The sequence below is a fragment of the Narcine bancroftii genome, chromosome 4 (genome assembly GCF_036971445.1).
Source record: "Narcine bancroftii isolate sNarBan1 chromosome 4, sNarBan1.hap1, whole genome shotgun sequence".
NCBI lineage: Eukaryota > Metazoa > Chordata > Chondrichthyes > Torpediniformes > Narcinidae > Narcine > Narcine bancroftii.
The window spans coordinates 160814494-160886375 of NC_091472.1; positions in this window are offsets into that span (position 1 = coordinate 160814494).

Sequence of the window (71882 nt, forward strand, 5' to 3'; positions counted from 1 at the left end):
ATCGGATGTGTGGAATCAGAGATGGGGAATCAGAGGCCGGGAATCAGAGGTGGTGAACCAGAGATGGGGAATCAGAGGCGGTGAATCAGAGGCAGGGAATCAGACGCGGGGAATCAGAGGTGGGCAATCAGAGGCGGGGAATCAGATATGGGGAATCAGAGGCGGGGAATCAGAGGCGGGGAAACAGAGGCGGGGAATCAGATATGGGGAATCAGAGGTGGGGCATCAGAGGTTGTGAATCACAGATGGGGAATCAGAGGCGGGGAATCAGAGGCAGGGAATCAGACGCGAGGAGTCAGAGGCGGGGATTCAGAGCTGGGGAATCAGAGGCGGGGAATCAGAGTTGGGGAATTAGAGGCGGGGAATCAGATATGGGGAATCAGAGGCAGGGAATCAGAGGCAGGAAAACAGAGGCGGGGAATCAGATATGGGGAATCAGAGGTGGGGAATCAGGGGCAGGGAATCAGTGGCAGGGAATCAGACGCGGGGAATCAGAGTCGGGGAATCAGAGGCAGGGAATCAGACACGGGGAATCAGAGGCGGGGAATCAGAGATGGGGAATCAGAGGTGGGGAATCAGAGGCAGGGAATCGGATGCCGGGAATCAGAGGCGGGAAATCAGAGCTGGGGAATCAGAGGCGGGGAATCAGAGTTGGGGAATCAGAGGCGGCGAAGCAGATATGGGGAAATAGAGGCGGGGAATCAGATATGGGGAATCAGAGGCAGGGAATCAGATATGGGGAATCAGAGGCTGGGAATCAGAGGGGGGGAAACAGAGGCGGGGAATAAGATATGGGGAATCAGAGGTGGGGAATCAGGGGCGGGGAATCAGTGGCAGGGAATCAGAGGCGGGGAATCAGAGGCGGGGAATCAGAGGCAGGGAATCAGACACGGGGAATCAGAGGTGGGGAATCAGAGATGGGGAATCAGAGGCGGGGAATCAGAGGCAGGGAATCAGACGCGGGGAATCAGAGGCGGGGAATCAGAGCTGGGGAATCAGAGGCGGGGAATCAGAGGCAGGGAATCAGACGCGGGGAATCAGAGGCGGGGAATCAGAGCTGGGGAATCAGAGGTGGGGAATCAGAGTCGGGGAATCAGAGGCAGGGAATCGGATGTGCGGAATCAGAAATGGGGAATCAGAGGTGGGGAATCAGAGGCGGTGAATCAGAGATGGGGAATCAGAGGCGGGGAATCTGAGGCAGGAAATCAGACACGGGGATTCAGAGGCTGGGAATCAGACGGGGGGAATCAAAGGCGGGGAATCAGAGCTGGTGAATCAGAGGCAGGGAATCAGAGTTGGGGATTCAGAGGCGGGGAATCAGATATGGGGAAACAGAGGCGGGAAATCAGAGGCGGGCAAACAGAGGCGGGGAATTAGATATGGGGAATCAGAGGTGGGGAATCAGAGGTGGTGAATCAGAGATGGGGAATCACAGGCGGGGAATCAGTGGCAGGGAATAGAACGCGGGGAATCAGAGGCAGGGAATCAGAGCTGGGGAATCAGAGGCGGGGAATCAGATATGGGGAAACAGAGGCGGGGAATCAGAGGCGGGGAAACAGAGGCGGGGAATCAGACATGGGGAATCGGATGCGGGGAATCAGAGTTGGGGCATCAGAGGTGGGGAATTAGATATGGGGAAACAGAGGCGGGGAATCAGAGGCGGGGAAACAGAGGCGGGGAATCAGATGTGCGGAATCAGAGATGGGGAATCAGAGGCAGGGAATCAGATGTGCGGAATCAGAGATGGGGAATCAGAGGCAGGGTATCAGAATCAGAAGCGGGGAATCAGAGGCCGGGAATCAGAGGCCGGGAATCAGATGCTGGGAATAAGAGGCCGGGAATCAGAGGTGGGGAATCAGAGTCCGGGAATCAGAGATGGGGATTCAGAGGCGGGGAATGAGATATGGAGAATCAGAGGCGGGGAATCAGAGGCGGGGAAACAGAGGTGGGGATTCAGATATGGGGAATCAGAGGTGGCGAATCAGAGGCAGGGAATCAGATGCGGGGAATCAGAGGCGGGGAATCAGAGCTGGCGAATCAGAGGCGGGGAATAAGAGGTGGGCAATCAGAGCCGGGGAATCAGATATGGGGAATCAGAGGCGGGGAATCAGAGGCGGGGAAACAGAGGCGGGGAATCAGATATGGGGAATCAGAGGTGGGGAATCAGAGGTTGTAAATCAGAGATGGGGAATCAAGGCGGGGAATCAGAGGCAGGGAATCAGACGCGGGGAATCAGAGGCGGGGATTCAGAGCTGGGGAATCAGAGGCGGGGAATCAGAGTTGGGGAATCAGAGGCAGGGAATCAGATATGGGGAACCAGAGGCGGGGAATCAGAGGCGGGTAAACAGAGGCGGGGAATCAGATATGGGGAATCAGAAGTGGGGAATCAGGGGCAGGGAATCAGTGGCAGGGAATCAGAGGCGGGGAATCAGAGGCGGGGAATCAGAGGCAGGGAATCAGACACGGGGAATCAGAGGCGGGGAATCAGAGATGGGGAATCAGAGGCGGGGAATCAGAGGCAGGGAATCGGACGCCGGGAATCAGAGGCGGGGAATCAGAGCTGGGGAATCAGAGGCGGGGAATCAGAGTTGGGGAATCAGAGGCGGGGAATCAGATATGGGGAAATAGAGGCGGGGAATCAGATATGGGGAATGAGAGGTGTGGAATCAGAGGTTGGGAATCAGAGGCAGGGAATCAGAGGCGGGGAAACAGAGGCGGGGAATCAGATATGGAGAATCAGAGGTGGCGAATCAAAGGCGGTGAAACAGAGATGGGGAATCAGGGCAGGGAATCAGAGGCAGGGAATCAGAGCTGGGGAATCAGAGGCGGGGAATCAGATATGGGGAATCAGAGGTGGGGAATCAGGGGCGGGGAATCAGTGGCAGGGAATCAGAGCTGGGGAATCAGAGGTGGGGAATCAGATATGGGGAATCAGAGGTGGGGAATCAGGGGCGGGGTATCAGTGGCAGGGAATCAGAGGCCGGGAATAAAAGGCGGGGAATCAGAGCTGGGGAATCAGAGGCCGGGAATCAGAGGCAGGGAAACAGAGGCGGGGAATCAGATATGGGGAATCAGAGGTGGGGAATTAGAGGTTGCGAATAAGAGGCAGGGAATCAGAGGCGGGGAATCAGTGGCGGGGAATCAGAGGCAGGGAATCGGATGTGCGGAATCAGAGAAGGGGAATCAGAGGTGGGGATTCAGAGGTGGTGAATCAGAGAAGGGGAATCAGAGGCAGGGAATCAGACGCAGGGAATCAGAGGCGGGGAATCATAGCTGGCGAATTAGAGGAGGGGAATTAAAGTTGGGGAATCAGAGGCGGGGAATCAGATATGGGGAAACAGAGGCGGGGAATCAGAGGCGGGGAAACAGAGGCGGGGAATAATAGGCGGGGAATCAGAGATGGGGAATCAGAGGCGGGGAATCAGAGGCAGGGAATCGGATGCCGGAAATCAGAGGCGGGAAATCAGAGCTGGGGAATCAGAGGCGGGGAATCAGAGTTGGGGAATCAGAGGCGGCGAAGCAGATATGGGGAAAATGAGGCGGGGAATCAGATATGGGGAATCAGAGGCGGGGAATCAGATATGGGGAATCAGAGGCTGGGAATCAGAGCGGGGGAAACAGAGGCGGGGAATTAGATATGGGGAATCAGAGGTGGGGAATCAGTGGTGGGGAATCAGTGGCAGGGAATCAGAGGCGGGGAATCAGAGGCGGGGATTCAGAGGCAGGGAATCAGACACGGGGAATCAGAGGTGGGGAATCAGAGATGGGGAATCAGAGGCGGGGAATCAGAGGCAGGGAATCAGACGCGGGGAATCAGAGGCGGGAAATCAGAGCTGGGGAATCAGAGGTGGGGAATCAGAGTCGGGGAATCAGAGGCAGGGAATCGGATGTGCGGAATCAGAGATGGGGAATCAGAGGTGGGGAATCAGAGGCGGTGAATCAGAGATGGGGAATCAGAGGCGGGGAATCAGAGGCAGGAAATCAGACGGGGATTCAGAGGCTGGGAATCAGACGGGGGGAATCAAAGGCGGGGAATCAGAGCTGGTGAATCAGAGGCAGGGAATCAGAGTTGGGGATTCAGAGGCGGGGAATCAGATATGGGGAAACAGAGGCGGGGTATCAGAGGCGGGCAAACAGAGGCGGGGAATTAGATATGGGGAATCAGAGGTAGGGAATCAGAGGTGGTGAATCAGAGATGGGGAATCACAGGCGGGGAATCAGAGGCAGGGAATAGAACGCGGGGAATCAGAGGCAGGGAATCAGAGCTGGGGAATCAGAGGCGGGGAATCAGATATGGGGAAACAGAGGCGGGGAATCAGAGGCGGGGAAACAGAGGAAGGGAATCAGACATGGGGAATCGGATGCGGGGAATCAGAGGTGGGGAATCAGAGCTGGGGAATCAGATGCGGGGAATCAGAGTTGGGGAATCAGAGGTGGGGAATTAGATATGGGGAAACAGAGGCGGGGAATCAGAGGCGGGGAAACAGAGGCGGGGAATCAGATATGGGGAATCAGAGGTGGGGAATCAGAGGCAGGGAATCAGATGTGCGGAATCAGAGATGGGGAATCAGAGGCAGGGAATCAGAATCAGAAGCGGGGAATTAGAGGCCGGGAATCAGAGGCCGGGAATCAGATGCTGGGAATAAGAGGCCGGGAATCAGAGGTGGGGAATCAGAGTCCGGGAATCAGAGATGGGGATTCAGAGGCGGGGAATGAGATATGGAGAATCAGAGGCGGGGAATCAGAGGCGGGGAAACAGAGGTGGGGAATCAGATATGGGGAATCAGAGGTGGCGAATCAAAGGCGGTGAATCAGAGATGGGGAAACAGAGGCGGGGAATCAGAGGCGTGGAAACAGAATGGGGAATCACATATGGGGAATCAGAGGCGGGGAAACAAAGGCAGGGAATCAGATATGGGGAATCAGAGGCGAGGAATCAGAGGTGGGGAATCATAGGCAGGGAATCGGATGTGCGCAATCAGAGATGGGGAATCAGAGGCCGGGAATCAGAGGTGGTGAACCAGAGATGGGGAATCAGAGGCGGTGAATCAGAGGCAGGGAATCAGACGCGGGGAATCAGAGGTGGGCAATCAGAGGCGGGGAATCAGATATGGGGAATCAGAGGCGGGGAATCAGAGGCGGGGAAACAGAGGCGGGGAATCAGATATGGGGAATCAGAGGTGGGGCATCAGAGGTTGTGAATCACAGATGGGGAATCAGAGGCGGGGAATCAGAGGCAGGGAATCAGACGCGGGGAATCAGAGGCGGGGATTCAGAGCTGGGGAATCAGAGGCGGGGAATCAGAGTTGGGGAATCAGAGGCGGGGAATCAGATATGGGGAATCAGAGGCAGGGAATCAGAGGCAGGGAATCAGACGCGGGGAATCAGAGGCGGGGAATAAGAGCTGGGGAATCAGAGGTGGGGAATCAGAGTCGGGGAATCAGAGGCAGGGAATCGGATGTGCGGAATCAGAAATGGGGAGTTAGAGGTGGGGAATCAGATATGGGGAATCAGAGGCGGGGAATCAGATATGGGGAATCAGAGGCTGGGAATCAGAGTGGGGGAAACAGAGGCGGGGAATAAGATATGGGGAATCAGAGGTGGGGAATCAGTGGTGGGGAATCAGTGGCAGGGAATCAGAGGCGGGGAATCAGAGGCGGGGATTCAGAGGCAGGGAATCAGACACGGGGAATCAGAGGTGGGGAATCAGAGATGGGGAATCAGAGGCGGGGAATCAGAGGCAGGGAATCAGACGCGGGGAATCAGAGGCGGGGAATCAGAGCTGGGGAATCAGAGGTGGGGAATCAGAGTCGGGGAATCAGAGGCAGGGAATCGGATGTGCGGAATCAGAGATGGGGAATCAGAGGTGGGGATTCAGAGGTGGTGAATCAGAGATGGGGAATCAGAGGCGGGGAATCAGAGGCAGGAAATCAGACACGGGGATTCAGAGGCTGGGAATCAGATATGGGGAAACAGAGGCGGGGAATCAGAGGCGGGCAAACAGAGGCGGGGAATTAGATATGGGGAATCAGAGGTGGGGAATCAGAGGTGGTGAATCAGAGATGGGGAATCACAGGCGGGGAATCAGAGGCAGGGAATAGAATGCGGGGAATCAGAGGCAGGGAATCAGAGCTGGGGAATCAGAGGCGGGGAATCAGATATGGGGAAACAGAGGCGGGGAATCAGAGGCGGGGAAACAGAGGCAGGGAATCAGACATGGGGAATCGGATGCGGGGAATCAGAGGTGGGGAATCAGAGCTGGGGAATCAGAGGCGGGGAATCAGAGTTGGGGCATCAGAGGTGGGGAATTAGATATGGGGAAACAGAGGCGGGGAATCAGAGGCGGGGAAACAGAGGCGGGGAATCAGAGATGGGGAATCAGAGGTGGGGAATCAGAGGCAGGGAATCAGATGTGCGGAATCAGAGATGGGGATTCAGAGGCAGGGAATCAGAATCAGAAGCGGGGAATTAGAGGCCGGGAATCAGAGGCCGGGAATCAGATGCTGGGAATAAGAGGCCGGGAATCAGAGGTGGGGAATCAGAGTTCGGGAATCAGAGATGGGGATTCAGAGGCGGGGAATGAGATATGGAGAATCAGAGGCGGGGAATCAGAGGCTTGGAAACAGAGGTGGGGAATCAGATAATGGGAATCAGAGGTGGCGAATCAAAGGCGGTGAATCAGAGATGGGGAAACAGAGGCGGGGAATCAGAGGCGTGGAAACAGAGGTGGGGAATCACATATGGGGAATCAGAGGCGGGGAAACAGAGGCAGTGAATCAGATATGGGGAATCAGAGGCGGGGAATCAGAGGTGGGGAATCATAGGCAGGGAATCGGATGTGTGGAATCAGAGATGGGGAATCAGAGGCCGGGAATCAGAGGTGGTGAACCAGAGATGGGGAATCAGAGGCGGTGAATCAGAGGCAGGGAATCAGACGCGGGGAATCAGAGGTGGGCAATCAGAGGCGGGGAATCAGATATGGGGAATCAGAGGCGGGGAATCAGAGGCGGGGAAACAGAGGCGGGGAATCAGATATGGGGAATCAGAGGTGGGGCATCAGAGGTTGTGAATCACAGATGGGGAATCAGAGGCGGGGAATCAGAGGCAGGGAATCAGACGCGAGGAGTCAGAGGCGGGGATTCAGAGCTGGGGAATCAGAGGCGGGGAATCAGAGTTGGGGAATCAGAGGCGGGGAATCAGATATGGGGAATCAGAGGCAGGGAATCAGAGGCAGGAAAACAGAGGCGGGGAATCAGATATGGGGAATCAGAGGTGGGGAATCAGGGGCAGGGAATCAGTGGCAGGGAATCAGACGCGGGGAATCAGAGTCGGGGAATCAGAGGCAGGGAATCAGACACGGGGAATCAGAGGCGGGGAATCAGAGATGGGGAATCAGAGGTGGGGAATCAGAGGCAGGGAATCGGATGCCGGGAATCAGAGGCGGGAAATCAGAGCTGGGGAATCAGAGGCGGGGAATCAGAGTTGGGGAATCAGAGGCGGCGAAGCAGATATGGGGAAATAGAGGCGGGGAATCAGATATGGGGAATCAGAGGCAGGGAATCAGATATGGGGAATCAGAGGCTGGGAATCAGAGGGGGGGAATCAGAGGCGGGGAATAAGATATGGGGAATCAGAGGTGGGGAATCAGGGGCGGGGAATCAGTGGCAGGGAATCAGAGGCGGGGAATCAGAGGCGGGGAATCAGAGGCAGGGAATCAGACACGGGGAATCAGAGGTGGGGAATCAGAGATGGGGAATCAGAGGCGGGGAATCAGAGGCAGGGAATCAGACGCGGGGAATCAGAGGCGGGGAATCAGAGCTGGGGAATCAGAGGCGGGGAATCAGAGGCAGGGAATCAGACGCGGGGAATCAGAGGCGGGGAATCAGAGCTGGGGAATCAGAGCTGGGGAATCAGAGTCGGGGAATCAGAGGCAGGGAATCGGATGTGCGGAATCAGAAATGGGGAATCAGAGGTGGGGAATCAGAGGCGGTGAATCAGAGATGGGGAATCAGAGGCGGGGAATCTGAGGCAGGAAATCAGACACGGGGATTCAGAGGCTGGGAATCAGACGGGGGGAATCAAAGGCGGGGAATCAGAGCTGGTGAATCAGAGGCAGGGAATCAGAGTTGGGGATTCAGAGGCGGGGAATCAGATATGGGGAAACAGAGGCGGGAAATCAGAGGCGGGCAAACAGAGGCGGGGAATTAGATATGGGGAATCAGAGGTGGGGAATCAGAGGTGGTGAATCAGAGATGGGGAATCACAGGCGGGGAATCAGTGGCAGGGAATAGAACGCGGGGAATCAGAGGCAGGGAATCAGAGCTGGGGAATCAGAGGCGGGGAATCAGATATGGGGAAACAGAGGCGGGGAATCAGAGGCGGGGAAACAGAGGCGGGGAATCAGACATGGGGAATCGGATGCAGGGAATCAGAGTTGGGGCATCAGAGGTGGGGAATTAGATATGGGGAAACAGAGGCGGGGAATCAGAGGCGGGGAAACAGAGGCGGGGAATCAGATGTGCGGAATCAGAGATGGGGAATCAGAGGCAGGGAATCAGATGTGCGGAATCAGAGATGGGGAATCAGAGGCAGGGTATCAGAATCAGAAGCGGGGAATCAGAGGCCGGGAATCAGAGGCCGGGAATCAGATGCTGGGAATAAGAGGCCGGGAATCAGAGGTGGGGAATCAGAGTCCGGGAATCAGAGATGGGGATTCAGAGGCGGGGAATGAGATATGGAGAATCAGAGGCGGGGAATCAGAGGCGGGGAAACAGAGGTGGGGATTCAGATATGGGGAATCAGAGGTGGCGAATCAGAGGCAGGGAATCAGATGCGGGGATTCGGAGGCGGGGAATCAGAGCTGGCGAATCAGAGGCGGGGAATCAGAGGTGGGCAATCAGAGCCGGGGAATCAGATATGGGGAATCAGAGGCGGTGAATCAGAGGCGGGGAAATAGAGGCGGGGAATCAGATATGGGGAATCAGAGGCAGGGAATCAGATATGGGGAATCAGAGGCTGGGAATCAGAGGGGGGGAAACAGAGGCGGGGAATAAGATATGGGGAATCAGAGGTGGGGAATCAGGGGCGGGGAATCAGTTGCAGGGAATCAGAGGCGGGGAATCAGAGGCGGGGAATCAGAGGCAGGGAATCAGACACGGGGAATCAGAGGTGGGGAATCAGAGATGGGGAATCAGAGGCGGGGAATCAGAGGCAGGGAATCAGACGCGGGGAATCAGAGGCGGGGAATAAGAGCTGGGGAATCAGAGGTGGGGAATCAGAGTCGTGGAATCAGAGGCAGGGAATCGGATGTGCGGAATCAGAAATGGGGAGTCAGAGGTGGGGAATCAAAGGCGGGGAATCAGAGCTGGTGAATCAGAGGCAGGGAATCAGAGTTGGGGATTCAGAGGCGGGGAATCAGATATGGGGAAACAGAGGCGGGGAATCAGAGGCGGGCAAACAGAGGCGGGGAATTAGATATGGGGAATCAGAGGTAGGGAATCAGAGGTGGTGAATCAGAGATGGGGAATCACAGGCGGGGAATCAGAGGCAGGGAATAGAACGCGGGGAATCAGAGGCAGGGAATCAGAGCTGGGGAATCAGAGGCGGGGAATCAGATATGGGGAAACAGAGGCGGGGAATCAGAGGCGGGGAAACAGAGGAAGGGAATCAGACATGGGGAATCGGATGCGGGGAATCAGAGGTGGGGAATCAGAGCTGGGGAATCAGATGCGGGGAATCAGAGTTGGGGAATCAGAGGTGGGGAATTAGATATGGGGAAACAGAGGCGGGGAATCAGAGGCGGGGAAACAGAGGCGGGGAATCAGATATGGGGAATCAGAGGTGGGGAATCAGAGGCAGGGAATCAGATGTGCGGAATCAGAGATGGGGAATCAGAGGCAGGGAATCAGAATCAGAAGCGGGGAATTAGAGGCCGGGAATCAGAGGCCGGGAATCAGATGCTGGGAATAAGAGGCCGGGAATCAGAGGTGGGGAATCAGAGTCCGGGAATCAGAGATGGGGATTCAGAGGCGGGGAATGAGATATGGAGAATCAGAGGCGGGGAATCAGAGGCGGGGAAACAGAGGTGGGGAATCAGATATGGGGAATCAGAGGTGGCGAATCAAAGGCGGTGAATCAGAGATGGGGAAACAGAGGCGGGGAATCAGAGGCGTGGAAACAGAATGGGGAATCACATATGGGGAATCAGAGGCGGGGAAACAAAGGCAGGGAATCAGATATTGGGAATCAGAGGCGAGGAATCAGAGGTGGGGAATCATAGGCAGGGAATCGGATGTGCGCAATCAGAGATGGGGAATCAGAGGCCGGGAATCAGAGGTGGTGAACCAGAGATGGGGAATCAGAGGCGGTGAATCAGAGGCAGGGAATCAGACGCGGGGAATCAGAGGTGGGCAATCAGAGGCGGGGAATCAGATATGGGGAATCAGAGGCGGGGAATCAGAGGCGGGGAAACAGAGGCGGGGAATCAGATATGGGGAATCAGAGGTGGGGCATCAGAGGTTGTGAATCACAGATGGGGAATCAGAGGCGGGGAATCAGAGGCAGGGAATCAGACGCGGGGAATCAGAGGCGGGGATTCAGAGCTGGGGAATCAGAGGCGGGGAATCAGAGTTGGGGAATCAGAGGCGGGGAATCAGATATGGGGAATCAGAGGCAGGGAATCAGAGGCAGGGAATCAGACGCGGGGAATCAGAGGCGGGGAATAAGAGCTGGGGAATCAGAGGTGGGGAATCAGAGTCGGGGAATCAGAGGCAGGGAATCGGATGTGCGGAATCAGAAATGGGGAGTTAGAGGTGGGGAATCAGATATGGGGAATCAGAGGCGGGGAATCAGATATGGGGAATCAGAGGCTGGGAATCAGAGTGGGGGAAACAGAGGCGGGGAATAAGATATGGGGAATCAGAGGTGGGGAATCAGTGGTGGGGAATCAGTGGCAGGGAATCAGAGGCGGGGAATCAGAGGCGGGGATTCAGAGGCAGGGAATCAGACACGGGGAATCAGAGGTGGGGAATCAGAGATGGGGAATCAGAGGCGGGGAATCAGAGGCAGGGAATCAGACGCGGGGAATCAGAGGCGGGGAATCAGAGCTGGGGAATCAGAGGTGGGGAATCAGAGTCGGGGAATCAGAGGCAGGGAATCGGATGTGCGGAATCAGAGATGGGGAATCAGAGGTGGGGATTCAGAGGTGGTGAATCAGAGATGGGGAATCAGAGGCGGGGAATCAGAGGCAGGGAATCAGACGCGGGGAATCAGAGGCGGGGAATCAGAGCTGGGGAATCAGAGGTGGGGAATCAGAGTCGGGGAATCAGAGGCAGGGAATCGGATGTGCGGAATCAGAGATGGGGAATCAGAGGTGGGGATTCAGAGGTGGTGAATCAGATATGGGGAAACAGAGGCGGGGAATCAGAGGCGGGCAAACAGAGGCGGGGAATTAGATATGGGGAATCAGAGGTGGGGAATCAGAGGTGGTGAATCAGAGATGGGGAATCACAGGCGGGGAATCAGAGGCAGGGAATAGAATGCGGGGAATCAGAGGCAGGGAATCAGAGCTGGGGAATCAGAGGCGGGGAATCAGATATGGGGAAACAGAGGCGGGGAATCAGAGGCGGGGAAACAGAGGCAGGGAATCAGACATGGGGAATCGGATGCGGGGAATCAGAGGTGGGGAATCAGAGCTGGGGAATCAGAGGCGGGGAATCAGAGTTGGGGCATCAGAGGTGGGGAATTAGATATGGGGAAACAGAGGCGGGGAATCAGAGGCGGGGAAACAGAGGCGGGGAATCAGAGATGGGGAATCAGAGGTGGGGAATCAGAGGCAGGGAATCAGATGTGCGGAATCAGAGATGGGGATTCAGAGGCAGGGAATCAGAATCAGAAGCGGGGAATTAGAGGCCGGGAATCAGAGGCCGGGAATCAGATGCTGGGAATAAGAGGCCGGGAATCAGAGGTGGGGAATCAGAGTTCGGGAATCAGAGATGGGGATTCAGAGGCGGGGAATGAGATATGGAGAATCAGAGGCGGGGAATCAGAGGCTTGGAAACAGAGGTGGGGAATCAGATATGGGGAATCAGAGGTGGCGAATCAAAGGCGGTGAATCAGAGATGGGGAAACAGAGGCGGGGAATCAGAGGCGTGGAAACAGAGGTGGGGAATCACATATGGGGAATCAGAGGCGGGGAAACAGAGGCAGGGAATCAGATATGGGGAATCAGAGGCGGGGAATCAGAGGTGGGGAATCATAGGCAGGGAATCGGATGTGTGGAATCAGAGATGGGGAATCAGAGGCCGGGAATCAGAGGTGGTGAACCAGAGATGGGGAATCAGAGGCGGTGAATCAGAGGCAGGGAATCAGACGCGGGGAATCAGAGGTGGGCAATCAGAGGCGGGGAATCAGATATGGGGAATCAGAGGCGGGGAATCAGAGGCGGGGAAACAGAGGCGGGGAATCAGATATGGGGAATCAGAGGTGGGGCATCAGAGGTTGTGAATCACAGATGGGGAATCAGAGGCGGGGAATCAGAGGCAGGGAATCAGACGCGAGGAGTCAGAGGCGGGGATTCAGAGCTGGGGAATCAGAGGCGGGGAATCAGAGTTGGGGAATTAGAGGCGGGGAATCAGATATGGGGAATCAGAGGCAGGGAATCAGAGGCAGGAAAACAGAGGCGGGGAATCAGATATGGGGAATCAGAGGTGGGGAATCAGGGGCAGGGAATCAGTGGCAGGGAATCAGACGCGGGGAATCAGAGTCGGGGAATCAGAGGCAGGGAATCAGACACGGGGAATCAGAGGCGGGGAATCAGAGATGGGGAATCAGAGGTGGGGAATCAGAGGCAGGGAATCGGATGCCGGGAATCAGAGGCGGGAAATCAGAGCTGGGGAATCAGAGGCGGGGAATCAGAGTTGGGGAATCAGAGGCGGCGAAGCAGATATGGGGAAATAGAGGCGGGGAATCAGATATGGGGAATCAGAGGCAGGGAATCAGATATGGGGAATCAGAGGCTGGGAATCAGAGGGGGGGAAACAGAGGCGGGGAATAAGATATGGGGAATCAGAGGTGGGGAATCAGGGGCGGGGAATCAGTGGCAGGGAATCAGAGGCGGGGAATCAGAGGCGGGGAATCAGAGGCAGGGAATCAGACACGGGGAATCAGAGGTGGGGAATCAGAGATGGGGAATCAGAGGCGGGGAATCAGAGGCAGGGAATCAGACGCGGGGAATCAGAGGCGGGGAATCAGAGCTGGGGAATCAGAGGCGGGGAATCAGAGGCAGGGAATCAGACGCGGGGAATCAGAGGCGGGGAATCAGAGCTGGGGAATCAGAGGTGGGGAATCAGAGTCGGGGAATCAGAGGCAGGGAATCGGATGTGCGGAATCAGAAATGGGGAATCAGAGGTGGGGAATCAGAGGCGGTGAATCAGAGATGGGGAATCAGAGGCGGGGAATCTGAGGCAGGAAATCAGACACGGGGATTCAGAGGCTGGGAATCAGACGGGGGGAATCAAAGGCGGGGAATCAGAGCTGGTGAATCAGAGGCAGGGAATCAGAGTTGGGGATTCAGAGGCGGGGAATCAGATATGGGGAAACAGAGGCGGGAAATCAGAGGCGGGCAAACAGAGGCGGGGAATTAGATATGGGGAATCAGAGGTGGGGAATCAGAGGTGGTGAATCAGAGATGGGGAATCACAGGCGGGGAATCAGTGGCAGGGAATAGAACGCGGGGAATCAGAGGCAGGGAATCAGAGCTGGGGAATCAGAGGCGGGGAATCAGATATGGGGAAACAGAGGCGGGGAATCAGAGGCGGGGAAACAGAGGCGGGGAATCAGACATGGGGAATCGGATGCGGGGAATCAGAGTTGGGGCATCAGAGGTGGGGAATTAGATATGGGGAAACAGAGGCGGGGAATCAGAGGCGGGGAAACAGAGGCGGGGAATCAGATGTGCGGAATCAGAGATGGGGAATCAGAGGCAGGGAATCAGATGTGCGGAATCAGAGATGGGGAATCAGAGGCAGGGTATCAGAATCAGAAGCGGGGAATCAGAGGCCGGGAATCAGAGGCCGGGAATCAGATGCTGGGAATAAGAGGCCGGGAATCAGAGGTGGGGAATCAGAGTCCGGGAATCAGAGATGGGGATTCAGAGGCGGGGAATGAGATATGGAGAATCAGAGGCGGGGAATCAGAGGCGGGGAAACAGAGGTGGGGATTCAGATATGGGGAATCAGAGGTGGCGAATCAGAGGCAGGGAATCAGATGCGGGGATTCGGAGGCGGGGAATCAGAGCTGGCGAATCAGAGGCGGGGAATCAGAGGTGGGCAATCAGAGCCGGGGAATCAGATATGGGGAATCAGAGGCGGTGAATCAGAGGCGGGGAAATAGAGGCGGGGAATCAGATATGGGGAATCAGAGGCAGGGAATCAGATATGGGGAATCAGAGGCTGGGAATCAGAGGGGGGGAAACAGAGGCGGGGAATAAGATATGGGGAATCAGAGGTGGGGAATCAGGGGCGGGGAATCAGTTGCAGGGAATCAGAGGCGGGGAATCAGAGGCGGGGAATCAGAGGCAGGGAATCAGACACGGGGAATCAGAGGTGGGGAATCAGAGATGGGGAATCAGAGGCGGGGAATCAGAGGCAGGGAATCAGACGCGGGGAATCAGAGGCGGGGAATAAGAGCTGGGGAATCAGAGGTGGGGAATCAGAGTCGTGGAATCAGAGGCAGGGAATCGGATGTGCGGAATCAGAAATGGGGAGTCAGAGGTGGGGAATCAGAGGCGGTGAATCAGAGATGGGGAATCAGAGGCGGGGCATCAGAGGCAGGAAATCAGACACGGGGATTCAGAGGCTGGGAATCAGACGGGGGGAATCAAAGGCGGGGAATCAGAGCTGGTGAATCAGAGGCAGGGAATCAGAGTTGGGGATTCAGAGGCGGGCAATCAGATATGTGGAAACAGAGGAGGGGAATCAGAGGCGGGCATACAGAGGCGGGGAATTAGATATGTGGAATCAGAGGTGGGGAATCAGAGGTGGTGAATCAGAGATGGGGAATCACAGGCGGGGAATCAGAGGCAGGGAATGGAACGCGGGGAATCAGAGGCAGGGAATCAGAGCTGGGGAATCAGAGGCGGGGAATCAGATATGGGGAAACAGAGGCGGTGAATCAGAGGCGGGGAAACAGAGGCGGGGAATCAGACATGGGGAATCGGATGCAGGGAATCAGAGGTGGGGAATCAGAGTTGGGGAATCAGAGGCGGGGAATCAGAGTTGGGGCATCAGAGGTGGGGAATTAGATATGGGGAAACAGAGGCGGGGAATCAGAGGCGGGGAAACAGAGGCGGGGAATCAGATATGAGGAATCAGAGGTGGGGACTCAGAGGCAGGGAATCAGATGTGCGGAATCAGAGATGGGGAATCAGAGGCAGGGAATCAGAATCAGAAGTGGGGAATCAGAGGCCGGGAATCAGAGGCCGGGAATCAAATGCTGGGAATAAGAGGCCGGGAATCAGAGGTGGGGAATCAGAGTCCGGGAATCAGAGATGAGGATTCAGAGGCGGGGAATGAGATATGGAGAATCAGAGGCGGGGAATCAGAGGCGGGGAAACAGAGGTGTGGAATCAGATATGGGGAATCAGAGGTGGCGAATCAAAGGCGGTGATTTAGAGATGGGGAATCAGAGGCGGGGTATCAGAGGCAGGGAATGAGATGCGGGGAATCAGAGGTGGGGAATCAGCGCTGGCGAATCAGAGGCGGGGAATCAGAGGTGGGCAATCAGAGCCGGGGAATCAGATATGGGGAATCAGAGGCGGGGAATCAGAGGCGGGGAAACAGAGGCGGGGAATCAGATATGGGGAATCAGAGGTGGGGAATCAGAGGTTGTAAATCAGAGATGGGGAATCAAGGCGGGGAATCAGAGGCAGGGAATCAGACGCGGGGAATCAGAGGCGGGGATTCAGAGCTGGGGAATCAGAGGCGGGGAATCAGAGTTGGGGAATCAGAGGCAGGGAATCAGATATGGGGAACCAGAGGCGGGGAATCAGAGGCGGGGAAACAGAGGCGGGGAATCAGATATGGGGAATCAGAAGTGGGGAATCAGGGGCAGGGAATCAGTGGCAGGGAATCAGAGGCGGGGAATCAGAGGCGTGGAATCAGAGGCAGGGAATCAGACACGGGGAATCAGAGGCGGGGAATCAGAGATGGGGAATCAGAGGCGGGGAATCAGAGGCAGGGAATCGGACGCCGGGAATCAGAGGCGGGGAATCAGAGCTGGGGAATCAGAGGCGGGGAATCAGAGTTGGGGAATCAGAGGCGGGGAATCAGATATGGGGAAATAGAGGCGGGGAATCAGATATGGGGAATGAGAGGTGTGGAATCAGAGGTTGGGAATCAGAGGCAGGGAATCAGAGGCGGGGAAACAGAGGCGGGGAATCAGATATGGGGAATCAGAGGTGGCGAATCAAAGGCGGTGAAACAGAGATGGGGAATCAGGGCAGGGAATCAGAGGCAGGGAATCAGAGCTGGGGAAACAGAGGCGGGGAATCAGATATGGGGAATCAGAGGTGGGGAATCAGGGGCGGGGATTCAGTGGCAGGGAATCAGAGCTGGGGAATCAGAGGTGGGGAATCAGATATGGGGAATCAGAGGTGGGGAAACAGGGGCGGGGTATCAGTGGCAGGGAATCAGAGGCCGGGAATAAAAGGCGGGGAATCAGAGCTGGGGAATCAGAGGCCGGGAATCAGAGGCAGGGTAACAGAGGCGGGGAATCAGATATGGGGAATCAGAGGTGGGGAATTAGAGGTTGCGAATAAGAGGCAGGGAATCAGAGGCGGGGAATCAGAGGCGGGGAATCAGAGGCAGGGAATCGGATGTGCGGAATCAGTGATGGGGAATCAGAGGTGGGGATTCAGAGGTGGTGAATCAGAGAAGGGGAATCAGAGGCAGGGAATCAGACGCAGGGAATCAGAGGCGGGGAATCATAGCTGGCGAATTAGAGGAGGGGAATTAAAGTTGGGGAATCAGAGGCGGGGAATCAGATATGGGGAAACAGAGGCGGGGAATCAGAGGCGGGGAAACAGAGGCGGGGAATCATAGGCGGGGAATCAGAGATGGGGAATCAGAGGCGGGGAATCAGAGGCAGGGAATCGGATGCCGGAAATCAGAGGCGGGAAATCAGAGCTGGGGAATCAGAGGCGGGGAATCAGAGTTGGGGAATCAGAGGCGGCGAAGCAGATATGGGGAAAATGAGGCGGGGAATCAGATATGGGGAATCAGAGGCGGGGAATCAGATATGGGGAATCAGAGGCTGGGAATCAGAGCGGGGGAAACAGAGGCGGGGAATAAGATATGGGGAATCAGAGGTGGGGAATCAGTGGTGGGGAATCAGTGGCAGGGAATCAGAGGCGGGGATTCAGAGGCGGGGATTCAGAGGCAGGGAATCAGACACGGGGAATCAGAGGTGGGGAATCAGAGATGGGGAATCAGAGGCGGGGAATCAGAGGCAGGGAATCAGACGCGGGGAATCAGAGGCGGGGAATCAGAGCTGGGGAATCAGAGGTGGGGGATCAGAGTCGGGGAATCAGAGGCAGGGAATCGGATGTGCGGAATCAGAGATGGGGAATCAGAGGTGGGGAATCAGAGGCGGTGAATCAGAGATGGGGAATCAGAGGCGGGGAATCAGAGGCAGGAAATCAGACGGGGATTCAGAGGCTGGAAATCAGACGGGGGGAATCAAAGGCGGGGAATCAGAGCTGGTGAATCAGAGGCAGGGAATCAGAGTTGGGGATTCAGAGGCGGGGAATCAGATATGGGGAAACAGAGGCGGGGAATCAGAGGCGGGCAAACAGAGGCGGGGAATTAGATATGGGGAATCAGAGGTGGGGAATCAGAGGTGGTGAATCAGAGATGGGGAATCACAGGCGGGGAATCAGAGGCAGGGAATAGAACGCGGGGAATCAGAGGCAGGGAATCAGAGCTGGGGAATCAGAGGCGGGGAATCAGATATGGGGAAACAGAGGCGGGGAATCAGAGGCGGGGAAACAGAGGCAGGGAATCAGACATGGGGAATCGGATGCGGGGAATCAGAGGTGGGGAATCAGAGCTGGGGAATCAGAGGCGGGGAATCAGAGTTGGGGCATCAGAGGTGGGGAATTAGATATGGGGAAACAGAGGCGGGGAATCAGAGGCGGGGAAACAGAGGCGGGGAATCAGATATGGGGAATCAGAGGTGGGGAATCAGAGGCAGGGGATCAGATGTGCGGAATCAGAGATGGGGAATCAGAGGCAGGGAATCAGAATCAGAAGCGGGGAATTAGAGGCCGGCAATCAGAGGCCGGGAATCAGATGCTGGGAATAAGAGGCCGGGAATCAGAGGGGGGGAATCAGAGTCCGGGAATCAGAGATGGGGATTCAGAGGCGGGGAATGAGATATGGAGAATCAGAGGCGGGGAATCAGAGGCGGGGAAACAGAGGTGGGGAATCAGATAAGGGGAATCAGAGGTGGCGAATCAAAGGCGGTGAATCAGATTTGGGGAAACAGAGGCGGGGAATCAGAGGCGTGGAAACAGAATGGGGAATCACATATGGGGAATCAGAGGCGGGGAAACAGAGGCAGGGAATCAGATATGGGGAATCAGAGGCGAGGAATCAGAGGTGGGGAATCATAGGCAGGGAATCGGATGTGCGGAATCAGAGATGGGGAATCAGAGGCCGGGAATCAGAGGTGGTGAACCAGAGATGGGGAATCAGAGGCGGTGAATCAGAGGCAGGAAATCAGACGCGGGGAATCAGAGGTGGGCAATCAGAGGCGGGGAATCAGATATGGGGAATCAGAGGCGGGGAACCAGAGGCGGGGAAACAGAGGCGGGGTATCAGATATGGGGAATCAGAGGTGGGGCATCAGAGGTTGTGAATCACAGATGGGGAATCAGAGGCGGGGAATCAGAGGCAGGGAATCAGACGCGGGGAATCAGAGGCGGGGATTCAGAGCTGGGGAATCAGAGGCGGGGAATCAGAGTTGGGGAATCAGAGGCGGGGAATCAGATATGGGGAATCAGAGGCAGGGAATCAGAGGCAGGGAATCAGAAGCGGGGAATCAGAGGCGGGGAATAAGAGCTGGGGAATCAGAGGTGGGGAATCAGAGTCGGGGAATCAGAGGCAGGGAATCGGATGTGCGGAATCAGAAATGGGGAGTCAGAGGTGGGGAATCAGAGGCGGTGAATCAGAGATGGGGAATCAGAGGCGGGGAATCAGAGGCAGGGAATAGGATGTGCGGAATCAGAGATGGGGAATCAGAGCTGGGGAATCAGAGGCGGGGAATCAGAGTTGGGGAATCAGAGGCGGCGAAGCAGATATGGGGAAATAGAGGCGGGGAATCAGATATGGGGAATCAGAGGCAGGGAATCAGATATGGGGAATCAGAGGCTGGGAATCAGAGGGGGGGAAACAGAGGCGGGGAATAAGATATGGGGAATCAGAGGTGGGGAATCAGGGGTGGGGAATCAGTTGCAGGGAATCAGAGGCGGGGAATCAGAGGCGGGGAATCAGAGGCAGGGAATCAGATGGGCAGTCAGAGGTGGGGAATCAGAGATGGGGAATCAGAGGCGGGGAATCAGAGGCAGGGAATCAGACGCGGGGAATCAGAGGCGGGGAATAAGAGCTGGGGAATCAGAGGTGGGGAATCAGAGTCGGGGAATCAGAGGCAGGGAATCGGATGTGCGGAATCAGAAATGGGGAGTCAGAGGTGGGGAATCAGAGGCGGTGAATCAGAGATGGGGAATCAGAGGCGGGGAATCAGAGGCAGGAAATCAGTCACGGGGATTCAGAGGCTGGGAATCAGATGGGGGGAATCAAAGGCGGGGAATCGGAGCTGGTGAATCAGAGGCGGGGAATCAGAGTTGGGGATTCAGAGGCGGGGAATCAGATATGTGGAAACAGAGGAGGGGTATCAGAGGCGGGCAAACAGAGGCGGGGAATTAGATATGGGGAATCAGAGGTGGGGAATCAGAGGTGGTGAATAAGAGATGGGGAATCACAGGCGGGGAATCAGAGGCAGGGAATGGAACGCGGGGAATCAGAGGCAGGGAATCAGAGCTGGGGAATCAGAGGCGGGGAATCAGATATGGGGAAACAGAGGCGGGGAATCAGAGGCGGGGAAACATAGGCGGGGAATCAGACATGGGGAATCGGAGGTGGGGAATCAGAGTCGTGGAATCAGAGGCAGGGAATCGGATGTGCGGAATCAGAAATGGGGAGTCAGAGGTGGGGAATCAGAGGCGGTGAATCAGAGATGGGGAATCAGAGGCGGGGCATCAGAGGCAGGAAATCAGACACGGGGATTCAGAGGCTGGGAATCAGACGGGGGGAATCAAAGGCGGGGAATCAGAGCTGGTGAATCAGAGGCAGGGAATCAGAGTTGGGGATTCAGAGGCGGGCAATCAGATATGTGGAAACAGAGGAGGGGAATCAGAGGCGGGCAAACAGAGGCGGGGAATTAGATATGTGGAATCAGAGGTGGGGAATCAGAGGTGGTGAATCAGAGATGGGGAATCACAGGCGGGGAATCAGAGGCAGGGAATGGAACGCGGGGAATCAGAGGCAGGGAATCAGAGCTGGGGAATCAGAGGCGGGGAATCAGATATGGGGAAACAGAGGCGGTGAATCAGAGGCGGGGAAACAGAGGCTGGGAATCAGACATGGGGAATCGGATGCAGGGAATCAGAGGTGGGGAATCAGAGCTGGGGAATCAGAGGCGGGGAATCAGAGTTGGGGCATCAGAGGTGTGGAATTAGATATGGGGAAACAGAGGCGGGGAATCAGAGGCGGGGAAACAGAGGCGGGGAATCAGATATGGGGAATCAGAGGTGTGGACTCAGAGGCAGGGAATCAGATGTGCGGAATCAGAGATGGGGAATCAGAGGCAGGGAATCAGAATCAGAAGCGGGGAATCAGAGGCCGGGAATCAGAGGCCGGGAATCAAATGCTGGGAATAAGAGGCCGGGAATCAGAGGTGGGGAATCAGAGTCCGGGAATCAGAGATGAGGATTCAGAGGCGGGGAATGAGATATGGAGAATCAGAGGCGGGGTATCAGAGGCGGGGAAACAGAGGTGTGGAATCAGATATGGGGAATCAGAGGTGGCGAATCAAAGGCGGTGATTTAGAGATGGGGAATCAGAGGCGGGGTATCAGAGGCAGGGAATCAGATGCGGGGAATCAGAGGCGGGGAATCAGAGCTGGCGAATCAGAGGCGGGGAATCAGAGGTGGGCAATCAGAGCCGGGGAATCAGATATGGGGAATCAGAGGCGGGGAATCAGAGGCGGGGAAACAGAGGCGGGGAATCAGATATGGGGAATCAGAGGTGGGGAATCAGAGGTTGTAAATCAGAGATGGGGAATCAAGGCGGGGAATCAGAGGCAGGGAATCAGACGCGGGGAATCAGAGGCGGGGATTCAGAGCTGGGGAATCAGAGGTGGGGAATCAGAGTTGGGGAATCGGAGGCAGGGAATCAGATATGGGGAACCAGAGGCGGGGAATCAGAGGCGGGGAAACAGAGGCGGGGAACCAGATATGGGGAATCAGAAGTGGGGAATCAGGGGCAGGGAATCAGTGGCAGGGAATCAGAGGCGGGGAATCAGAGGCGGGGAATCAGAGGCAGGGAATCAGACACGGGGAATCAGAGGCGGGGAATCAGAGATGGGGAATCAGAGGCGGGGAATCAGAGGCAGGGAATCGGACGCCGGGAATCAGAGGCGGGGAATCAGAGCTGGGGAATCAGAGGCGGGGAATCAGAGTTGGGGAATCAGAGGTGGGGTATCAGATATGGGGAAATAGAGGCGGGGAATCAGATATGGGGAATGAGAGGTGTGGAATCAGAGGTTGGGAATCAGAGGCAGGGAATCAGAGGCGGGGAAACAGAGGCGGGGAATCAGATATGGGGAATCAGAGGTGGCGAATCAAAGGCGGTGAAACAGAGATGGGGAATCAGGGCAGGGAATCAGAGGCAGGGAATCAGAGCTGGGGAAACAGAGGCGGGGAATCAGATATGGGGAATCAGAGGTGGGGAATCAGGGGCGGGGAATCAGTGGCAGGGAATCAGAGCTGGGGAATAAGAGGTGGGGAATCAGATATGGGGAATCAGAGGTGGGGAATCAGGGGCGGGGTATCAGTGGCAGGGAATCAGAGGCCGGGAATAAAAGGCGGGGAATCAGAGCTGGGGAATCAGAGGCCGGGAATCAGAGGCAGGGAAACAGAGGCGGGGAATCAGATATGGGGAATCAGAGGTGGGGAATTAGAGGTTGCGAATAAGAGGCAGGGAATCAGAGGCGGGGAATCAGAGGCGGGGAATCAGAGGCAGGGAATCGGATGTGCGGAATCAGAGATGGGGAATCAGAGGTGGGGATTCAGAGGTGGTGAATCAGAGAAGGGGAATCAGAGGCAGGGAATCAGACGCAGGGAATCAGAGGCGGGGAATCATAGCTGGCGAATTAGAGGAGGGGAATTAAAGTTGGGGAATCAGAGGCCGGGAATCAGATATGGGGAAACAGAGGCGGGGAATCAAAGGCGGGGAAACAGAGGCGGGGAATCATAGGCGGGGAATCAGAGATGTGGAATCAGAGGCGGGGAATCAGAGGCAGGGAATCGGATGCCGGAAATCAGAGGCGGGAAATCAGAGCTGGGGAATCAGAGGCGGGGAATCAGATATGGGGAATCAGAGGCGGCGAAGCAGATATGGGGAATCAGAGGCAGGGAATCAGAGGCAGGGAATCAGACGCGGGGAATCAGAGGCGGGGAATAAGAGCTGGGGAATCAGAGGTGGGGAATCAGAGTCGGGGAATCAGAGGCAGGGAATCGGATGTGCGGAATCAGAAATGGGGAGTCAGAGGTGGGGAATCAGAGGCGGTGAATCAGAGATGGGGAATCAGAGGCGGGGAATCAGAGGCAGGGAATCGGATGTGCGGAATCAGAGATGGGGAATCAGAGCTGGGGAATCAGAGGCGGGGAATCAGAGTTGGGGAATCAGAGGCGGCGAAGCAGATATGGGGAAATAGAGGCGGGGAATCAGATATGGGGAATCAGAGGCAGGGAATCAGATATGGGGAATCAGAGGCTGGGAATCAGAGGGGGGGAAACAGAGGCGGGGAATAAGATATGGGGAATCAGAGGTGGGGAATCAGGGGTGGGGAATCAGTTGCAGGGAATCAGAGGCGGGGAATCAGAGGCGGGGAATCAGAGGCAGGGAATCAGACGGGGAATCAGAGGTGGGGAATCAGAGATGGGGAATCAGAGGCGGGGAATCAGAGGCAGGGAATCGGACGCGGGGAATCAGAGGCGGGGAATAAGAGCTGGGGAATCAGAGGTGGGGAATCAGAGTCGGGGAATCAGAGGCAGGGAATCGGATGTGCGGAATCAGAAATGGGGAGTCAGAGGTGGGGAATCAGAGGCGGTGAATCAGAGATGGGGATTCAGAGGCGGGGAATCAGAGGCAGGAAATCAGACACGGGGATTCAGAGGCTGGGAATCAGACGGGTGGAATCAAAGGCGGGGAATCAGAGCTGGTGAATCAGAGGCGGGGATTCAGAGTTGGGGATTCAGAGGCGGGGAATCAGATATGTGGAAACAGAGGAGGGGAATCAGAGGCGGGCAAACAGAGGCGGGGAATTAGATATGGGGAATCAGAGGTGGGGAATCAGAGGTGGTGAATAAGAGATGGGGAATCACAGGCGGGGAATCAGAGGCAGGGAATGGAACGCGGGGAATCAGAGGCAGGGAATCAGAGCTGGGGAATCAGAGGCGGGGAATCAGATATGGGGAAACAGAGGCGGGGAATCAGAGGCGGGGAAACAGAGGCGGGGAATCAGACATGGGGAATCGGATGAAGGGAATCAGAGGTGGGGAATCAGAGCTGGGGAATCAGAGGCGGGGAATCAGAGTTGGGGCATCAGAGGTGGGGAATTAGATATGGGGAAAGAGAGGCGGGGAATCAGAGGCGGGGAAACAGAGGCGGGGAATCAGATATGGGGAATCAGAGGTGGGGAATCAGAGGCAGGGAATCAGATGTGCGGAATCAGAGATGGGGAATCAGAGGCAGGGAATCAGAATCAGAAGCGGGGAATCAGAGGCCGGGAATCAGAGGCCGGGAATCAAATGCTGGGAATAAGAGGCCGGGAATCAGAGGTGGGGAATCAGAGTCCGGGAATCAGAGATGGGGATTCAGAGGCGGGGAATGAGATATGGAGAATCAGAAGCGGGGAATCAGAGGCGGGGAAACAGAGGTGGGGAATCAGATATGGGGAATCAGAGGTGGCGAATCAAAGGCGGTGAATCAGAGATGGGGAATCAGAGGCGGGGAATCAGAGGCAGGGAATCAGATGCGGGGAATAAGAGGCGGGGAATCAGAGCTGGCGAATCAGAGGCGGAGAATCAGAGGTGGGCAATCAGAGCCGGGGAATCAGATATGGGGAATCAGAGGCGGGGAATCAGAGGCGGGGAAACAGAGGCTGGGAATCAGATATGTGGAATCAGAGGTGGGGAATCAGAGGTTGTAAATCAGAGATGGGGAATCAAGGCGGGGAATCAGAGGCAGGGAATCAGACGCGGGGAATCAGAGGCGGGGATTCAGAGCTGGGGAATCAGAGGCGGGGAATCAGAGTTGGGGAATCAGAGGCAGGGAATCAGATATGGGGAATCAGAGGCGGGGAATCAGAGGCGGGGAAACAGAGGCGGGGAATCAGATATGGGGAATCAGAAGTGGGGAATCAGAGGCGGGGAATCAGAGGCAGGGAATCAGACACGGGGAATCAGAGGCGGGGAATCAGAGATGGGGAATCAGAAGCGGGGAATCAGAGGCAGGGAATCGGACGCCGGGAATCAGAGGCGGGGAATCAGAGCTGGGGAATCAGAGGCGGGGAATCAGAGTTGGGGAATCAGAGGCGGGGAATCAGATATGGGGAAATAGAGGCGGGGAATCATATATGGGGAATGAGAGGTGTGGAATCAGAGGTTGGGAATCAGAGGTAGGGAATCAGAGGAGGGGAAACAGAGGCGGGGAATCAGATATGGGGAATCAGAGGTGGCGAATCAAAGGCGGTGAAACAGAGATGGGGAATCAGGGCAGGGAATCAGAGGCAGGGAATCAGAGCTGGGGAAACAGAGGCGGGGAATCAGATATGGGGAATCAGAGGTGGGGAATCAGGGGCGGGGAATCAGTGGCAGGGAATCAGAGCTGGGGAATCAGAGGTGGGGAATCAGAGCTGGGGAAACAGAGGCGGGGAATCAGATATGGGGAATCAGAGGTGGGGAATCAGCGGCGGGGAATCAGTGGAAGGGAATCAGAGGCCGGGAATAAAAGGCGGGAAATCAGAGCTGGGGAATCAGAGGCCGGGAATCAGAGGCAGGGAAACAGAGGCGGGGAGTCAGATATGGGGAATCAGAGGTGGGGAATTAGAGGTTGCGAATCAGAGGCAGGGAATCAGAGGCGGGGAATCAGAGGCGGGGAATCAGAGGCAGGGAATCGGATGTGCGGAATCAGAGATGGGGAATCAGAGGTGGGGATTCAGAGGTGGTGAATCAGAGAAGGGGAATCAGAGGCAGGGAATCAGACGCAGGGAATCAGAGGCGGGGAATCATAGCTGGCGAATTAGAGGAGGGGAATCAAAGTTGGGGAATCAGAGGCGGGGAATCAGATATGGGGAAACAGAGGCGGGGAATCAGAGGCGGGGAAACAGAGGCGGGGAATCATAGGCGGGGAATCAGAGATGGGGAATCAGAGGCGGGGAATCAGAGGCAGGAAATCAGACACGGGGATTCAGAGGCTGGGAATCAGACGGGGGGAATCAAAGGCGGGGAATCAGAGCTGGTGAATCAGAGGCAGGGAATCAGAGTTGGGGATTCAGAGGCGGGCAATCAGATATGTGGAAACAGAGGAGGGGAATCAGAGGCGGGCAAACAGAGGCGGGGAATTAGATATGTGGAATCAGAGGTGGGGAATCAGAGGTGGTGAATCAGAGATGGGGAATCACAGGCGGGGAATCAGAGGCAGGGAATGGAACGCGGGGAATCAGAGGCAGGGAATCAGAGCTGGGGAATCAGAGGCGGGGAATCAGATATGGGGAAACAGAGGCGGTGAATCAGAGGCGGGGAAACAGAGGCTGGGAATCAGACATGGGGAATCGGATGCAGGGAATCAGAGGTGGGGAATCAGAGCTGGGGAATCAGAGGCGGGGAATCAGAGTTGGGGCATCAGAGGTGGGGAATTAGATATGGGGAAACAGAGGCGGGGAATCAGAGGCGGGGAAACAGAGGCGCGGAATCAGATATGGGGAATCAGAGGTGGGGACTCAGAGGCAGGGAATCAGATGTGCGGAATCAGAGATGGGGAATCAGAGGCAGGGAATCAGAATCAGAAGCGGGGAATCAGAGGCCGGGAATCAGAGGCCGGGAATCAAATGCTGGGAATAAGAGGCCGGGAATCAGAGGTGGGGAATCAGAGTCCGGGAATCAGAGATGATGATTCAGAGGCGGGGAATGAGATATGGAGAATCAGAGGCGGGGTATCAGAGGCGGGGAAACAGAGGTGTGGAATCAGATATGGGGAATCAGAGGTGGCGAATCAAAGGCGGTGATTTAGAGATGGGGAATCAGAGGCGGGGTATCAGAGGCAGGGAATCAGATGCGGGGAATCAGAGGCGGGGAATCAGAGCTGGCGAATCAGAGGCGGGGAATCAGAGGTGGGCAATCAGAGCCGGGGAATCAGATATGGGGAATCAGAGGCGGGGAAGCAGAGTTGGGGAATCAGAAGCAGGGAATCAGATATGGGGAACCAGAGGCGGGGAATCAGAGGCGGGGAAACAGAGGCGCGGAATCAGATATGGGGAATCAGAAGTGGGGAATCAGGGGCAGGGAATCAGTGGCAGGGAATCAGAGGCGGGGAATCAGAGGCGGGGAATCAGAGGCAGGGAATCAGACACGGGGAATCAGAGGCGGGGAATCAGAGATGGGGAATCAGAGGCGGGGAATCAGAGGCAGGGAATCGGACGCCGGGAATCAGAGGCGGGGAATCAGAGCTGGGGAATCAGAGGCGGGGAATCAGAGTTGGGGAATCAGAGGCGGGGTATCAGATATGGGGAAATAGAGGCGGGGAATCAGATATGGGGAATGAGAGGTGTGGAATCAGAGGTTGGGAATCAGAGGCAGGGAATCAGAGGCGGGGAAACAGAGGCGGGGAATCAGATATGGGGAATCAGAGGTGGCGAATCAAAGGCGGTGAAACAGAGATGGGGAATCAGGGCAGGGAATCAGAGGCAGGGAATCAGAGCTGGGGAAACAGAGGCGGGGAATCAGATATGGGCAATCAGAGGTGGGGAATCAGGGGCGGGGAATCAGTGGCAGGGAATCAGAGCTGGGGAATAAGAGGTGGGGAATCAGATATGGGGAATCAGAGGTGGGGAATCAGGGGCGGGGTATCAGTGGCAGGGAATCAGAGGCCGGGAATAAAAGGCGGGGAATCAGAGCTGGGGAATCAGAGGCCGGGAATCAGAGGCAGGGAAACAGAGGCGGGGAATCAGATATGGGGAATCAGAGGTGGGGAATTAGAGGTTGCGAATAAGAGGCAGGGAATCAGAGGCGGGGAATCAGAGGCGGGGAATCAGAGGCAGGGAATCGGATGTGCGGAATCAGAGATGGGGAATCAGAGGTGGGGATTCAGAGGTGGTGAAGCAGAGAAGGGGAATCAGAGGCAGGGAATCAGACGCAGGGAATCAGAGGCGGGGAATCATAGCTGGCGAATTAGAGGAGGGGAATTAAAGTTGGGGAATCAGAGGCGGGGAATCAGATATGGGGAAACAGAGGCGGGGAATCAGAGGCGGGGAAACAGAGGCGGGGAATCATAGGCGGGGAATCAGAGATGGGGAATCAGAGGCGGGGAATCAGAGGCAGGGAATCGGATGCCGGAAATCAGAGGCGGGAAATCAGAGCTGGGGAATCAGAGGCGGGGAATCAGATATGGGGAATCAGAGGCGGCGAAGCAGATATGGGGAATCAGAGGCAGGGAATCAGAGGCAGGGAATCAGACGCGGGGAATCAGAGGCGGGGAATAAGAGCTGGGGAATCAGAGGTGGGGAATCAGAGTCGGGGAATCAGAGGCAGGGAATCGGATGTGCGGAATCAGAAATGGGGAGTCAGAGGTGGGGAATCAGAGGCGGTGAATCAGAGATGGGGAATCAGAGGCGGGGAATCAGAGGCAGGGAATCGGATGTGCGGAATCAGAGATGGGGAATCAGAGCTGGGGAATCAGAGGCGGGGAATCAGAGTTGGGGAATCAGAGGCGGCGAAGCAGATATGGGGAAATAGAGGCGGGGAATCAGATATGGGGAATCAGAGGCAGGGAATCAGATATGGGGAATCAGAGGCTGGGAATCAGAGGGGGGGAAACAGAGGCGGGGAATTAGATATGGGGAATCAGAGGTGGGGAATCAGGGGTGGGGAATCAGTTGCAGGGAATCAGAGGCGGGGAATCAGAGGCGGGGAATCAGAGCTGGTGAATCAGAGACGGGGATTCAGAGTTGGGGATTCAGAGGCGGGGAATCAGATATGTGGAAACAGAGGAGGGGAATCAGAGGCGGGCAAACAGAGGCGGGGAATTAGATATGGGGAATCAGAGGTGGGGAATCAGAGGTGGTGAATAAGAGATGGGGAATCACAGGCGGGGAATCAGAGGCAGGGAATGGAACGCGGGGAATCAGAGGCAGGGAATCAGAGCTGGGGAATCAGAGGCGGGGAATCAGATATGGGGAAACAGAGGCGGGGAATCAGAGGCGGGGAAACAGAGGCGGGGAATCAGACATGGGGAATCGGATGAAGGGAATCAGAGGTGGGGAATCAGAGCTGGGGAATCAGAGGCGGGGAATCAGAGTTGGGGCATCAGAGGTGGGGAATTAGATATGGGGAAAAAGAGGCGGGGAATCAGAGGCGGGGAAACAGAGGCGGGGAATCAGATATGGGGAATCAGAGGTGGGGAATCAGAGGCAGGGAATCAGATGTGCGGAATCAGAGATGGGGAATCAGAGGCAGGGAATCAGAATCAGAAGCGGGGAATCAGAGGCCGGGAATCAGAGGCCGGGAATCAAATGCTGGGAATAAGAGGCCGGGAATCAGAGGTGGGGAATCAGAGTCCGGGAATCAGAGATGGGGATTCAGAGGCGGGGAATGAGATATGGAGAATCAGAAGCGGGGAATCAGAGGCGGGGAAACAGAGGTGGGGAATCAGATATGGGGAATCAGAGGTGGCGAATCAAAGGCGGTGAATCAGAGATGGGGAATCAGAGGCGGGGAATCAGAGGCAGGGAATCAGATGCGGGGAATCAGAGGCGGGGAATCAGAGCTGGCGAATCAGAGGCGGAGAATCAGAGGTGGGCAATCAGAGCCGGGGAATCAGATATGGGGAATCAGAGGCGGGGAATCAGAGGCGGGGAAACAGAGGCTGGGAATCAGATATGTGGAATCAGAGGTGGGGAATCAGAGGTTGTAAATCAGAGATGGGGAATCAAGGCGGGGAATCAGAGGCAGGGAATCAGACGCGGGGAATCAGAGGCGGGGATTCAGAGCTGGGGAATCAGAGGCGGGGAATCAGAGTTGGGGAATCAGAGGCAGGGAATCAGATATGGGGAATCAGAGGCGGGGAATCAGAGGCGGGGAAACAGAGGCGGGGAATCAGATATGGGGAATCAGAAGTGGGAAATCAGAGGCGGGGAATCAGAGGCAGGGAATCAGACACGGGGAATCAGAGGCGGGGAATCAGAGATGGGGAATCAGAAGCGGGGAATCAGAGGCAGGGAATCGGACGCCGGGAATCAGAGGCGGGGAATCAGAGCTGGGGAATCAGAGGCGGGGAATCAGAGTTGGGGAATCAGAGGCGGGGAATCAGATATGGGGAAATAGAGGCGGGGAATCATATATGGGGAATGAGAGGTGTGGAATCAGAGGTTGGGAATCAGAGGTAGGGAATCAGAGGAGGGGAAACAGAGGCGGGGAATCAGATATGGGGAATCAGAGGTGGCGAATCAAAGGCGGTGAAACAGAGATGGGGAATCAGGGCAGGGAATCAGAGGCAGGGAATCAGAGCTGGGGAAACAGAGGCGGGGAATCAGATATGGGGAATCAGAGGTGGGGAATCAGGGGCGGGGAATCAGTGGCAGGGAATCAGAGCTGGGGAATCAGAGGTGGGGAATCAGAGCTGGGGAAACAGAGGCGGGGAATCAGATATGGGGAATCAGAGGTGGGGAATCAGCGGCGGGGAATCAGTGGAAGGGAATCAGAGGCCGGGAATAAAAGGCGGGAAATCAGAGCTGGGGAATCAGATGCCGGGAATCAGAGGCAGGGAAACAGAGGCGGGGAGTCAGATATGGGGAATCAGAGGTGGGGAATTAGAGGTTGCGAATCAGAGGCAGGGAATCAGAGGCGGGGAATCAGAGGCGGGGAATCAGAGGCAGGGAATCGGATGTGCGGAATCAGAGATGGGGAATCAGAGGTGGGGATTCAGAGGTGGTGAATCAGAGAAGGGGAATCAGAGGCAGGGAATCAGACGCAGGGAATCAGAGGCGGGGAATCATAGCTGGCGAATTAGAGGAGGGGAATCAAAGTTGGGGAATCAGAGGCGGGGAATCAGATATGGGGAAACAGAGGCGGGGAATCAGAGGCGGGGAAACAGAGGCGGGGAATCATAGGCGGGGAATCAGAGATGGGGAATCAGAGGCGGGGAATCAGAGGCAGGGAATCGGATGCCGGAAATCAGAGGCGGGAAATCAGAGCTGGGGAGTCAGAGGTGGGGAATCAGAGGCGGTGAATCAGAGATGGAGAATCAGAGGCGGGGCATCAGAGGCAGGAAATCAGACACGGGGATTCAGAGGCTGGGAATCAGACGGGGGGAATCAAAGGCGGGGAATCAGAGCTGGTGAATCAGAGGCAGGGAATCAGAGTTGGGGATTCAGAGGCGGGCAATCAGATATGTGGAAACAGAGGAGGGGAATCAGAGGCGGGCAAACAGAGGCGGGGAATTAGATATGTGGAATCAGAGGTGGGGAATCAGAGGTGGTGAATCAGAGATGGGGAATCACAGGCGGGGAATCAGAGGCAGGGAATGGAACGCGGGGAATCAGAGGCAGGGAATCAGAGCTGGGGAATCAGAGGCGGGGAATCAGATATGGGGAAACAGAGGCGGTGAATCAGAGGCGGGGAAACAGAGGCTGGGAATCAGACATGGGGAATCGGATGCAGGGAATCAGAGGTGGGGAATCAGAGCTGGGGAATCAGAGGCGGGGAATCAGAGTTGGGGCATCAGAGGTGGGGAATTAGATATGGGGAAACAGAGGCGGGGAATCAGAGGCGGGGAAACAGAAGCGCGGAATCAGATATGGGGAATCAGAGGTGGGGACTCAGAGGCAGGGAATCAGATGTGCGGAATCAGAGATGGGGAATCAGAGGCAGGGAATCAGAATCAGAAGCGGGGAATCAGAGGCCGGGAATCAGAGGCCGGGAATCAAATGCTGGGAATAAGAGGCCGGGAATCAGAGGTGGGGAATCAGAGTCCGGGAATCAGAGATGATGATTCAGAGGCGGGGAATGAGATATGGAGAATCAGAGGCGGGGTATCAGAGGCGGGGAAACAGAGGTGTGGAATCAGATATGGGGAATCAGAGGTGGCGAATCAAAGTCGGTGATTTAGAGATGGGGAATCAGAGGCGGGGTATCAGAGGCAGGGAATCAGATGCGGGGAATCAGAGGCGGGGAATCAGAGCTGGCGAATCAGAGGCGGGGAATCAGAGGTGGGCAATCAGAGCCGGGGAATCAGATATGGGGAATCAGAGGCGGGGAAGCAGAGTTGGGGAATCAGAAGCAGGGAATCAGATATGGGGAACCAGAGGCGGGGAATCAGAGGCGGGGAAACAGAGGCGCGGAATCAGATATGGGGAATCAGAAGTGGGGAATCAGGGGCAGGGAATCAGTGGCAGGGAATCAGAGGCGGGGAATCAGAGGCGGGGAATCAGAGGCAGGGAATCAGACACGGGGAATCAGAGGCGGGGAATCAGAGATGGGGAATCAGAGGCGGGGAATCAGAGGCAGGGAATCGGACGCCGGGAATCAGAGGCGGGGAATCAGAGCTGGGGAATCAGAGGCGGGGAATCAGAGTTGGGGAATCAGAGGCGGGGTATCAGATATGGGGAAATAGAGGCGGGGAATCAGATATGGGGAATGAGAGGTGTGGAATCAGAGGTTGGGAATCAGAGGCAGGGAATCAGAGGCGGGGAAACAGAGGCGGGGAATCAGATATGGGGAATCAGAGGTGGCGAATCAAAGGCGGTGAAACAGAGATGGGGAATCAGGGCAGGGAATCAGAGGCAGGGAATCAGAGCTGGGGAAACAGAGGCGGGGAATCAGATATGGGCAATCAGAGGTGGGGAATCAGGGGCGGGGAATCAGTGGCAGGGAATCAGAGCTGGGGAATAAGAGGTGGGGAATCAGATATGGGGAATCAGAGGTGGGGAATCAGGGGCGGGGTATCAGTGGCAGGGAATCAGAGGCCGGGAATAAAAGGCGGGGAATCAGAGCTGGGGAATCAGAGGCCGGGAATCAGAGGCAGGGAAACAGAGGCGGGGAATCAGATATGGGGAATCAGAGGTGGGGAATTAGAGGTTGCGAATAAGAGGCAGGGAATCAGAGGCGGGGAATCAGAGGCGGGGAATCAGAGGCAGGGAATCGGATGTGCGGAATCAGAGATGGGGAATCAGAGGTGGGGATTCAGAGGTGGTGAAGCAGAGAAGGGGAATCAGAGGCAGGGAATCAGACGCAGGGAATCAGAGGCGGGGAATCATAGCTGGCGAATTAGAGGAGGGGAATTAAAGTTGGGGAATCAGAGGCGGGGAATCAGATATGGGGAAACAGAGGCGGGGAATCAGAGGCGGGGAAACAGAGGCGGGGAATCATAGGCGGGGAATCAGAGATGGGGAATCAGAGGCGGGGAATCAGAGGCAGGGAATCGGATGCCGGAAATCAGAGGCGGGAAATCAGAGCTGGGGAATCAGAGGCGGGGAATCAGATATGGGGAATCAGAGGCGGCGAAGCAGATATGGGGAGTCAGAGGCAGGGAATCAGAGGCAGGGAATCAGACGCGGGGAATCAGAGGCGGGGAATAAGAGCTGGGGAATCAGAGGTGGGGAATCAGAGTCGGGGAATCAGAGGCAGGGAATCGGATGTGCGGAATCAGAAATGGGGAGTCAGAGGTGGGGAATCAGAGGCGGTGAATCAGAGATGGGGAATCAGAGGCGGGGAATCAGAGGCAGGGAATCGGATGTGCGGAATCAGAGATGGGGAATCAGAGCTGGGGAATCAGAGGCGGGGAATCAGAGTTGGGGAATCAGAGGCGGCGAAGCAGATATGGGGAAATAGAGGCGGGGAATCAGATATGGGGAATCAGAGGCAGGGAATCAGATATGGGGAATCAGAGGCTGGGAATCAGAGGGGGGGAAACAGAGGCGGGGAATTAGATATGGGGAATCAGAGGTGGGGAATCAGGGGTGGGGAATCAGTTGCAGGGAATCAGAGGCGGGGAATCAGAGGCGGGGAATCAGAGGCAGGGAATCAGATGGGGAATCAGAGGTGGGGAATCAGAGATGGGGAATCAGAGGCGGGGAATCAGAGGCAGGGAATCAGACGCGGGGAATCAGAGGCGGGGAATAAGAGCTGGGGAATCAGAGGTGGGGAATCAGAGTCGGGGAATCAGAGGCAGGGAATCGGATGTGCGGAATCAGAAATGGGGAGTCAGAGGTGGGGAATCAGAGGCGGTGAATCAGAGATGGGGAATCAGAGGCGGGGAATCAGAGGCAGGAAATCAGAGACGGGGATTCAGAGGCTGGGAATCAGACGGGGGGAATCAAAGGCGGGGAATCAGAGCTGGTGAATCAGAGGCGGGGAATCAGAGTTGGGGATTCAGAGGCGGGGAATCAGATATGTGGAAACAGAGGAGGGGAATCAGAGGCGGGCAAACAGAGGCGGGGAATTAGATATGGGGAATCAGAGGTGGGGAATCAGAGGTGGTGAATAAGAGATTGGGAATCACAGGCGGGGAATCAGAGGCAGGGAATGGAACGCGGGGAATCAGAGGCAGGGAATCAGAGCTGGGGAATCAGAGGCAGGGAATCAGATATGGGGAAACAGAGGCGGGGAATCAGAGGCGGGGAAACAGAGGCGGGGAATCAGACATGGGGAATCGGATGAAGGGAATCAGAGGTGGGGAATCAGAGCTGGGGAATCAGAGGCGGGGAATCAGAGTTGGGGCATCAGAGGTGGGGAATTAGATATGGGGAAACAGAGGCGGGGAATCAGAGGCGGGGAAACAGAGGCGGGGAATCAGATATGGGGAATCAGAGGTGGGGAATCAGAGGCAGGGAATCAGATGTGCGGAATCAGAGATGGGGAATCAGAGGCAGGGAATCAGAATCAGAAGCGGGGAATCAGAGGCCGGGAATCAGAGGCCGGGAATCAAATGCTGGGAATAAGAGGCCGGGAATCAGAGGTGGGGAATCAGAGTCCGGGAATCAGAGATGGGGATTCAGAGGCGGGGAATGAGATATGGAGAATCAGAAGCGGGGAATCAGAGGCGGGGAAACAGAGGTGGGGAATCAGATATGGGGAATCAGAGGTGGCGAATCAAAGGCGGTGAATCAGAGATGGGGAATCAGAGGCGGGGAATCAGAGGCAGGGAATCAGATGCGGGGAATCAGAGGCGGGGAATCAGAGCTGGCGAATCAGAGGCGGGGAATCAGAGGTGGGCAATCAGAGCCGGGGAATCAGATATGGGGAATCAGAGGCGGGGAATCAGAGGCAGGGAAACAGAGGCTGGGAATCAGATATGTGGAATCAGAGGTGGGGAATCAGAGGTTGTAAATCAGAGATGGGGAATCAAGGCGGGGAATCAGAGGCAGGGAATCAGACGCGGGGAATCAGAGGCGGGGATTCAGAGCTGGGGAATCAGAGGCGGGGAATCAGAGTTGGGGAATCAGAGGCAGGGAATCAGATATGGGGAATCAGAGGCGGGGAATCAGAGGCGGGGAAACAGAGGCGGGGAATCAGATATGGGGAATCAGAAGTGGGGAATCAGAGGCGGGGAATCAGAGGCAGGGAATCAGACACGGGGAATCAGAGGCGTGGAATCAGAGATGGGGAATCAGAGGCGGGGAATCAGAGGCAGGGAATCGGACGCCGGGAATCAGAGGCGGGGAATCAGAGCTGGGGAATCAGAGGCGGGGAATCAGAGTTGGGGAATCAGAGGCGGGGAATCAGATATGGGGAAATAGAGGCGGGGAATCATATATGGGGAATGAGAGGTGTGGAATCAGAGGTTGGGAATCAGAGGTAGGGAATCAGAGGCGGGGAAACAGAGGCGGGGAATCAGATATGGGGAATCAGAGGTGGCGAATCAAAGGCGGTGAAACAGAGATGGGGAATCAGGGCAGGGAATCAGAGGCAGGGAATCAGAGCTGGGGAAACAGAGGCGGGGAATCAGATATGGGGAATCAGAGGTGGGGAATCAGGGGCGGGGAATCAGTGGCAGGGAATCAGAGCTGGGGAATCAGAGGTGGGGAATCAGAGCTGGGGAAACAGAGGCGGGGAATCAGATATGGGGAATCAGAGGTGGGGAATCAGCGGCGGGGAATCAGTGGAAGGGAATCAGAGGCCGGGAATAAAAGGCGGGAAATCAGAGCTGGGGAATCAGAGGCCGGGAATCAGAGGCAGGGAAACAGAGGCGGGGAGTCAGATATGGGGAATCAGAGGTGGGGAATTAGAGGTTGCGAATCAGAGGCAGGGAATCAGAGGCGGGGAATCAGAGGCGGGGAATCAGAGGCAGGGAATCGGATGTGCGGAATCAGAGATGGGGAATCAGAGGTGGGGATTCAGAGGTGGTGAATCAGAGAAGGGGAATCAGAGGCAGGGAATCAGACGCAGGGAATCAGAGGCGGGGAATCATAGCTGGCGAATTAGAGGAGGGGAATCAAATTTGGGGAATCAGAGGCGGGGAATCAGATATGGGGAAACAGATGCGGGGAATCAGAGGCGGGGAAACAGAGGCGGGGAATCATAGGCGGGGAATCAGAGATGGGGAATCAGAGGCGGGGAATCAGAGGCAGGGAATCGGATGCCGGAAATCAGAGGCGGGAAATCAGAGCTGGGGAATCAGAGGCGGTGAATCAGAGATGGGGAATCAGAGGCGGGGAATCTGAGGCAGGAAATCAGACACGGGGATTCAGAGGCTGGGAATCAGACGGGGGGAATCAAAGGTGGGGAATCAGAGCTGGTGAATCAGAGGTGGGGAATCAGATATGGGGAAATAGAGGCGGGGAATCAGATATGGGGAATGAGAGGTGTGGAATCAGTGGTTGGGAATCAGAGGCAGGGAATCAGATATGGGGAATCAGAGGTGGCGAATCAAAGGCGGTGAAACAGAGATGGGGAATCAGGGCAGGGAATCAGAGGCAGGGAATCAGAGCTGGGGAAACAGAGGCGGGGAATCAGATATGGGGAATCAGAGGTGGGGAATCAGGGGCGGGGAATCAGTGGCAGGGAATCAGAGCTGGGGAATCAGAGGTGGGGAATCAGAGCTGGGGAAACAGAGGCGGGGAATCAGATATGGGGAATCAGAGGTGGGGAATCAGGGGCGGGGAATCAGTGGCAGGGAATCAGAGGCCGGGAATAAAAGGCGGGGAATCAGAGCTGGGGAATCAGAGGCCGGGAATCAGAGGCAGGGAAACAGAGGCGGGGAATCAGATATGGGGAATCAGAGGTGGGGAATTAGAGGTTGCGAATCAGAGGCAGGGAATCAGAGGCGGGGAATCAGAGGCGGGGCATCAGAGGCAGGGAATCGGATGTGCGGAATCAGAGATGGGGAATCAGAGGTGGGGATTCAGAGGTGGTGATCAGAGAAGGGGAATCAGAGGCAGGGAATCAGACGCAGGGAATCAGAGGCGGGGAATCATAGCTGGCGAATTAGAGGAGGGGAATCAAAGTTGGGGAATCAGAGGCGGGGAATCAGATATGGGGAAACAGAGGCGGGGAATCAGAGGCGGGGAAACAGAGGCGGGGAATCATAGGCGGGGAATCAGAGATGGGGAATCAGAGGCGGGGAATCAGAGGCAGGGAATCGGATGCCGGAAATCAGAGGCGGGAAATCAGAGCTGGGGAATCAGAGGCGGGGAATCAGAGTTGGGGAATCAGAGGCGGCGAAGCAGATATGGGGAAAATGAGGCGGGGAATCAGATATGGGGAATCAGAGGCGGGGTATCAGATATGGGGAATCAGAGGCTGGGAATCAGAGCGGGGGAAACAGAGGCGGGGAATAAATATATGGGGAATCAGAGGTGGGGAATCAGTGGTGGGGAATCAGTGGCAGGGAATCAGAGGCGGGGAATCAGAGGCGGGGATTCAGAGGCAGGGAATCAGACACGGGGAATCAGAGGTGGGGAATCAGAGATGGGGAATCAGAGGCGGGGAATCAGAGGCAGGGAATCAGACGCAGGGAATCAGAGGCGGGGAATCAGAGCTGGGGAATCAGAGGTGGGGAATCAGAGTCGGGGAATCAGAGATGGGGAATCAGAGGCGGGGAATCAGATATGGGGAAACAGAGGCGGGGAATCAGAGGCGGACAAACAGAGGCGGGGAATTAGATATGGGGAATCAGAGGTGGGGAATCAGAGGTGGTGAATCAGAGGCAGGGAATCAGAGTTGGGGATTCAGAGGCGGGGAATCAGATATGGGGAAACAGAGGCGGGGAATCAGAGGCGGACAAACAGAGGCGGGGAATTAGATATGGGGAATCAGAGGTGGGGAATCAGAGGTGGTGAATCAGAGATGGGGAATCACAGGCGGGGAATCAGAGGCAGGGAATAGAACGCGGGGAATCAGAGGCAGGGAATCAGAGCTGGGGAATCAGAGGCGGGGAATCAGATATGGGGAAACAGAGACGGGGAATCAGAGGCGGGGAAACAGAGGCGGGGAATCAGACATGGGGAATCGGATGCGGGGAATCAGAGGTGGGGAATCAGAGCTGGGGAATCAGAGGCGGGGAATCAGAGTTGGGGCATCAGAGGTGGGGAATTAGATATGGGGATACAGAGGCGGGGAATCAGATGGGGGAATCAAAGGCGGCGAATCAGAGCTGGTGAATCAGAGGCAGGGAATCAGAGTTGGGGATTCAGAGGCGGGGAATCAGATATGGGGAAACAGAGGCGGGGAATCAGAGGCGGACAAACAGAGGCGGGGAATTAGATATGGGGAATCAGAGGTGGGGAATCAGAGGTGGTGAATCAGAGATGGGGAATCGGATGCGGGGAATCAGAGGTGGGGAATCAGAGCTGGGGAATCAGAGGCGGGGAATCAGAGTTGGGGCATCAGAGATGGGGAATTAGATATGGGGATACAGAGGCGGGGAATCAGAGGCGGGGAAACAGAGGCGGGGAATCAGATATGGGGAATCAGAGGTGGGGAATCAGAGGCAGGGAATCAGATGTGCGGAATCAGAGATGGGGAATCAGAGGCAGGGAATCAGAATCAGAAGCGGGGAATTAGAGGCCGGGAATCAGAGGCCGGGAATCAGATGCTGGGAATAAGAGGCCGGGAATCAGAGGTGGGGAATCAGAGTCCGGGAATCAGAGATGGGGATTCAGAGGCGAGGAATGAGATATGGAGAATCAGAGGCGGGGAATCAGAGGTGGGGACACAGAGGTGGGGAATCAGATATGGGGAATCAGAGGTGGCGAATCAAAGGCGGTGAATCAGAGATGGGGAAACAGAGGCGGGGAATCAGAGGCGTGGAAACATAGGTGGGGAATCACATATGGGGAATCAGAGGCGGGGAAACAGAGGCAGGGAATCAGATATGGGGAATCAGAGGCGAGGAATCAGAGGTGGGGAATCATAGGCAGGGAATCGGATGTGCGGAATCAGAGATGGGGAATCAGAGGCCGGGAATCAGAGGTGGTGAACCAGAGTCCGGGAATCAGAGATGGGGATTCAGAGGCGGGGAATGAGATATGGAGAATCAGAGGCGGGGAATCAGAGGCGGGGACACAGAGGTGGGGAATCAGATATGGGGAATCAGAGGTGGCGAATCAAAGGCGGTGAATCAGAGATGGGGAATCAGAGGTGGGCAATCAGAGGCGGGGAATCAGATATGGGGAATCAGAGGCAGGGAATCAGAGGCGGGGAAACAGAGGCGGGGAATCAGATATGGGGAATCAGAGGTGGGGCATCAGAGGCAGGGAATCAGAAGCGGGGAATCAGAGGCGGGGATTCAGAGCTGGGGAATCAGAGGCGGGGAATCAGAGTTGGGGAATCAGAGGCGGGGAATCAGATATGGGGAATCAGAGGCAGGGAACCAGAGGCAGGAAAACAGAGGCGGGGAATCAGATATGGGGAATCAGAGGTGGGGAATCAGGGGCAGGGAATCAGTGGCAGGGAATCAGACGCGGGGAATCAGAGTCGGGGAATCAGAGGCAGGGAATCAGACACGGGGAATCAGAGGCGGGGAATCAGAGATGGGGAATCAGAGGCGGGGAATCAGAGGCAGGGAATCGGATGCCGGGAATCAGAGGCGGGAAATCAGAGCTGGGGAATCAGAGGCGGGGAATCAGAGTTGGGGAATCAGAGGCGGCGAAGCAGATATGGGGAAATAGAGGCGGGGAATCAGATATGGGGAATCAGAGGCAGGGAATCAGATATGGGGAATCAGAGGCTGGGAATCAGAGGGGGGGAAACAGAGGCGGGGAATAAGATATGGGGAATCAGAGGTGGGGAATCAGGGGCGAGGAATCAGTGGCAGGGAATCAGAGGCGGGGAATCAGAGGCGGGGAATCAGAGGCAGGGAATCAGACACGGGGAATCAGAGATGGGGAATCAGAGATGGGGAATCAGAGGCGGGGAATCAGAGGCAGGGAATCAGACGCGGGGAATCAGAGGCGGGGAATCAGAGCTGGGGAATCAGAGGCGGGGAATCAGAGGCAGGGAATCAGACGCGGGGAATCAGAGGCGGGGAATCAGAGCTGGGGAATCAGAGGTGGGGAATCAGAGTCGGGGAATCAGAGGCAGGGAATCGGATGTGCGGAATCAGAAATGGGGAATCAGAGGTGGGGAATCAGAGGCGGTGAATCAGAGATGGGGAATCAGAGGCGGGGAATCTGAGGCAGGAAATCTGACACGGGGATTCAGAGGCTGGGAATCAGACGAGGGGAATCAAAGGCGGGGAATCAGAGCTGGTGAATCAGAGGCAGGGAATCAGAGTTGGGGATTCAGAGGCGGGGAATCAGATATGGGGAAACAGAGGCGGGGAATCAGAGGCGGGCAAACAGAGGCGGGGAATTAGATATGGGGAATCAGAGGTGGGGAATCAGAGGTGGTGAATCAGAGATGGGGAATCACAGGCGGGGAATCAGAGGCAGGGAATAGAACGCGGGGAATCAGAGGCAGGGAATCAGAGCTTGGGAATCAGAGGCGGGGAATCAGATATGGGGAATCGGATGCGGGGAATCAGAGGCGGGGAATCAGAGCTGGGGAATCAGAGGCGGGGAATCAGAGTTGGGGCATCAGAGGTGGGGAATTAGATATGGGGAAATAGAGGCGGGGAATCAGAGGCGGGGAAACAGAGGCGGGGAATCAGATATGGGGAATCAGAGGTGGGGAATCAGAGGCAGGGATTCAGATGTGCGGAATCAGAGATGGGGAATCAGAGGCAGGGTATCAGAATCAGAAGCGGGGAATCAGATTCCGGGAATCAGAGGCCGGGAATCAGATGCTGGGAATAAGAGGCCGGGAATCAGAGGTGGGGAATCAGAGTCCGGGAATCAGAGATGGGGATTCAGAGGCGGGGAATGAGATATGGAGAATCAGAGGCGGGGAATCAGAGGCGGGGAAACAGAGGTGGGGATTCAGATATGGGTAATCAGAGGTGGCGAATCAAAGGCGGTGAATCAGAGATGGGGAATCAGAGGCGGGGAATCAGAGGCAGGGAATCAGATGCGGGGATTCAGAGTCGGGGAATCAGAGCTGGCGAATCAGAGGCGGGGAATCAGAGGTGGGCAATCAGAGCCGGGGAATCAGATATGGGGAATCAGAGGCGGGGAATCAGAGGCGGGGAAACAGAGGCGGGGATTCAGATATTGGGAATAAGAGTGGGGAATCAGAGGTTGTGAATCAGAGATGGGGAATCAAGGCGGGGAATCAGAGGCAGGGAATCAGACGCGGGGAATCAGAGGCGGGGATTCAGAGCTGGGGAATCAGAGGCGGGGAATCAGAGTTGGGGAATCAGAGGCAGTGAATCAGATATGGGGAATCAGAGGCGGGGAATCAGAGGCGGGGAAACAGAGGCGGGGAATCAGATATGGGGAATCAGAGGTGGGGAATCAGGGGCAGGGAATCAGTGGCAGGGAATCAGAGGCGGGGAATCAGAGTCGGGGAATCAGAGGCAGGGAATCAGACACGGGGAATCAGAGGCGGGGAATCAGAGATGGGGAATCAGTGGCGGGGAATCAGAGGCAGGGAATCGGACGCCTGGAATCAGAGGCGGGGAATCAGAGCTGGGGAATCAGAGGCGGGGAATCAGAGGTGGGGAATCAGAGGCGGGGAATCAGATATGGGGAAATAGAGGCGGGGAATCAGATATGGGGAATCAGAGGTGTGGAATAGGCAGGGAATCGGAGGCGGGGAAACAGAGGCGGGGAATCAGATATGGGGAATCAGATGTGGCGAATCAAAGGCGGTGAAACAGAGATGGGGAATCAGGGCAGGGAATCTGCGGCAGGGAATCAGAGCTGGGGAAACAGAGGCGGGGAATCAGATATGGGGAATCAGAGGTGGGGAATCAGGGGCGGGGAATCAGTGGCAGGGAATCAGAGCTGGGGAATCACAGGTGGGGAATCAGAGCTGGGGAAACAGAGGCGGGGAATCAGATATGGGGAATCAGAGGTGGGGAATCAGGGGCGGGGAATCAGTGGCAGGGAATCAGAGGCCGGGAATAAAAGGCGGTGTATCAGAGCTGGGGAATCAGAGGCGGGGAATCAGAGTTGGGGAATCAGAGGAGGAGAATCAGATATTGGGAAACAGAGGCCGGGATTCAGAGGCAGGGAAACAGAGGCGGGGAATCAGATATGGGGAATCAGAGGTGGGGAATTAGAGGTTGCGAATCAGAGGCGGGGAATCAGAGGCGGGGAATCAGAGGCAGGGAATCGGACGTGCGGAATCAGAGATGGGGAATCAGAGGTGGGGATTCAGAGGTGGTGAATCAGAGAAGGGGAATCAGAGGCGGGGAATCAGAGGCGGGGAAACAGAGGCGGGGAATCAGAGGCGGGGAATCAGAGGTGGGGAATCAGGGGCAGGGAATCAGTGGCAGGGAATCAGACGCGGGGAATCAGAGGCGGGGAATCAGAGGCAGGGAATCAGACACGGGGAATCAGAGGCGGGGAATCAGAGATGGGGAATCAGAGGCGGGGAATCAGAGGCAGGGAATCGGATGCCGGAAATCAGAGGCGTGAAATCAGAGCTGGAAAATCAGAGGCGGGGAATCAGAGTTGGGGAATCAGATGCGGCGAAGCAGATATGGGGAAATAGAGGCGGGGAATCAGATATGGGGAATCAGAGGCGGGGAATCAGATATGGGGAATCAGAGGCTGGGAATCACAGGGGGGAAACAGAGGCGGGGAATAAGATATGGGGAATCAGAGGTGGGGAATCAGGGGCGGGTAATCAGTGGCAGGGAATCAGAGGCGGGGAATCAGAGGCGGGGATTCAGAGGCAGGGAATCAGACACGGGGAATCAGAGGTGGGGAATCAGAGATGGGGAATCAGAGGCGGGGAATCAGAGGCAGGGAATCAGACGTGGGGAATCAGAGTCGGGGAATCAGAGCTGGGGAATCAGAGGTGGGGAATCAGAGTCGGGGAATCAGAGGCAGGGAATCGGATGTGCGGAATCAGAGATGGGGAATCAGAGATGGGGAATCATAGGCGGTGAATCAGAGATGGGGAATCAGAGGCGGGGAATCAGAGGCAGGAAATCAGACACGGGGATTCAGAGGCTGGGAATCAGACGGGGGGAATCAAAGGCGGGGAATCAGAGCTGGTGAATCAGAGGCAGGGAATCAGAGTTGGGGATTCAGAGGCGGGGAATCAGATATGGGGAAACAGAGGCGGGGAATCAGAGGCGGGCAAACAGAGGCGGGGAATTAGATATGGGGAATCAGAGGTGGGGAATCAGAGGTGGTGAATCAGAGATGGGGAATCACAGGCGGGGAATCAGAGGCAGGGAATAGAACGCGGGGAATCAGAGGCAGGGAATCAGAGCTGGGGAATCAGAGGCGGGGAATCAGATATGGGGAAACAGAGGCGGGGAATCAGAGGCGGGGAAACAGAGGCGGGGAATCAGACATGGGGAATCGGATGCGGGGAATCAGAGCTGGGGAATCAGAGGCGGGGAATCAGAGTTGGGGCATCAGAGGTGTGGAATTAGATATGGGGAAACAGAGGCGGGGAATCAGAACGGGGAAACAGAGGCGGGGAATCAGATATGGGTTATCAGAGGTGGGGAATCAGAGGCAGGGAATCAGATGTGCGGAATCAGAGATGGGGAATCAGAGGCAGGGAATCAGAATCAGAAGCGGGGAATTAGAGGCCGGGAATCAGAGGCCGGGAATCAGATGCTGGGAATAAGAGGCCGGGAATCAGAGGTGGGGAATCAGAGTCCGGGAATCAGAGATGGGGATTCAGAGGCGGGGAATGAGATATGGAGAATCAGAGGCGGGGAATCAGAGGCGGGGAAAAAGAGGTGGGGAATCAGATATGGGGAATCAGAGGTGGCGAATCACAGGCGGTGAATCAGAGATGGGGAAAGAGAGGCGGGGAATCAGAGGCGGGGAAACAGAGGTGGGGAATCACATATGGGGAATCAGAGGCGGGGAAACAGAGGCAGGGAATCAGATATGGGGAATCAGAGGCGGGGAATCAGAGGTGGGGAACCATAGGCAGGGAATCGGATGTGCGGAATCAGAGATGGGGAATCAGAGGCCGGGAATCAGAGGTGGTGAATCAGAGATGGGGAATCAGAGGCGGTGAATCAGAGGCAGGGAATCAGATGCGGGGAATCAGAGGTGGGCAATCAGAGGCGGGGAATCAGATATGGGGAATCAGAGGCGGGGAATCAGAGGCGGGGAAACAGAGGCGGGGAATCAGATATGGGGAATCAGAGGTGGGGCATCAGAGGTTGTGAATCACAGATGGGGAATCAGAGGCGGGGAATCAGAGGCAGGGAATCAGACGCGGGGAATCAGAGGCGGGGATTCAGAGCTGGGGAATCAGAGGCGGGGAATCAGAGTTTGGGAATCAGAGGCGGGGAATCAGATATGGGGAATCAGAGGCAGGGAATCAGAGGCGGGAAAACGGAGGCGGGGTATCAGATATGGGGAATCAGAGGTGGGGAATCAGTGGCAGGGAATCAGAGGCGGGGAATCAGAGGCGGGGATTCAGAGGCAGGGAATCAGACACGGGGAATCAGAGGTGGGGAATCAGAGATGGGGAATCAGAGGCGGGGAATCAGAGGCAGGGAATCAGACGCGGGGAATCACAGGCGGGGAATCAGAGCTGGGGAATCAGAGGTGGGGAATCAGAGTCGGGGAATCAGAGGCAGGGAATCAGATGTGCGGAATCAGAGATGGGGAATAAGAGGTGGGGAATCAGAGGCGGTGAATCAGAGATGGGGAATCAGAGGCGGGGAATCAGAGGCAGGAAATCAGACACGGGGATTCAGAGGCTGGGAATCAGATGGGGGAATCAAAGGCGGCGAATCAGAGCTGGTGAATCAGAGGCAGGGAATCAGAGTTGGGGATTCAGAGGCGGGGAATCAGATATGGGGAAACAGAGGCGGGGAATCAGAGGCGGACAAACAGAGGCGGGGAATTAGATATGGGGAATCAGAGGTGGGGAATCAGAGGTGGTGAATCAGAGATGGGGAATCACAGGCGGGGAATCAGAGGCAGGGAATAGAACGCGGGGAATCAGAGGCAGGGAATCAGAGCTGGGGAATCAGAGGCGGGGAATCAGATATGGGGAAACAGAGGCGGGGAATCAGAGGCGGGGAAACAGAGGCGGGGAATCAGACATGGGGAATCGGATGCGGGGAATCAGAGGTGGGGAATCAGAGCTGGGGAATCAGAGGCGGGGAATCAGAGTTGGGGCATCAGAGGTGGGGAATTAGATATGGGGATACAGAGGCGGGGAATCAGATGGGGGAATCAAAGGCGGCGAATCAGAGCTGGTGAATCAGAGGCAGGGAATCAGAGTTGGGGATTCAGAGGCGGGGAATCAGAGGCGGACAAACAGAGGCGGGGAATTAGATATGGGGAATCAGAGGTGGGGAATCAGAGGTGGTGAATCAGAGATGGGGAATCACAGGCGGGGAATCAGAGGCAGGGAATTGAACGCGGGGAATCAGAGGCAGGGAATCAGAGCTGGGGAATCAGAGGCGGGGAATCAGATATGGGGAAACAGAGGCGGGGAATCAGAGGCGGGGAAACAGAGGCGGGGAATCAGACATGGGGAATCGGATGCGGGGAATCAGAGGTGGGGAATCAGAGCTGGGGAATCAGAGGCGGGGAATCAGAGTTGGGGCATCAGAGATGGGGAATTAGATATGGGGATACAGAGGCGGGGAATCAGAGGCGGGGAAACAGAGGCGGGGAATCAGATATGGGGAATCAGAGGTGGGGAATCAGAGGCAGGGAATCAGATGTGCGGAATCAGAGATGGGGAATCAGAGGCAGGGAATCAGAATCAGAAGCGGGGAATTAGAGGCCGGGAATCAGAGGCCGGGAATCAGATGCTGGGAATAAGAGGCCGGGAATCAGAGGTGGGGAATCAGAGTCCGGGAATCAGAGATGGGGATTCAGAGGCGGGGAATGAGATATGGAGAATCAGAGGCGGGGAATCAGAGGTGGGGACACAGAGGTGGGGAATCAGATATGGGGAATCAGAGGTGGCGAATCAAAGGCGGTGAATCAGAGATGGGGAAACAGAGGCGGGGAATCAGAGGCGTGGAAACAGAGGTGGGGAATCACATATGGGGAATCAGAGGCGGGGAAACAGAGGCAGGGAATCAGATATGGGGAATCAGAGGCGAGGAATCAGAGGTGGGGAATCATAGGCAGGGAATCGGATGTGCGGAATCAGAGATGGGGAATCAGAGGCCGGGAATCAGAGGTGGTGAACCAGAGTCCGGGAATCAGAGATGGGGATTCAGAGGCGGGGAATGAGATATGGAGAATCAGAGGCGGGGAATCAGAGGCGGGGACACAGAGGTGGGGAATCAGATATGGGGAATCAGAGGTGGCGAATCAAAGGCGGTGAATCAGAGATGGGGAATCAGAGGTGGGCAATCAGAGGCGGGGAATCAGATATGGGGAATCAGAGGCGGGGAATCAGAGGCGGGGAAACAGAGGCGGGGAATCAGATATGGGGAATCAGAGGTGGGGCATCAGAGGTTGTGAATCACAGATGGGGAATCAGAGGCGGGGAATCAGAGGCAGGGAATCAGAAGCGGGGAATCAGAGGCGGGGATTCAGAGCTGGGGAATCAGAGGCGGGGAATCAGAGTTGGGGAATCAGAGGCGGGGAATCAGATATGGGGAATCAGAGGCAGGGAATCAGAGGCAGGAAAACAGAGGCGGGGAATCAGATATGGGGAATCAGAGGTGGGGAATCAGGGGCAGGGAATCAGTGGCAGGGAATCAGACGCGGGGAATCAGAGTCGGGGAATCAGAGGCAGGGAATCAGACACGGGGAATCAGAGGCGGGGAATCAGAGATGGGGAATCAGAGGCGGGGAATCAGAGTCAGGGAATCGGATGCCGGGAATCAGAGGCGGGAAATCAGAGCTGGGGAATCAGAGGCGGGGAATCAGAGTTGGGGAATCAGAGGCGGCGAAGCAGATATGGGGAAATAGAGGCGGGGAATCAGATATGGGGAATCAGAGGCAGGGAATCAGATATGGGGAATCAGAGGCTGGGAATCAGAGGGGGGGAAACAGAGGCGGGGAATAAGATATGGGGAATCAGAGGTGGGGAATCAGGGGCGAGGAATCAGTGGCAGGGAATCAGAGGCGGGGAATCAGAGGCGGGGAATCAGAGGCAGGGAATCAGACACGGGGAATCAGAGATGGGGAATCAGAGATGGGGAATCAGAGGCGGGGAATCAGAGGCAGGGAATCAGACGCGGGGAATCAGAGGCGGGGAATCAGAGCTGGGGAATCAGAGGCGGGGAATCAGAGGCAGGGAATCAGACGCGGGGAATCAGAGGCGGGGAATCAGAGCTGGGGAATCAGAGGTGGGGAATCAGAGTCGGGGAATCAGAGGCAGGGAATCGGATGTTCGGAATCAGAAATGGGGAATCAGAGGTGGGGAATCAGAGGCGGTGAATCAGAGATGGGGAATCAGAGGCGGGGAATCTGAGGCAGGAAATCTGACACGGGGATTCAGAGGCTGGGAATCAGACGAGGGGAATCAAAGGCGGGGAATCAGAGCTGGTGAATCAGAGGCAGGGAATCAGAGTTGGGGATTCAGAGGCGGGGAATCAGATATGGGGAAACAGAGGCGGGGAATCAGAGGCGGGCAAACAGAGGCGGGGAATTAGATATGGGGAATCAGAGGTGGGGAATCAGAGGTGGTGAATCAGAGATGGGGAATCACAGGCGGGGAATCAGAGGCAGGGAATAGAACGCGGGGAATCAGAGGCAGGGAATCAGAGCTGGGGAATCAGAGGCGGGGAATCAGATATGGGGAATCGGATGCGGGGAATCAGAGGCGGGGAATCAGAGCTGGGGAATCAGAGGCGGGGAATCAGAGTTGGGGCATCAGAGGTGGGGAATTAGATATGGGGAAATAGAGGCGGGGAATCAGAGGCGGGGAAACAGAGGCGGGGAATCAGATATGGGGAATCAGAGGTGGGGAATCAGAGGCAGGGATTCAGATGTGCGGAATCAGAGATGGGGAATCAGAGGCAGGGTATCAGAATCAGAAGCGGGGAATCAGAGTCCGGGAATCAGAGGCCGGGAATCAGATGCTGGGAATAAGAGGCCGGGAATCAGAGGTGGGGAATCAGAGTCCGGGAATCAGAGATGGGGATTCAGAGGCGGGGAATGAGATATGGAGAATCAGAGGCGGGGAATCAGAGGCGGGGAAACAGAGGTGGTGATTCAGATATGGGTAATCAGAGGTGGCGAATCAAAGGCGGTGAATCAGAGATGGGGAATCAGAGGCGGGGAATCAGAGGCAGGGAATCAGATGCGGGGATTCAGAGGCGGGGAATCAGAGCTGGCGAATCAGAGGCGGGGAATCAGAGGTGGGCAATCAGAGCCGGGGAATCAGATATGGGGAATCAGAGGCGGGGAATCAGAGGCGGGGAAACAGAGGCGGGGATTCAGATATTGGGAATAAGAGTGGGGAATCAGAGGTTGTGAATCAGAGATGGGGAATCAAGGCGGGGAATCAGAGGCAGGGAATCAGACGCGGGGAATCAGAGGCGGGGATTCAGAGCTGGGGAATCAGAGGCGGGGAATCAGAGTTGGGGAATCAGAGGCAGTGAATCAGATATGGGGAATCAGAGGCGGGGAATCAGAGGCGGGGAAACAGAGGCGGGGAATCAGATATGGGGAATCAGAGGTGGGGAATCAGGGGCAGGGAATCAGTGGCAGGGAATCAGAGGCGGGGAATCAGAGTCGGGGAATCAGAGGCAGGGAATCAGACACGGGGAATCAGAGGCGGGGAATCAGAGATGGGGAATCAGTGGCGGGGAATCAGAGGCAGGGAATCGGACGCCTGGAATCAGAGGCGGGGAATCAGAGCTGGGGAATCAGAGGCGGGGAATCAGAGGTGGGGAATCAGAGGCGGGGAATCAGATATGGGGAAATAGAGGCGGGGAATCAGATATGGGGAATCAGAGGTGTGGAATAGGCAGGGAATCGGAGGCGGGGAAACAGAGGCGGGGAATCAGATATGGGGAATCAGATGTGGCGAATCAAAGGCGGTGAAACAGAGATGGGGAATCAGGGCAGGGAATCTGCGGCAGGGAATCAGAGCTGGGGAAACAGAGGCGGGGAATCAGATATGGGGAATCAGAGGTGGGGAATCAGGGGCGGGGAATCAGTGGCAGGGAATCAGAGCTGGGGAATCACAGGTGGGGAATCAGAGCTGGGGAAACAGAGGCGGGGAATCAGATATGGGGAATCAGAGGTGGGGAATCAGGGGCGGGGAATCAGTGGCAGGGAATCAGAGGCCGGGAATAAAAGGCGGTGTATCAGAGCTGGGGAATCAGAGGCGGGGAATCAGAGTTGGGGAATCAGAGGAGGAGAATCAGATATTGGGAAACAGAGGCCGGGATTCAGAGGCAGGGAAACAGAGGCGGGGAATCAGATATGGGGAATCAGAGGTGGGGAATTAGAGGTTGCGAATCAGAGGCGGGGAATCAGAGGCGGGGAATCAGAGGCAGGGAATCGGACGTGCGGAATCAGAGATGGGGAATCAGAGGTGGGGATTCAGAGGTGGTGAATCAGAGAAGGGGAATCAGAGGCGGGGAATCAGAGGCGGGGAAACAGAGGCAGGGAATCAGAGGCGGGGAATCAGAGGTGGGGAATCAGGGGCAGGGAATCAGTGGCAGGGAATCAGACGCGGGGAATCAGAGGCGGGGAATCAGAGGCAGGGAATCAGACACGGGGAATCAGAGGCGGGGAATCAGAGATGGGGAATCAGAGGCGGGGAATCAGAGGCAGGGAATCGGATGCCGGAAATCAGAGGCGTGAAATCAGAGCTGGGGAATCAGAGGCGGGGAATCAGAGTTGGGGAATCAGATGCGGCGAAGCAGATATGGGGAAATAGAGGCGGGGAATCAGATATGGGGAATCAGAGGCGGGGAATCAGATATGGGGAATCAGAGGCTGGGAATCAGAGGGGGGAAACAGAGGCGGGGAATAAGATATGGGGAATCAGAGGTGGGGAATCAGGGGCGGGTAATCAGTGGCAGGGAATCAGAGGCGGGGAATCAGAGGCGGGGATTCAGAGGCAGGGAATCAGACACGGGGAATCAGAGGTGGGGAATCAGAGATGGGGAATCAGAGGCGGGGAATCAGAGGCAGGGAATCAGACGTGGGGAATCAGAGTCGGGGAATCAGAGCTGGGGAATCAGAGGTGGGGAATCAGAGTCGGGGAATCAGAGGCAGGGAATCGGATGTGCGGAATCAGAGATGGGGAATCAGAGATGGGGAATCATAGGCGGTGAATCAGAGATGGGGAATCAGAGGCGGGGAATCAGAGGCAGGAAATCAGACACGGGGATTCAGAGGCTGGGAATCAGACGGGGGGAATCAAAGGCGGGGAATCAGAGCTGGTGAATCAGAGGCAGGGAATCAGAGTTGGGGATTCAGAGGCGGGGAATCAGATATGGGGAAACAGAGGCGGGGAATCAGAGGCGGGCAAACAGAGGCGGGGAATTAGATATGGGGAATCAGAGGTGGGGAATCAGAGGTGGTGAATCAGAGATGGGGAATCACAGGCGGGGAATCAGAGGCAGGGAATAGAACGCGGGGAATCAGAGGCAGGGAATCAGAGCTGGGGAATCAGAGGCGGGGAATCAGATATGGGGAAACAGAGGCGGGGAATCAGAGGCGGGGAAACAGAGGCGGGGAATCAGACATGGGGAATCGGATGCGGGGAATCAGAGCTGGGGAATCAGAGGCGGGGAATCAGAGTTGGGGCATCAGAGGTGTGGAATTAGATATGGGGAAACAGAGGCGGGGAATCAGAACGGGGAAACAGAGGCGGGGAATCAGATATGGGTTATCAGAGGTGGGGAATCAGAGGCAGGGAATCAGATGTGCGGAATCAGAGATGGGGAATCAGAGGCAGGGAATCAGAATCAGAAGCGGGGAATTAGAGGCCTGGAATCAGAGGCCGGGAATCAGATGCTGGGAATAAGAGGCCGGGAATCAGAGGTGGGGAATCAGAGTCCGGGAATCAGAGATGGGGATTCAGAGGCGGGGAATGAGATATGGAGAATCAGAGGCGGGGAATCAGAGGCGGGGAAACAGAGGTGGTGATTCAGATATGGGTAATCAGAGGTGGCGAATCAAAGGCGGTGAATCAGAGATGGGGAATCAGAGGCGGGGAATCAGAGGCAGGGAATCAGATGCGGGGATTCAGAGGCGGGGAATCAGAGCTGGCGAATCAGAGGCGGGGAATCAGAGGTGGGCAATCAGAGCCGGGGAATCAGATATGGGGAATCAGAGGCGGGGAATCAGAGGCGGGGAAACAGAGGCGGGGATTCAGATATTGGGAATAAGAGTGGGGAATCAGAGGTTGTGAATCAGAGATGGGGAATCAAGGCGGGGAATCAGAGGCAGGGAATCAGACGCGGGGAATCAGAGGCGGGGATTCAGAGCTGGGGAATCAGAGGCGGGGAATCAGAGTTGGGGAATCAGAGGCAGTGAATCAGATATGGGGAATCAGAGGCGGGGAATCAGAGGCGGGGAAACAGAGGCGGGGAATCAGATATGGGGAATCAGAGGTGGGGAATCAGGGGCAGGGAATCAGTGGCAGGGAATCAGAGGCGGGGAATCAGAGTCGGGGAATCAGAGGCAGGGAATCAGACACGGGGAATCAGAGGCGGGGAATCAGAGATGGGGAATCAGTGGCGGGGAATCAGAGGCAGGGAATCGGACGCCTGGAATCAGAGGCGGGGAATCAGAGCTGGGGAATCAGAGGCGGGGAATCAGAGGTGGGGAATCAGAGGCGGGGAATCAGATATGGGGAAATAGAGGCGGGGAATCAGATATGGGGAATCAGAGGTGTGGAATAGGCAGGGAATCGGAGGCGGGGAAACAGAGGCGGGGAATCAGATATGGGGAATCAGATGTGGCGAATCAAAGGCGGTGAAACAGAGATGGGGAATCAGGGCAGGGAATCTGCGGCAGGGAATCAGAGCTGGGGAAACAGAGGCGGGGAATCAGATATGGGGAATCAGAGGTGGGGAATCAGGGGCGGGGAATCAGTGGCAGGGAATCAGAGCTGGGGAATCACAGGTGGGGAATCAGAGCTGGGGAAACAGAGGCGGGGAATCAGATATGGGGAATCAGAGGTGGGGAATCAGGGGCGGGGAATCAGTGGCAGGGAATCAGAGGCCGGGAATAAAAGGCGGTGTATCAGAGCTGGGGAATCAGAGGCGGGGAATCAGAGTTGGGGAATCAGAGGAGGAGAATCAGATATTGGGAAACAGAGGCCGGGATTCAGAGGCAGGGAAACAGAGGCGGGGAATCAGATATGGGGAATCAGAGGTGGGGAATTAGAGGTTGCGAATCAGAGGCGGGGAATCAGAGGCGGGGAATCAGAGGCAGGGAATCGGACGTGCGGAATCAGAGATGGGGAATCAGAGGTGGGGATTCAGAGGTGGTGAATCAGAGAAGGGGAATCAGAGGCGGGGAATCAGAGGCGGGGAAACAGAGGCAGGGAATCAGAGGCGGGGAATCAGAGGTGGGGAATCAGGGGCAGGGAATCAGTGGCAGGGAATCAGACGCGGGGAATCAGAGGCGGGGAATCAGAGGCAGGGAATCAGACACGGGGAATCAGAGGCGGGGAATCAGAGATGGGGAATCAGAGGCGGGGAATCAGAGGCAGGGAATCGGATGCCGGAAATCAGAGGCGTGAAATCAGAGCTGGGGAATCAGAGGCGGGGAATCAGAGTTGGGGAATCAGATGCGGCGAAGCAGATATGGGGAAATAGAGGCGGGGAATCAGATATGGGGAATCAGAGGCGGGGAATCAGATATGGGGAATCAGAGGCTGGGAATCAGAGGGGGGAAACAGAGGCGGGGAATAAGATATGGGGAATCAGAGGTGGGGAATCAGGGGCGGGTAATCAGTGGCAGGGAATCAGAGGCGGGGAATCAGAGGCGGGGATTCAGAGGCAGGGAATCAGACACGGGGAATCAGAGGTGGGGAATCAGAGATGGGGAATCAGAGGCGGGGAATCAGAGGCAGGGAATCAGACGTGGGGAATCAGAGTCGGGGAATCAGAGCTGGGGAATCAGAGGTGGGGAATCAGAGTCGGGGAATCAGAGGCAGGGAATCGGATGTGCGGAATCAGAGATGGGGAATCAGAGATGGGGAATCATAGGCGGTGAATCAGAGATGGGGAATCAGAGGCGGGGAATCAGAGGCAGGAAATCAGACACGGGGATTCAGAGGCTGGGAATCAGACGGGGGGAATCAAAGGCGGGGAATCAGAGCTGGTGAATCAGAGGCAGGGAATCAGAGTTGGGGATTCAGAGGCGGGGAATCAGATATGGGGAAACAGAGGCGGGGAATCAGAGGCGGGCAAACAGAGGCGGGGAATTAGATATGGGGAATCAGAGGTGGGGAATCAGAGGTGGTGAATCAGAGATGGGGAATCACAGGCGGGGAATCAGAGGCAGGGAATAGAACGCGGGGAATCAGAGGCAGGGAATCAGAGCTGGGGAATCAGAGGCGGGGAATCAGATATGGGGAAACAGAGGCGGGGAATCAGAGGCGGGGAAACAGAGGCGGGGAATCAGACATGGGGAATCGGATGCGGGGAATCAGAGCTGGGGAATCAGAGGCGGGGAATCAGAGTTGGGGCATCAGAGGTGTGGAATTAGATATGGGGAAACAGAGGCGGGGAATCAGAACGGGGAAACAGAGGCGGGGAATCAGATATGGGTTATCAGAGGTGGGGAATCAGAGGCAGGGAATCAGATGTGCGGAATCAGAGATGGGGAATCAGAGGCAGGGAATCAGAATCAGAAGCGGGGAATTAGAGGCCTGGAATCAGAGGCCGGGAATCAGATGCTGGGAATAAGAGGCCGGGAATCAGAGGTGGGGAATCAGAGTCCGGGAATCAGAGATGGGGATTCAGAGGCGGGGAATGAGATATGGAGAATCAGAGGCGGGGAATCAGAGGCGGGGAAAAAGAGGTGGGGAATCAGATATGGGGAATCAGAGGTGGCGAATCACAGGCGGTGAATCAGAGATGGGGAAAGAGAGGCGGGGAATCAGAGGCGGGGAAACAGAGGTGGGGAATCACATATGGGGAATCAGAGGCGGGGAAACAGAGGCAGGGAATCAGATATGGGGAATCAGAGGCGGGGAATCAGAGGTGGGGAACCATAGGCAGGGAATCGGATGTGCGGAATCAGAGATGGGGAATCAGAGGCCGGGAATCAGAGGTGGTGAATCAGAGATGGGGAATCAGAGGCGGTGAATCAGAGGCAGGGAATCAGATGCGGGGAATCAGAGGTGGGCAATCAGAGGCGGGGAATCAGATATGGGGAATCAGAGGCGGGGAATCAGAGGCGGGGAAACAGAGGCGGGGAATCAGATATGGGGAATCAGAGGTGGGGCATCAGAGGTTGTGAATCACAGATGGGGAATCAGAGGCGGGGAATCAGAGGCAGGGAATCAGACGCGGGGAATCAGAGGCGGGGATTCAGAGCTGGGGAATCAGAGGCGGGGAATCAGAGTTTGGGAATCAGAGGCGGGGAATCAGATATGGGGAATCAGAGGCAGGGAATCAGAGGCGGGAAAACGGAGGCGGGGAATCAGATATGGGGAATCAGAGGTGGGGAATCAGGCGCAGGGAATCAGTGGCAGGGAATCAGACGCGGGGATTCAGTGGCAGGGAATCAGAGGCGGGCAAACAGAGGCGGGGAATTAGATATGGGGAATCAGAGGTGGGGAATCAGAGGTGGTGAATCAGAGATGGGGAATCACAGGCGGGGAATCAGAGGCAGGGAATAGAACGCGGGGAATCAGAGGCGGGGAATCAGAGCTGGCGAATCAGAGGCGGGGAATCAGAGGTGGGCAATCAGAGCCGGGGAATCAGATATGGGGAATCAGAGGCGGGGAATCAGAGGCGGGGAAACAGAGGCGGGGATTCAGATATTGGGAATAAGAGTGGGGAATCAGAGGTTATGAATCAGAGATGGGGAATCAAGGCGGGGAATCAGAGGCAGGGAATCAGACGCGGGGAATCAGAGGCGGGGATTCAGAGCTGGGGAATCAGAGGCGGGGAATCAGAGTTGGGGAATCAGAGGCGGGGAATCAGAGTTGGGGAATCAGAGGCAGTGAATCAGATATGGGGAATCAGAGGCGGGGAATCAGAGGCGGGGAAACAGAGGCGGGGAATCAGATATGGGGAATCAGAGGTGGGGAATCAGGGGCAGGGAATCAGTGGCAGGGAATAAGAGGCGGGGAATCAGAGTCGGGGAATCAGAGGCAGGGAATCAGACACGGGGAATCAGAGGCGGGGAATCAGAGATGGGGAATCAGTGGCGGGGAATCAGAGGCAGGGAATCGGACGCCTGGAATCAGAGGCGGGGAATCAGAGCTGGGGAATCAGAGGCGGGGAATCAGAGGTGGGGAATCAGAGGCGGGGAATCAGATATGGGGAAATAGAGGCGGGGAATCAGATATGGGGAATCAGAGGTGTGGAATAGGCAGGGAATCGGAGGCGGGGAAACAGAGGCGGGGAATCAGATATGGGGAATCAGATGTGGCGAATCAAAGGCGGTGAAACAGAGATGGGGAATCAGGGCAGGGAATCTGCGGCAGGGAATCAGAGCTGGGGAAACAGAGGCGGGGAATCAGATATGGGGAATCAGAGGTGGGGAATCAGGGGCGGGGAATCAGTGGCAGGGAATCAGAGCTGGGGAATCACAGGTGGGGAATCAGAGCTGGGGAAACAGAGGCGGGGAATCAGATATGGGGAATCAGAGGTGGGGAATCAGGGGCGGGGAATCAGTGGCAGGGAATCAGAGGCCGGGAATAAAAGGCGTTGTATCAGAGCTGGGGAATCAGAGGCGGGGAATCAGAGTTGGGGAATCAGAGGAGGAGAATCAGATATTGGGAAACAGAGGCCGGGATTCAGAGGCAGGGAAACAGAGGCGGGGAATCAGATATGGGGAATCAGAGGTGGGGAATTAGAGGTTGCGAATCAGAGGCGGGGAATCAGAGGCGGGGAATCAGAGGCAGGGAATCGGACGTGCGGAATCAGAGATGGGGAATCAGAGGTGGGGATTCAGAGGTGGTGAATCAGAGAAGGGGAATCAGAGGCGGGGAATCAGAGGCGGGGAAACAGAGGCGGGGAATCAGAGGCGGGGAATCAGAGGTGGGGAATCAGGGGCAGGGAATCAGTGGCAGGGAATCAGACGCGGGGAATCAGAGGCGGGGAATCAGAGGCAGGGAATCAGACACGGGGAATCAGAGGCGGGGAATCAGAGATGGGGAATCAGAGGTGGGGAATCAGAGGCAGGCAATCGGATGCCGGAAATCAGAGGCGTGAAATCAGAGCTGGGGAATCAGAGGCGGGGAATCAGAGTTGGGGAATCAGATGCGGCGAAGCAGATATGGGGAAATAGAGGCGTGGAATCAGATATGGGGAATCAGAGGCGGGGAATCAGATATGGGGAATCAGAGGCTGGGAATCAGAGGGGGGAAACAGAGGCGGGGAATAAGATATGGGGAATCAGAGGTGGGGAATCAGGGGCGGGTAATCAGTGGCAGGGAATCAGAGGCGGGGAATCAGAGGCGGGGATTCAGAGGCAGGGAATCAGACACGGGGAATCAGAGGTGGGGAATCAGAGATGGGGAATCAGAGGCGGGGAATCAGAGGCAGGGAATCAGACGTGGGGAATCAGAGTCGGGGAATCAGAGCTGGGGAATCAGAGGTGGGGAATCAGAGTCGGGGAATCAGAGGCAGGGAATCGGATGTGCGGAATCAGAGATGGGGAATCAGAGATGGGGAATCAGAGGCGGTGAATCAGAGATGGGGAATCAGAGGCGGGGAATCAGAGGCAGGAAATCAGACACGGGGATTCAGAGGCTGGGAATCAGACGGGGGGAATCAAAGGCGGGGAATCAGAGCTGGTGAATCAGAGGCAGGGAATCAGAGTTGGGGATTCAGAGGCGGGGAATCAGATATGGGGAAACAGAGGCGGGGAATCAGAGGCGGGCAAACAGAGACGGGGAATTAGATATGGGGAATCAGAGGTGGGGAATCAGAGGTGGTGAATCAGAGATGGGGAATCACAGGCTGGGAATCAGAGGCAGGGAATAGAACGCGGGGAATCAGAGGCAGGGAATCAGAGCTGGGGAATCAGAGGCGGGGAATCAGATATGGGGAAATAGAGGCGGGGAATCAGAGGCGGGGAAACAGAGGCGGGGAATCAGACATGGGGAATCGGATGCGGGGAATCAGAGCTGGGGAATCAGAGGCGGGGAATCAGAGTTGGGGCATCAGAGGTGTGGAATTAGATATGGGGAAACAGAGGCGGGGAATCAGAACGGGGAAACAGAGGCGGGGAATCAGATATGGGTTATCAGAGGTGGGGAATCAGAGGCAGGGAATCAGATGTGCGGAATCAGAGATGGGGAATCAGAGGCAGGGAATCAGAATCAGAAGTGGGGAATTAGAGGCCGGGAATCAGAGGCCGTGAATCAGATGCTGGGAATAAGAGGCCGGGAATCAGAGGTGGGGAATCAGAGTCCGGGAATCAGAGATGGGGATTCAGAGGCGGGGAATGAGATATGGAGAATCAGAGGCGGGGAATCAGAGGCGGGGAAACAGAGGTGGGGAATCACATATGGGGAATCAGAGGCGGGGAAACAGAGGCAGGGAATCAGATATGGGGAATCAGAGGCGGGGAATCAGAGGTGGGGAACCATAGGCAGGGAATCGGATGTGCGGAATCAGAGATGGGGAATCAGAGGCCGGGAATCAGAGGTGGTGAATCAGAGATGGGGAATCAGAGGCGGTGAATCAGAGGCAGGGAATCAGATGCGGGGAATCAGAGGTGGGCAATCAGAGGCGGGGAATCAGATATGGGGAATCAGAGGCGGGGAATCAGAGGCGGGGAAACAGAGGCGGGGAATCAGATATGGGGAATCAGAGGTGGGGCATCAGAGGTTGTGAATCACAGATGGGGAATCAGAGGCGGGGAATCAGAGGCAGGGAATCAGACGCGGGGAATCAGAGGCGGGGATTCAGAGCTGGGGAATCAGAGGCGGGGAATCAGAGTTTGGGAATCAGAGGCGGGGAATCAGATATGGGGAATCAGAGGCAGGGAATCAGAGGCGGGAAAACGGAGGCGGGGAATCAGATATGGGGAATCAGAGGTGGGGAATCAGAGGTGGTGAATCAGAGATGGGGAATCACAGGCGGGGAATCAGAGGCAGGGAATAGAACAAGGGGAATCAGAGGCAGGGTATCAGAGCTGGGGAATCAGAGGCGGGGAATCAGATATGGGGAAACAGAGGCGGGGAATCAGAGGCGGGGAAACAGAGGCGGGGAATCAGACATGGGGAATCGGATGCGGGGAATCAGAGGTGGGGAATCAGAGCTGGGGAATCAGAGGCGGGGAATCAGAGTTGGGGCATCAGAGCTGGGGAATTAGATATGGGGAAACAGAGGCGGGGAATCAGAGGCGGGGAAACAGAGGCGGGGAATCAGATATGGGGAATCAGAGGTGGGGAATCAGAGGCAGGGAATCAGATGTGCGGAATCAGAGATGGGGAATCAAAGGCGGTGAATCAGAGATGGGGAAACAGAGGCGGGGAATCAGAGGCGGGTAAACAGAGGTGGGGAATCACATATGGGGAATCAAAGGCGGTGAATCAGACATGGGGAATCGGATGCGGGGAATCAGAGCTGGGGAATCAGAGGCGGGGAATCAGAGTTGGGGCATCAGAGGTGTGGAATTAGATATGGGGAAACAGAGGCGGGGAATCAGAACGGGGAAACAGAGGCGGGGAATCAGATATGGGTTATCAGAGGTGGGGAATCAGAGGCAGGGAATCAGATGTGCGGAATCAGAGATGGGGAATCAGAGGCAGGGAATCAGAATCAGAAGCGGGGAATTAGAGGCCGGGAATCAGAGGCCGGGAATCAGATGCTGGGAATAAGAGGCCGGGAATCAGAGGTGGGGAATCAGAGTCCGGGAATCAGAGATGGGGATTCAGAGGCGGGGAATGAGATATGGAGAATCAGAGGCGGGGAATCAGAGGCGGGGAAAAAGAGGTGGGGAATCAGATATGGGGAATCAGAGGTGGCGAATCACAGGCGGTGAATCAGAGATGGGGAAAGAGAGGCGGGGAATCAGAGGCGGGGAAACAGAGGTGGGGAATCACATATGGGGAATCAGAGGCGGGGAAACAGAGGCAGGGAATCAGATATGGGGAATCAGAGGCGGGGAATCAGAGGTGGGGAACCATAGGCAGGGAATCGGATGTGCGGAATCAGAGATGGAAAATCAGAGGCCGGGAATCAGAGGTGGTGAATCAGAGATGGGGAATCAGAGGCGGTGAATCAGAGGCAGGGAATCAGATGCGGGGAATCAGAGGTGGGCAATCAGAGGCGGGGAATCAGATATGTGGAATCAGAGGCGGGGAATCAGAGGCGGGGAAACAGAGGCGGGGAATCAGATATGGGGAATCAGAGGTGGGGCATCAGAGGTTGTGAATCACAGATGGGGAATCAGAGGCGGGGAATCAGAGGCAGGGAATCAGACGCGGGGAATCAGAGGCGGGGATTCAGAGCTGGGGAATCAGAGGCGGGGAATCAGAGTTTGGGAATCAGAGGCGGGGAATCAGATATGGGGAATCAGAGGCAGGGAATCAGAGGCGGGAAAACGGAGGCGGGGAATCAGATATGGGGAATCAGAGGTGGGGAATCAGGCGCAGGGAATCAGTGGCAGGGAATCAGACGCGGGGATTCAGAGGCGGGGAATCAGAGGCTGGCAAACAGAGGCGGGGAATTAGATATGGGGAATCAGAGGTGGGGAATCAGAGGTGGTGAATCAGAGATGGGGAATCACAGGCGGGGAATCAGAGGCAGGGAATAGAACGCGGGGAATCGGAGGCAGGGTATTAGAGCTGGGGAATCAGAGGCGGGGAATCAGATATGGGGAAACAGAGGCGGGGAATCAGAGGCGGGGAAACAGAGGCTGGGAATCAGACATGGGGAATCGGATGCGGGGAATCAGAGGTGGGGAATCAGAGCTGGGGAATCAGAGGCGGGGAATCAGAGTTGGGGCATCAGAGCTGGGGAATTAGATATGGGGAAACAGAGGCGGGGAATCAGAGGCGGGGAAACAGAGGCGGGGAATCAGATATGGGGAATCAGAGGTGGGGAATCAGAGGCAGGGAATCAGATGTGCGGAATCAGAGATGGGGAATCAAAGGCGGTGAATCAGAGATGGGGAAACAGAGGCGGGGAATCAGAGGCGGGTAAACAGAGGTGGGGAATCACATATGGGGAATCAGAGGCGGGGAAACAGAGGCAGGGAATCCGATATGGGGAATCAAGGCGGGGAATCAGAGGTGGGGAATCATAGGCAGGGAATCGGATGTGCGGAATCAGAGATGGGAATCAGAGGCCGGGAATCAGAGGTGGTGAATCAGAGATGGGGAATCAGAGGCGGTGAATCAGAGGTGCACAATCAGAGGCGGGGAATCAGATATGGGGAATCAGAGGCGGGGAATCAGAGGCGGGGAAACAGAGGCGGGGAATCAGATATGGGGAATCAGAGGTGGGGCATCAGAGGTTGTGAATCACAGATGGGGAATCAGAGGCGGGGAATCAGTGGCAGGGAATCAGACGCGGGGAATCAGAGGCGGGGAATCAGAGGCAGGAAATCAGACACGGGGATTCAGAGGCTGGGAATCAGACGGGGGGATCAAAGGCGGGGAATCAGAGCTGGTGAATCAGAGGCAGGGAATCAGAGTTGGGGATTCAGAGGCGGGGAATCAGATATGGGGAAACAGAGGCGGGGAATCAGAGGCGGGCAAACAGAGGCGGTGAATTAGATATGGGGAATCAGAGGTGGGGAATCAGAGGTGGTGAATCAGAGATGGGGAATCACAGGCGGGGAATCAGAGGCAGGGAATAGAACGCGGGGAATCAGAGGCAGGGAATCAGAGCTGGGGAATCAGAGGCGGGGAATCAGATATGGGGAAACAGAGGCGGGGAATCAGAGGCGGGGAAACAGAGGCGGGGAATCAGACATGGGGAATCGGATGCGGGGAATCAGAGGTGGGGAATCAGAGCTCGGGAATCAGAGGCGGGGAATCAGAGTTGGGGCATCAGAGGTGGGGAATTAGATATGGGGAAACAGAGGCGGGGAATCAGAACGGGGAAACAGAGGCGTGGAATCAGATATGGGGAATCAGAGGTGGGGAATCAGAGGCAGGGAATCAGATGTGCGGAATCAGAGATGGGGAATCAGAGGCAGGGAATCAGAATCAGAAGCGGGGAATTAGAGGCCGGGAATCAGAGGCCAGGAATCAGATGCTGGGAATAAGAGGCCGGGAATCAGAGGTGGGGAATCAGAGTCCAGGAATCAGAGATGGGGATTCAGAGGCGGGGAATGAGATATAGAGAATCAGAGGCGGGGAATCAGAGGCGGGGAAACAGAGGTGGGGAATCAGATATGGGGAATCAGAGGTGGCGAATCACAGGCGGTGAATCAGAGATGGGGAAACAGAGGCGGGGAATCAGAGGCGGGGAAACAGAGGTGGGGAATCACATATGGGGAATCAGAGGCGGGGAAACAGAGGCAGGGAATCAGATATGGGGAAACAGAGGCAGGGAATCAGAGGTGGGGAATCAGAGTCCGGGAATCAGAGATGGGGATTCAGAGGCGGGGAATGAGATATGGAGAATCAGAGGCGGGGAATCAGAGGCGGGGAAACAGAGGTGGGGAATCAGATATGGGGAATCAGAGGTGGCGAATCACAGGCGGTGAATCAGAGATGGGGAAACAGAGGCGGGGAATCAGAGGCGGGGAGACAGAGGTGGGGAATCACATATGGGGAATCAGAGGCGGGGAAACAGAGGCAGGGAATCAGATATGGGGAATCAGAGGCGGGGAATCAGAGGTGGGGAACCATAGGCAGGGAATCGGAGGTGGTGAAAAAGAGATGGGGAATCAGAGGCGGTGAATCAGAGGCAGGGAATCAGACGCGGGGAATCAGAGGTGGGCAATCAGAGGCGGGGAATCAGATATGGGGAATCAGAGGCGGGGAATCAGAGGCGGGGAAACAGAGGCGGGGTATCAGATATGGGGAATCAGAGGTGGGGCATCAGAGGTTGTGAATCACAGATGGGGAATCAGAGGCGGGGAATCAGAGGCAGGGAATCAGACGCGGGGAATCAGAGGCGGGGATTCAGAGCTGGGGAATCAGAGGCGGGGAATCAGAGATGGGGAATCAGAGGCCGGGAATCAGAGGTGGTGAAAAAGAGATGGGGAATCAGAGGCGGTGAATCAGAGGCAGGGAATCAGACGCGGGGAATCAGAGGTGGGCAATCAGAGGCGGGGAATCAGATATGGGGAATCAGAGGCGGGGAATCAGAGGCGGGGAAACAGAGGCGGGGTATCAGATATGGGTAATCAGAGGTGGGGCATCAGAGGTTGTGAATCACAGATGGGGAATCAGAGGCGGGGAATCAGAGGCAGGGAATCAGACGCGGGGAATCAGAGGCGGGGATTCAGAGCTGGGGAATCAGAGGCGGGGAATCAGAGTTGGGGAATCAGAGGCGGGGAATCAGATATGGGGAATCAGAGGCAGGGAATCAGAGGCGGGAAAACGGAGGCGGGGAATCAGATATGGGGAATCAGAGGTGGGGAATCAGGCGCAGGGAATCAGTGGCAGGGAATCAGACGCGGGGATTCAGAGGCGGGGAATCAGAGGCGGGCAAACAGAGGCGGGGAATTAGATATGGGGAATCAGAGGTGGGGAATCAGAGGTGGTGAATCAGAGATGGGGAATCACAGGCGGGGAATCAGAGGCAGGGAATAGAACGCGGGGAATCAGAGGCAGGGAATCAGAGCTGGGGAATCAGAGGCGGGGAATCAGATATGGGGAAACAGAGGCGGGGAATCAGAGGCGGGGAAACAGAGGCGGGGAATCAGACATGGGGAATCGGATGCGGGGAATCAGAGGTGGGGAATCAGAGCTGGGGAATCAGAGGCGGGGAATCAGAGTTGGGGCATCAGAGCTGGGGAATTAGATATGGGGAAACAGAGGCGGGGAATCAGAGGCAGGGATACAGAGGCGGGGAATCAGATATGGGGAATCAGAGGTGGGGAATCAGAGGCAGGGAATCAGATGTGCGGAATCAGAGATGGGGAATCAAAGGCGGTGAATCAGAGATGGGGAAACAGAGGCGGGGAATCAGAGGCGGGTAAACAGAGGTGGGGAATCACATATGGGGAATCAGAGGCGGGGAAACAGAGGCAGGGAATCCGATATGGGGAATCAGAGGCGGGGAATCAGAGGTGGGGAATCATAGGCAGGGAATCGGATGTGCGGAATCAGAGATGGGAATCAGAGGCCGGGAATCAGAGGTGGTGTATCAGAGATGGGGAATCAGAGGCGGTGAATCTGAGGTGCACAATCAGAGGCGGGGAATCAGATATGGGGAATCAGAGGCGGGGAATCAGAGGCGGGGAAACAGAGGCGGGGAATCAGATATGGGGAATCAGAGGTGGGGCATCAGAGGTTGTGAATCACAGATGGGGAATCAGAGGCGGGGAATAAGAGGCAGGGAATCAGACGCGGGGAATCAGAGCCAGGGATTCAGAGCTGGGGAATCAGAGGCGGGGAATCAGAGTTGGGGAATCAGAGGCGGGGAATCAGATATGGGGAATCAGAGGCAGGGAATCAGAGGCGGGAAAACAGAGGCGGGGAATCAGATATGGGGAATCAGAGGTGGGGAATCAGGGGCAGGGAATCAGTGGCAGGGAATCAGACGCGGGGAATCAGAGGCGGGGAATCAGAGGCAGGGAATCAGACACCGGGAAAAAGAGGCGGGGAATCAGAGATGGGGAATCAGAGGCGGGGAATCAGAGGCAGGGAATCGGATGCCGGGAATCAGAGGCGGGAAATCAGAGCTGGGGAATCAGAGGCGGGGAATCAGAGTTGGGGAATCAGAGGCGGCGAAGCAGATATGGGGAAATAGAGGCGGGGAATCAGATATGGGGAATCAGAGGCAGGGAATCAGATATGGGGAATCAGAGGCTGGGAATCAGAGGGGGGGGAAACAGAGGCGGGGAATAATATATGGGGAATCAGAGGTGGGGAATCAGGGGCGGGCAATCAGTGGCAGGGAATCAGAGGCGGGGAATCAGAGGCGGGGAATCAGAGGCGGGGAATCAGAGGCATGGAATCAGACACGGGGAATCAGAGGTGGGGAATCAGAGATGGGGAATCAGAGGCGGGGAATCAGAGGCAGGGAATCAGACGCGGGGAATTAGAGGCGGGGAATAAGAGCTGGGGAATCAGAGGTGGGGAATCAGAGTCGGGGAATCAGAGGCAGGGAATCGGATGTGCGGAATCAGAAATGGGGAATCAGAGGTGGGGAATCAGAGGCGGTTAATCAGAGATGGGGAATCAGAGGCGGGGAATCAGAGGCAGGAAATCAGACACGGGGATTCAGAGGCTGGGAATCAGACGGGGGGAATCTAAGGCGGGGAATCAGAGCTGGTGAATCAGAGGCAGGGAATCAGAGTTGGGGATTCAGAGGCGGGGAATCAGATATGGGGAAACAGTGGCGGGGAATCAGATATGGGGAATCAGAGGCTGGGAATCAGAGCGGGGGAAACAGAGGCGGGGAATAAGATATGGGGAATCAGAGGTGGGGAATCAGTGGTGGGGAATCAGTGGCAGGGAATCAGAGGCGGGGAATCAGAGGCGGGGATTCAGAGGCAGGGAATCAGACACGGGGAATCAGAGGTGGGGAATCAGAGATGGGGAATCAGAGGCAGGGAATCAGAGGCAGGGAATCAGAGGCGGGCAAACAGAGGCGGGAATTAGATATGGGGAATCAGAGGTGGGGAATCAGAGGTGGTGAATCAGAGATGGGGAATCACAGGCGGGGAATCAGAGGCAGGGAATGGAACGCGGGGAATCAGAGGCAGGGAATCAGAGCTGGGGAATCAGAGGCGGGGAATCAGATATGGGGAAAGAGGCGGGGAATCAGAGGCGGGGAAACAGAGGCGGGGAATCAGACATGGGGAATCGGATGCAGGGAATCAGAGCCGGGGAATCAGAGCTGGGGAATCAGAGGCGGGGAATCAGAGTTGGGGCATCAGAGTTGGGGAATTAGATATGGGGAAACAGAGGCGGGGAATCAGAGGCGGGGAAACAGAGGTGGGGAATCAGATATGGGGAATCAGAGGTGGGGAATCAGAGGCAGGGAATCAGATGTGCGGAATCAGAGATGGGGAATCAGAGGCAGGGAATCAGAATCAGAAGCGGGGAATCAGAGGCCGGGAATCAGAGGCCGGGAATCAAATGCTGGGAATAAGAGGCCGGGAATCAGAGGTGGGGAATCAGAGGCAGGGAAACAGAGGCGGGGAATCAGATATGGGGAATCAGAGGTGGGGAATCAGAGGTTGTAAATCAGAGATGGAGAATCAAGGCGGGGAATCAGAGATAGGGAATCAGACGCGGGGAATCAGAGGCGGGGATTCAGAGCTGGGGAATCAGAGGCGGGGAATCAGAGTTGGGGAATCAGAGGCAGGGAATCAGATATGGGGAACCAGAGGCGGGGAATCAGAGGCGGGGAAACAGAGGCGGGGAATCAGATATGGGGAATCAGAAGTGGGGAATCAGGGGCAGGGAATCAGTGGCAGGGAATCAGAGGCGGGGAATCAGAGGCGGGGAATCAGAGGCAGGGAATCAGACACTGGGAATCAGAGGCGGGGAATCAGAGATGGGGAATCAGAGGCGGGGAATCAGAGGCAGGGAATCGGACGCCGGGAATCAGAGGCGGGGAATCAGAGCTGGGGAATCAGAGGCGGGGAATCAGAGTTGGGGAATCAGAGGCGGGGAATCAGATATGGGGAAATAGAGGCGGGGAATCAGATATGGGGAATGAGAGGTGTGGAATCAGAGGTTGGGAATCAGATGCAGGGAATCAGAGGCGGGGAAACAGAGGCGGGGAATCAGATATGGGGAATCAGAGGTGGCGAATCAAAGGCGGTGAAACAGAGATGGGGAATCAGGGCAGGGAATCAGAGGCAGGGAATCAGAGCTGGGGAAACAGAGGTGGGGAATCAGAGCTGGGGAAACAGAGGCGGGGAATCAGATATGGGGAATCAGAGGTGGGGAATCAGAGGCGGGGAAACAGAGGCAGGGAATCCGATATGGGGAATCAAGGCGGGGAATCAGAGGTGGGGAATCATAGGCAGGGAATCGGATGTGCGGAATCAGAGATGGGAATCAGAGGCCGGGAATCAGAGGTGGTGAATCAGAGATGGGGAATCAGAGGCGGTGAATCAGAGGTGCACAATCAGAGGCGGGGAATCAGATATGGGGAATCAGAGGCGGGGAATCAGAGGCGGGGAAACAGAGGCGGGGAATCAGATATGGGGAATCAGAGGTGGGGCATCAGAGGTTGTGAATCACAGATGGGGAATCAGAGGCGGGGAATCAGTGGCAGGGAATCAGACGCGGGGAATCAGAGGCGGGGAATCAGAGGCAGGAAATCAGACACGGGGATTCAGAGGCTGGGAATCAGACGGGGGGATCAAAGGCGGGGAATCAGAGCTGGTGAATCAGAGGCAGGGAATCAGAGTTGGGGATTCAGAGGCGGGGAATCAGATATGGGGAAACAGAGGCGGGGAATCAGAGGCGGGCAAACAGAGGCGGTGAATTAGATATGGGGAATCAGAGGTGGGGAATCAGAGGTGGTGAATCAGAGATGGGGAATCACAGGCGGGGAATCAGAGGCAGGGAATAGAACGCGGGGAATCAGAGGCAGGGAATCAGAGCTGGGGAATCAGAGGCGGGGAATCAGATATGGGGAAACAGAGGCGGGGAATCAGAGGCGGGGAAACAGAGGCGGGGAATCAGACATGGGGAATCGGATGCGGGGAATCAGAGGTGGGGAATCAGAGCTCGGGAATCAGAGGCGGGGAATCAGAGTTGGGGCATCAGAGGTGGGGAATTAGATATGGGGAAACAGAGGCGGGGAATCAGAACGGGGAAACAGAGGCGTGGAATCAGATATGGGGAATCAGAGGTGGGGAATCAGAGGCAGGGAATCAGATGTGCGGAATCAGAGATGGGGAATCAGAGGCAGGGAATCAGAATCAGAAGCGGGGAATTAGAGGCCGGGAATCAGAGGCCAGGAATCAGATGCTGGGAATAAGAGGCCGGGAATCAGAGGTGGGGAATCAGAGTCCAGGAATCAGAGATGGGGATTCAGAGGCGGGGAATGAGATATAGAGAATCAGAGGCGGGGAATCAGAGGCGGGGAAACAGAGGTGGGGAATCAGATATGGGGAATCAGAGGTGGCGAATCACAGGCGGTGAATCAGAGATGGGGAAACAGAGGCGGGGAATCAGAGGCGGGGAAACAGAGGTGGGGAATCACATATGGGGAATCAGAGGCGGGGAAACAGAGGCAGGGAATCAGATATGGGGAAACAGAGGCAGGGAATCAGAGGTGGGGAATCAGAGTCCGGGAATCAGAGATGGGGATTCAGAGGCGGGGAATGAGATATGGAGAATCAGAGGCGGGGAATCAGAGGCGGGGAAACAGAGGTGGGGAATCAGATATGGGGAATCAGAGGTGGCGAATCACAGGCAGTGAATCAGAGATGGGGAAACAGAGGCGGGGAATCAGAGGCGGGGAGACAGAGGTGGGGAATCACATATGGGGAATCAGAGGCGGGGAAACAGAGGCAGGGAATCAGATATGGGGAATCAGAGGCGGGGAATCAGAGGTGGGGAACCATAGGCAGGGAATCGGATGTGCGGAATCAGAGATGGGGAATCAGAGGCCGGGAATCAGAGGTGGTGAAAAAGAGATAGGGAATCAGAGGCGGTGAATCAGAGGCAGGGAATCAGACGCGGGGAATCAGAGGTGGGCAATCAGAGGCGGGGAATCAGATATGGGGAATCAGAGGCGGGGAATCAGAGGCGGGGAAACAGAGGCGGGGTATCAGATATGGGGAATCAGAGGTGGGGCATCAGAGGTTGTGAATCACAGATGGGGAATCAGAGGCGGGTAATCAGAGGCAGGGAATCAGAGGCGGGGAATCAGATATGGGGAAACAGAGGCGGGGAATCAGAGGCGGGCAAACAGAGACGGGGAATTAGATATGGGGAATCAGAGGTGGGGAATCAGAGGTGGTGAATCAGAGATGGGGAATCACAGGCTGGGAATCAGAGGCAGGGAATAGAACGCGGGGAATCAGAGGCAGGGAATCAGAGCTGGGGAATCAGAGGCGGGGAATCAGATATGGGGAAATAGAGGCGGGGAATCAGAGGCGGGGAAACAGAGGCGGGGAATCAGACATGGGGAATCGGATGCGGGGAATCAGAGCTGGGGAATCAGAGGCGGGGAATCAGAGTTGGGGCATCAGAGGTGTGGAATTAGATATGGGGAAACAGAGGCGGGGAATCAGAACGGGGAAACAGAGGCGGGGAATCAGATATGGGTTATCAGAGGTGGGGAATCAGAGGCAGGGAATCAGATGTGCGGAATCAGAGATGGGGAATCAGAGGCAGGGAATCAGAATCAGAAGTGGGGAATTAGAGGCCGGGAATCAGAGGCCGTGAATCAGATGCTGGGAATAAGAGGCCGGGAATCAGAGGTGGGGAATCAGAGTCCGGGAATCAGAGATGGGGATTCAGAGGCGGGGAATGAGATATGGAGAATCAGAGGCGGGGAATCAGAGGCGGGGAAAAAGAGGTGGGGAATCAGATATGGGGAATCAGAGGTGGCGAATCACAGGCGGTGAATCAGAGATGGGGAAAGAGAGGCGGGGAATCAGAGGCGGGGAAACAGAGGTGGGGAATCACATATGGGGAATCAGAGGCGGGGAAACAGAGGCAGGGAATCAGATATGGGGAATCAGAGGCGGGGAATCAGAGGTGGGGAACCATAGGCAGGGAATCGGATGTGCGGAATCAGAGATGGGGAATCAGAGGCCGGGAATCAGAGGTGGTGAATCAGAGATGGGGAATCAGAGGCGGTGAATCAGAGGCAGGGAATCAGATGCGGGGAATCAGAGGTGGGCAATCAGAGGCGGGGAATCAGATATGGGGAATCAGAGGCGGGGAATCAGAGGCGGGGAAACAGAGGCGGGGAATCAGATATGGGGAATCAGAGGTGGGGCATCAGAGGTTGTGAATCACAGATGGGGAATCAGAGGCGGGGAATCAGAGGCAGGGAATCAGACGCGGGGAATCAGAGGCGGGGATTCAGAGCTGGGGAATCAGAGGCGGGGAATCAGAGTTTGGGAATCAGAGGCGGGGAATCAGATATGGGGAATCAGAGGCAGGGAATCAGAGGCGGGAAAACGGAGGCGGGGAATCAGATATGGGGAATCAGAGGTGGGGAATCAGAGGTGGTGAATCAGAGATGGGGAATCACAGGCGGGGAATCAGAGGCAGGGAATAGAACAAGGGGAATCAGAGGCAGGGTATCAGAGCTGGGGAATCAGAGGCGGGGAATCAGATATGGGGAAACAGAGGCGGGGAATCAGAGGCGGGGAAACAGAGGCGGGGAATCAGACATGGGGAATCGGATGCGGGGAATCAGAGGTGGGGAATCAGAGCTGGGGAATCAGAGGCGGGGAATCAGAGTTGGGGCATCAGAGCTGGGGAATTAGATATGGGGAAACAGAGGCGGGGAATCAGAGGCGGGGAAACAGAGGCGGGGAATCAGATATGGGGAATCAGAGGTGGGGAATCAGAGGCAGGGAATCAGATGTGCGGAATCAGAGATGGGGAATCAAAGGCGGTGAATCAGAGATGGGGAAACAGAGGCGGGGAATCAGAGGCGGGTAAACAGAGGTGGGGAATCACATATGGGGAATCAAAGGCGGTGAATCAGACATGGGGAATCGGATGCGGGGAATCAGAGCTGGGGAATCAGAGGCGGGGAATCAGAGTTGGGGCATCAGAGGTGTGGAATTAGATATGGGGAAACAGAGGCGGGGAATCAGAACGGGGAAACAGAGGCGGGGAATCAGATATGGGTTATCAGAGGTGGGGAATCAGAGGCAGGGAATCAGATGTGCGGAATCAGAGATGGGGAATCAGAGGCAGGGAATCAGAATCAGAAGCGGGGAATTAGAGGCCGGGAATCAGAGGCCGGGAATCAGATGCTGGGAATAAGAGGCCGGGAATCAGAGGTGGGGAATCAGAGTCCGGGAATCAGAGATGGGGATTCAGAGGCGGGGAATGAGATATGGAGAATCAGAGGCGGGGAATCAGAGGCGGGGAAAAAGAGGTGGGGAATCAGATATGGGGAATCAGAGGTGGCGAATCACAGGCGGTGAATCAGAGATGGGGAAAGAGAGGCGGGGAATCAGAGGCGGGGAAACAGAGGTGGGGAATCACATATGGGGAATCAGAGGCGGGGAAACAGAGGCAGGGAATCAGATATGGGGAATCAGAGGCGGGGAATCAGAGGTGGGGAACCATAGGCAGGGAATCGGATGTGCGGAATCAGAGATGGAAAATCAGAGGCCGGGAATCAGAGGTGGTGAATCAGAGATGGGGAATCAGAGGCGGTGAATCAGAGGCAGGGAATCAGATGCGGGGAATCAGAGGTGGGCAATCAGAGGCGGGGAATCAGATATGTGGAATCAGAGGCGGGGAATCAGAGGCGGGGAAACAGAGGCGGGGAATCAGATATGGGGAATCAGAGGTGGGGCATCAGAGGTTGTGAATCACAGATGGGGAATCAGAGGCGGGGAATCAGAGGCAGGGAATCAGACGCGGGGAATCAGAGGCGGGGATTCAGAGCTGGGGAATCAGAGGCGGGGAATCAGAGTTTGGGAATCAGAGGCGGGGAATCAGATATGGGGAATCAGAGGCAGGGAATCAGAGGCGGGAAAACGGAGGCGGGGAATCAGATATGGGGAATCAGAGGTGGGGAATCAGGCGCAGGGAATCAGTGGCAGGGAATCAGACGCGGGGATTCAGAGGCGGGGAATCAGAGGCGGGCAAACAGAGGCGGGGAATTAGATATGGGGAATCAGAGGTGGGGAATCAGAGGTGGTGAATCAGAGATGGGGAATCACAGGCGGGGAATCAGAGGCAGGGAATAGAACGCGGGGAATCGGAGGCAGGGTATTAGAGCTGGGGAATCAGAGGCGGGGAATCAGATATGGGGAAACAGAGGCGGGGAATCAGAGGCGGGGAAACAGAGGCGGGGAATCAGACATGGGGAATCGGATGCGGGGAATCAGAGGTGGGGAATCAGAGCTCGGGAATCAGAGGCGGGGAATCAGAGTTGGGGCATCAGAGGTGGGGAATTAGATATGGGGAAACAGAGGCGGGGAATCAGAACGGGGAAACAGAGGCGTGGAATCAGATATGGGGAATCAGAGGTGGGGAATCAGAGGCAGGGAATCAGATGTGCGGAATCAGAGATGGGGAATCAGAGGCAGGGAATCAGAATCAGAAGCGGGGAATTAGAGGCCGGGAATCAGAGGCCAGGAATCAGATGCTGGGAATAAGAGGCCGGGAATCAGAGGTGGGGAATCAGAGTCCAGGAATCAGAGATGGGGATTCAGAGGCGGGGAATGAGATATAGAGAATCAGAGGCGGGGAATCAGAGGCGGGGAAACAGAGGTGGGGAATCAGATATGGGGAATCAGAGGTGGCGAATCACAGGCGGTGAATCAGAGATGGGGAAACAGAGGCGGGGAATCAGAGGCGGGGAAACAGAGGTGGGGAATCACATATGGGGAATCAGAGGCGGGGAAACAGAGGCAGGGAATCA